This window comes from Polyodon spathula, chromosome 12 (genome assembly GCF_017654505.1).
Source record: "Polyodon spathula isolate WHYD16114869_AA chromosome 12, ASM1765450v1, whole genome shotgun sequence".
NCBI classification, from domain to species: Eukaryota; Metazoa; Chordata; class Actinopteri; order Acipenseriformes; family Polyodontidae; genus Polyodon; species Polyodon spathula.
In genome coordinates, this window is record NC_054545.1 from 14,296,398 (window position 1) to 14,359,978 (window position 63,581).

General features: G+C 36.8%; 2 protein-coding genes, 1 long non-coding RNA gene and 1 pseudogene across 6 annotated transcripts; 1 reads left to right on the forward strand and 3 right to left on the reverse strand.

Moving 5' to 3' along the window:
• Positions 1-9,231: 9,231 nt before the first annotated feature.
• Positions 9,232-12,291, reverse strand: LOC121324818. The gene is made up of 4 exons (XR_005951283.1): positions 11,324-12,291; positions 10,731-10,854; positions 9,681-9,837; positions 9,232-9,346 (listed from the first exon to the last, which is right to left on the reverse strand). It is a non-coding gene; the product is annotated as an uncharacterized LOC121324818 (long non-coding RNA).
• A 1,386-nt stretch (positions 12,292-13,677) lies between these two features.
• Positions 13,678-24,962, reverse strand: LOC121324333 (annotated as a pseudogene).
• Positions 24,963-26,273: 1,311 nt separating this feature from the next.
• On the forward strand, positions 26,274-37,323 carry zfyve19 (zinc finger, FYVE domain containing 19). Of its 4 annotated transcripts, none has more exons than XM_041266439.1 (12): positions 26,274-26,336; positions 26,729-26,827; positions 27,462-27,583; positions 28,334-28,387; positions 28,827-28,987; positions 29,446-29,591; positions 30,295-30,409; positions 31,223-31,438; positions 32,240-32,316; positions 32,741-32,842; positions 33,643-33,806; positions 34,296-37,323. In XM_041266439.1, the coding sequence occupies exons 2-12, from the start codon at positions 26,774-26,776 to the stop codon at positions 34,372-34,374; spliced, it is 1,290 nt and encodes a 429-aa protein (XP_041122373.1). In that variant the 5' UTR covers positions 26,274-26,336; positions 26,729-26,773; the 3' UTR covers positions 34,375-37,323. The 4 variants fall into 4 exon arrangements, with proteins under 4 accessions (XP_041122373.1, XP_041122372.1, XP_041122371.1 ...); XM_041266438.1 differs by having other exon boundaries at positions 26,330-26,401; XM_041266437.1 differs by lacking the exon at positions 26,274-26,336 and having other exon boundaries at positions 26,343-26,827.
• Positions 37,324-47,252: 9,929 nt separating this feature from the next.
• Positions 47,253-60,719, reverse strand: LOC121324975 (protein phosphatase 1 regulatory subunit 14B-like). Its single transcript, XM_041267234.1, has 4 exons — positions 60,322-60,719; positions 50,335-50,415; positions 48,853-48,885; positions 47,253-47,593 (listed from the first exon to the last, which is right to left on the reverse strand). Exons 1-4 carry the CDS (start codon positions 60,502-60,504, stop codon positions 47,525-47,527), a joined length of 366 nt encoding a protein of 121 aa, XP_041123168.1. The 5' UTR covers positions 60,505-60,719; the 3' UTR covers positions 47,253-47,524.
• Positions 60,720-63,581: the final 2,862 nt, after the last annotated feature.

Below are 63,581 nucleotides of genomic sequence, written 5' to 3' on the forward strand. Positions count from 1 at the left end.
TAGGTTTTCCTGTATCTTCCTCAAATGACTTCTAATGACTTCTATATATATATATATATATATATATATATATATATATATATATATATATATTATAATCAGACAAACTGTTCCAGCTGTGAAAAACGTAGCATTAACATTATTTAGCATAAGTTATTGAGAGTACCACAATCTGTGGATATATGGGGTTGTCTGTTTGTGTTGCTAACAAGACGGCTGTCAACGATTGGGACGCCGAATTAAACCTCATATTATTCTCTTAACGCGAAAACCACATATTCTGCTTTCTAATAAAAGTATAAAGCAGAGGCAGCTAAATTGTTGAAGAATTTCTTAAACATTAACACTCTGTGTAACATTGAACTGTTTGGAAAAACACAGACGCTTTAAATACAAATCAAAACTGAATTTATTGCAAACATATTCGTGTTTTCTTAGTTTTTGACTGATAATGGTAATTTTGGTCAAGTTTTCAGAAAATACAATTTTACCCAAATTAGAAACAAATTCAAACATTTGATTTTGGGGCTTGAAGGAACAGTAGTGCTAAACTCTTTATTCATTTTATAATGTATTGGTGTTTTTCTTTGCACTCTTTTCATGATAAATGTATAAAATAACAAATTTGGAGTAAAAAGCTTTGAAATCTCTAAGTAATTCATTTATCTATTCCATGGATGGTTAAAAAGCAAATAAACAGCCAACCTTCTTATATGTATTACAAAATGCACTACAAACACAATGCAATACCTGTTTTATAATAAATCAAGATCTGCAGAATATTTTTGGATTAAAGTAATCCAATAATTTACCCATAACCAAGCCTACTGTTAAATACTATATCTTGATTTAAAATATAATTAATTCTTGCATGGAACAATTCAATCTGCAGTGCAAATCAGTAAGAGTCATTGTTTAAGATTACCCGTTCCTTCTCGTCACATCTCATTGTCACCTTAATTATTCCAAATCAGTTTTTGACAGCTGTGTGATGAAAAGCCATTACACTGCCAATTTTATAATAAAAAAATTCATTATTTTTCATCTGAACTTTACATCTCTAACTCTTGTTGCCTAAAGAGCGATTTGCTGGCAGCTTGGCTACTTGCAGACTTTGAATAAATAAATAAAAATGTACATCTGGGTGTATTGATTTTCCTACAATAGAAAAAAAAACAGCACAAAAGTAACCAAGTTGTTAATGCAATTTACTTTGGTGTAATTTGTTGTAAAAACAATACGGCTGGCTATTGCTAAGAAAATGTGGTTATTATTATTTCATTCATTATATATTATCTATATATATATATATATATATATATATATATATATATATATATATATATATATACACACACACACACACACACACACACACACACACACACACACACACACACACAGTGCCTTGCAAAAGTATTCATACCCCTGACCAATTCTCTTATATTACTGAATTACAAATGGTACATTGAAATTTCGTTCTGTTCGATATTTTTTTTTAAAACACTTAAACTCAAAATCAATTATTGTAAGGTGACACTGGTTTTATGTTGAAATATTTCTAAGAAAAATTAAAAACTGAAATGTCTTGCTTGCATAAGTATTCAACCCCCACACATTAATATTTGGTAGAGCCACCTTTCGCTGCAATAACAGCTTTAAGTCTTTTGGGGTAAGTATGTACCTGGTTTGCACAGAGTGTCAGAGTGATTGTGGCCCATTCTTCTTGGCAGATTTGCTCCAGGTTGTTCAAGTTGGTTGGACGACGCTTGTGGACCTCAATTTTCAAATAGTGCCACAGATTCTCAATGGGATTGAAATCAGGCCTTTGACTGGGCCACTGAGGAACATTCACCTTTTTGTTCTTGAGCCACTCCAGTGTTGCTTTGGCCTTGTGTTTGGGATCATTGTCCTGCTGAAAGGTAAATTACCTCCCAAGCTTCAGTTTTTTAGCGGACTGAAGCAGATTCTCTTGCAGTATTTTCCTGTATTTTGCTCCATCCATTCTTCCTTCAATTGTAACAAGATGCCCAGTCTCTGCTGATGAGAAGCATCCCCACAGCATGATGCTGCCACCACTATACTTCACTGTAGGGATGGTGTGTCTTGAGGCATGGGCAGTGTTAGGTTTGCGCCACACATAGCGCTTTGAGTTTTGGCCAAAAAGCTCTATCTTGGTCTCCTCTGACCACAAAACTTTTTCCCACGTCGCAGCTGGGTCACTCTCATGCTTTCTGGCAAACTCCAGACATGCTTTCAGATGGTACTTTTAGAGTAACAGCTTTCTTGCCACCCTCCCATATAGGCCAGTGTTATGCAGAGCTCTTGATATGGTTGGCTGGTGCACCATTACTCCACTCCCAGCCACTGAACTCTGTAGCTCCTTCAAAGTGATTGTTGGCCTCTCTGTGGCTTCTCTCACAAGTCTCCATTTTGTTTGAACACTGAGTTTGAGGGACGGCCTTTTCTTGGCAGTGCCTGGGTGGTGTGATGCAGCTTCCACTTCCTGATTATTGATCCAACTGTGCTGACTGGGATATCCAAACACTTGGATATTATTTTGTACCCTTTCCCTAATTTCTTTCATCGGTGCAAACTGGGAGCTTCCACAGCACAGGGGTTGAATACTTATGCAAGCAAGATATTTCAGTTTTTTATATTTCTTTAAAATATTTACAACATAAAACCAATGTCACCTTACAATAATTGATTTTGAGTTTAAGTGTTTTAAAATAAAATATCGAACAGAACGAAATTTCAATGTACCATTTGTAATTCAGTAATATGAGAGAATTGGTCAGGGGTTTGAATACTTTTGCAAGCCACTGTGTGTGTGTGTGTGTGTGTATATATATATATATATATATATATATATATATATATATATATATATATATATATATATATATATATATAGACACACACACACACTAAACTGCAATGACTAAAACAAAGCCCACGTAATTCACAGTATGGGCTCCTTTAGCCAAAGCAGACTTGATAAATTACAACGATTACATATTCCAGGCTGTTAAGTAAAAAGTAAAGTAACGGCTTACCTTAAAAGGCTAATATTCAACACCATTTAAAAAATAAATAAATACGTTTTAAAAATAAATAAATAAGCTAACCTTGTGCAGATTATCTCACATACAGATCACTAAACAGTCATCAGATCATACAATTCCTGAAAGGTAAGATAAAAGCATCTGACCAGGAGATCGTGGTCACACCACACATTTCTGTGAAACTCCATATTCATATCAGTAGGGAGAGGCACATGACCATTGCAAGGCCTACAGTAAGCAAAGCTGAATTTGTCTTTCAAATTAGTCACTGTTCCACAGGAGATATTACGGTTGCTCCAGAACAATTGATGACAGCGTATGTTAACGCATGAAGACTTTAATCATTTTACCAATATTGTCAGTGACCATTTTTGTCACTCAATGGTTTTCGCCAATGTTAGTTAAGTACAGTATACGATAAGGGTTCACTTAAAGGGTGGGCTGGAGCCTGTGCAGTTTTTGGACTGTGTTAGACTGCACCAATAAGCAGTTTTATTTTGTATTTCATTGATAGTTTTACAGGGAATATATTATAACACATATCAGCAATCACTACATATGTATTCTCTATCATGGGAGAGCTGATAAACCTAACTGAAAATTAATTGTATGGGTTTATATTTAATTTATAAAAATAATTAACACTAAAGGCTAATCTTAATTTCAGTTTTCTCTGATGTATTAGAGGCTAGTGTTTAAGTACTGAGCTTTTAGCTGGTTAACTTAATTCTTTCCATATCCACATGCCTTTAGAACCAAGATACTGTCTTGAAACTAAATGCAAATTCTAAATTGTTTTGACACAACAGTAACTACAGCGTCCTACAAGTAATGTTTTTGGAAGTTATATGGAGAAAACTTTGGAACACCTCCAATATGACTGCACTTCAGGAGCAGATTGGCCTGTAGCCATATTGTAATTCTTATAAGCAAGTCTTCCAACCACATTTAATCCGATCTTTTTTGAATGTCCAATTAATCCTGAAAATTGGTCTGACTGACATGAAATGCTCGGTAATAGAAAGATGTGGGTTAATGGATGAATTTTGATACTGACTTGTTATTTATAGCATTGGCTGATTTCCAATGGCCATGCAAAGCATTGGATGGAAATTTTTTACCAAGCAGGAGAAAACAGAATCTGCAAACTCTGCCAAGGAAATACGCCATTCAAAAGGAGAAATCGCAGTTAAATGTGCTCCACATTATTTTTATTTTATTTGCTTTTTTATTTTTAAATAAAGGCTACTTTATTGATCTTTTTGGTAAGCAACTATGTCTGCATAACAACTGTAGATAAAGCATTCCACATTGAAATCCACAATGTTATTGTTAATGCAACACAAACCCAACAGGATGTTATGTTGTTTTCTTTCCAATTTCATTCCTGAGAAGTTATTAATGAGGTGTACTTGCGGCTCGCAGCCTGCAACATTCATCACAAAAATACATTTCAGTACTTAAAAAAACAACTTTAATTTAAGTACATATAAAAACAGCAGTGGTTTGAGTCCAGAAAAAAAAGATGCTAAAGCAAAGACAAAAATTATATTCCATGGTTGCTTTGTTTTTAGGGTTTTATACTAACAGCATAATTAATAAAAAGGATGACTTTTCATTGAATACATGTTCAGGATTTCAGGTGCAAATGCCCTAGACCTCTTAACATGTGTTAATTATCCAAGTTATGTTCATACACAGGTTTAAAATATATTACAGTCCACTTATTCATCAAAATGTTAGACCACCTTTTCCCACATCCAAGCCTTTAAACTGATAAAGCATTCCTGGGAATTGTTGCAGAAAATAAAGATCTGTAAAATAATTCGGTATGGCTGTGCAGCTTGATGGATACAAAACCAAGACAAAATTGAATAAAAACAATCATGTTTTGTACTTCATGCTGCCATATTTGCTTTTGTAAAAACATTTGTGAACATTTGTCAAAACATGTCTGTCTTTCACAGATTTTACAATGCTGCGCTTGCTTCTGTCAAATTGCTAATGGGTGCTCCAGTGAACTACAATACTGTCATTATGGGGTAAAAAGGGTTAAATGCCAGCTTCTAACCAATAGCCTCAAACCATAAAAAGGGCCAGATTAGCTTCAATGCTGTCTTGGAATGACCTCTCAATCTCTGCACTCATTTCCTGGTGAAGATCCGAGAGGATGGAAACAGTAGAACTGCCTCTGGGATTGAGCATCCTCTTGAAGTTGTACCATATGCCCTCGTCTAGGTTCCTGTCATTTACAAAAAAAATAAATAAATAAAATAAAACACTGGTAAAGCAAGGGGGAAAGACGATGAGAATACATGGATTATAAATAACATTTTCTACTTCTTATTCTAAATATATTTATATTAAAATTAAGATATTCTATGAAAGGATACTGCTATTGTAACCAATACATAAGAACATAAGAAAGTTTACAAACGAGAGGAGGCCATTCGGCCCATCTTGCTCGTTTGGTTGTTAGTAGCTTATTGATCCCAAAATCTCATCAAGCAGCTTCTTGAAGGATCTCAGGGTGTCAGCTTCAACAACATTACTGGGGAGTTGATTCCAGACCCTCACGATTCTCTGTGTAAAAAAGTGTCTCCTATTTTCTGTTCTGAATGCCCCTTTTTCTAAACTCCATTTGTGACCCCTGGTCCTTGTTTCTTTTTTCAGGCTGAAAAAGTCCCTTGGGTCGACACTGTCAATACCTTTTAGAATTTTGAATGCTTGAATTAGGTCGCCACGTAGTCTTCTTTGTTCAAGACTGAACAGATTTAATTCTTTTAGCCTGTCTGCATATGACATGCCTTTTAAGCCCGGAATAATTCTGGTCGCTCTTCTTTGCACTCTTTCTAGAGCAGCAATATCTTTTTTATAGCGAGGTGACCAGAACTGCACACAATATTCAAGATGAGGTCTTACTAGTGCATTGTACAGTTTTAACATTACTTCCCTTGATTTAAATTCAACACTTTTCACAATGTATCCGAGCATCTTGTTAGCCTTTTTTATAGCTTCCCCACATTGTCTAGATGAAGACATTTCTGAGTCAACAAAAACTCCCAGGTCTTTTCATAGATTCCTTCTCCAATTTCAATATCTCCCATATGATATTTATAATGTACATTTTTATTTCCTGCGTGCAGTACCTTACACTTTTCTCTATTAAATGTCATTTCTGAATCTTGTCTAGATCATTTTGAATGACCTTTGCTGCTGCAACAGTGTTTGCCACTCCTCCTACTTTTGTGTCGTCTGCAAATTTAACAAGTTTGCTTACTATACCAGAATCTAAATCATTAATGTAGATTAGGAATAGCAGAGGACCTAATACTGATCCCTGTGGTACACCGCTGGTTACCACACTCCATTCTGAGGTTTTTCCTCTAATCAGTACTTTCTGTTTTCTACATGTTAACCACTCCCTAATCCATGTACATGTGTTTCCTTGAATCCCAACTGCGTTCAGTTTGAGAATTAATCTTTTGTGCGGGACTTTGTCAAAAGCTTTCTGGAAATCTAAATAAACCATGTCATATGCTTTGCAATTATCCATTATCGATGTTGCATCCTCAAAAAAATCAAGCAAGTTAGTTAGGCACGATCTCCCTTTCCTAAAACCATGTTGACTGTCTCCCAGTACCCTGTTACCATATAGGTAATTTTCCATTTTGGATCTTATTATAGTTTCCATAAGTTTGCATATAATAGAAGTCAGGCTTACTGGTCTGTAGTTACCTGGTTCAGTTTTGTTTCCCTTTTTGTGGATCGGTATTACGTTTGCAATTTTCCAGTCTGTCGGTACCACCCCTGTGTCAAGAGACTGCTGCATGATCTTGGTTAGCGGTTTGTAAATTACTTCTTTCATTTCTTTGAGTACTACTGGGAGGATCTCATCCGGCCCAGGGGATTTGTTTATTTTAAGAGCTCCTAGTCCCTTTAACACTTCTGCCTCAGTTATGCTAAAGTTATTTAAAACTGGATAGGAACTGGATGACATGTGGGGCATGTTGTCAGTATCTTCCTTTGTAAAAACTTGTGAAAAGTAATCATTTAACATATTTGCTATTTTTTTTTCTTCCTCTACGATTTTGCCATTTGTATCTCTTAAACATTTAATCTCCTCTTTGAATGTTCTCTTGCTGTTGTAATATTGGAAAAACATTTTGGAATTGGTTTTAGCTCCCTTAGCAATGTTTATTTCTATTTCTCTCTTGGCCTTTCTAACTTCCTTTTTGACTTGCGTTTGCAGTTCTGTGTACTCTTTCTGCGTACTTTCTTTTTGGTCCTTTTTTAATGCTCTGTAAAGTGCCTTTTTTCGCTGAATATTTTTTTTTAATTGATCTATTAAACCATTTTGGCAATTTAGTTTTACATTTAGATTTGTCTACTTTAGGGATATAATTGTTTTGCGCCTCTAGTACTACATTTTTGAAGAACAACCATCCTTCTTCTGTGGGTGTTTTCTCTATTTTACTCCAATCTACTTCTGTTAGTCTCTGTTTCATTCCTTCATAGTTTGCTTTTCTAAAATTGTAAACCTTAGCTTTAGTCTTTACTTTTGGGGATTTAAAAAACACTTCAAATGAGACCATGTTGTGGTCTGAGTTTGCCAGTGGTTCTCTGACCTCTGTTTTAGTTATTCTATCTTCGTTATTTGAAAAGACTAAATCAAGGCATGCCTCCCCTCTAGTGGGTGCCTTCACAAATTGTGTTAGGAAGCAGTCATTTGTCATTTCCACCATTTCTATTTCATCCTTCGTGCTACCCACCGGGTTTTCCCATTTTATTTGGGGGAAGTTGAAATCCCCCATTAGTATGGCTTCTCCTTTGCTACACACATTTCTAATGTCATTGTATAACAGATTATTGTGCTCACCGTCTGAATCTGGCGGTCTATAGCATGCTCCTATTATTATGCCTTTTGAATTTTTGTCTGTTATTCTGACCCATATTGATTCGGTTTTATTTTCTTTGTCCAGGTTTAACACCTGGGCTTCAAGACTGTTTCTTATGTATAGCGCTACCCCTCCTCCTCTTCTGTCCTGCCTGTCTTTCCTATACAGTGTATACCCACAAATATTATATTCGTCCCCATCACTCTCAGATAACCACGTTTCTGTAACACCTATCACATCATAGTTACCTGTTAGTGCAGTAGCTTCAAGTTCTAGAATTTTGTTTCTGATACTTCTAGCATTTAGATAAATACATTTAATGGTTGTCTTACCTGAGTTGTTGTTCTTGTTTTGATGCGGTCTCCCTTCTGTTTTTTTGTTGATTTCTCCCCCCTTCCTTTCTAGTTTAAATGCTTCTGAACCTGCTCGAGGATCTTTTCTCCGAGTAGACTAGTTCCCTTGTTATTTAAATGCAGTCCATCCCGTCTATACAGATAACACATGAACTGTTGAAATCACGGTACAATGATACAAGGAACGTAAACATCACATGAGAAAAATAAAAAACAAAGATTTCGCTAACAGACACATCCTTTGAAATAGGTCAATATTAAGTTATTTATTTTATCAAATCTCACAGCTATAACTATAAGCTTTATTAAACATTTACTAATCTCTGTTGCTTGGCTTTTTTGTAGCAAACTTAGCTAATGTTTCTAGCAAAACTATAATCTATATAAAACGGATACACTATTGTTACTCAAACTTCTGCATGATGTATGTTGCCTAAACCTGTATTATTGTTAAAATGTAGGCTTATGAAGTCTATATTTAGTTTTTAGTGAACTCCTACTAGACGTAATTCTATCAAAAACAGAATTAGTGCATTGCAACAGTGGTCCACATCTGCTTCGTTGGTTTTGGTTTAACTTCCAATTTATCAAATTAGAATGATAATTTGATTTTAGAACACATTCTAAAATATATTTCAAAACGTGCTCTAACTACTGCGTAAACACATTTTAAAAAACTGCACGTTGTGGCAGATTCAAATTGTGCTGCAAATTCTGCCAGAAGATTTTGCATCACTACAGCTCCCATTCTACAAGGATGTTGTGCAAAGCAAATGTTATAAATTCAGTGGAAGTTCGCAATCAGGACTGATGCAAGATGCAAATAAATAAATTATATATATATATATATATATATATATATATATATATATATATATATATATATATATATATTACACACACTTACACCCTGTCCTGGTCCTCTAGCAATAGTTTCTCCTCCTCACAGCTTGACTCCAGCTCTTTCACAAGTTTCCATTCCGAATCCTCTTCAAAATACGATATCGGCAATACCCAAAAGATCAACCTTCAAAAGCAAAAACATCATGACGCCATTTCATTTTATCCAAAGGATGATTTGATGTCTACTGGGAGTACAATACAGTGATCTCACAATAATAGAAAGAAATGTCTGTCTTTGTTCAGTTGCACTGTGAATTTTTGTTTAATCTTTTGACCAATGATCCCCACAGAAGGTTTAACTGTAGTGCCTCTAAAGAGTACTTATCTAAAAAGATTGCATTTGCTATCCTCTACAATTCCTACTTGATTAGACATTAACTAGGTTACAGTTAGTAATAGCCAAGCTATTCTCTTGCCACCACACAAATTATTTGAGGGCACCTTGCTTAAAAACCTACCTGATAAGGATTGGTATACTCTGACAATATCTCCTGTCCCATGAATGCCTGAGCTGTACAGAACCCACTGACCGACTGCACTCCAGGCTGCAAATCCAGATCCAGACTATGAAAGAAGTCGACTGTCTTCAGTGCACAGCCCTCCTCGATAAAGAAACTGGGTACAGAAAGAGTATTATCACAAAAGGTAATGCATGTTATTGTTTGCAATACCTGCATAATATTGCTGAGTACAGCTCAAAAATGTAGTATGTTTTAAACAAATCTGGACATATTTTAAAAGGTGACATTAAAAAAGGAAAAATATATATATACCATATTCCTTCGAATTGAAGATACACTTTTCCAGCCATTTTTTTCTTCTCAAATATCCTGCATCGTAAATTAGAGTGCAGTATAAAAATTGCCTACAAAAAAAGACGTCACTGCCCGAAGCATGACTTTACTGGCGAGAAAAGATGAACCAAAACATTACTGCTGAATCTCAAATCATCCATGACTTAAAAGCAGCCATTTTCAAAGAAGCATAATTAGCTTCCTGAGAAATTCCAAGACATGCCAAGCAATACCAGTTCACAAGCTGGGAGAAAACAAGGCGGGAGTAATGTCAAGTGGAAATGAGAAGCAGCAGACAACTGTAGTGCTCTGTGCGATATAGCAGACTGCCGCAAACTGCCGCAAACTGCCGCAAACTGCCTCCATATGCGTAATTGAGGCTGTACCTTTGTAAATTAATGCATACGTTTATTGATGTTTTATTTTTTCCTCAAAATGGGGGTGGTAAATTTGGGCTGCATCTTAAATTCGAAGGAATACGGTATATATCCTAAAATGACTAGTTTTATCAAGGACCTATACATTTTGTAACAAATGTATGTATGGTGGTCTGCATTGTTAGCAGAGTACCTTGTTAAGGACTGAGTCAGGAGATTGATGGTTTAATAACCAGCTCAGACTACCTTCCTTGTGACTCGATGACAGTTGTTTAACTGGGTAAAAGAAATGGTTTCACTCACTCCAAAGAACAGACAAAATAAAAAGCCCACTAACCAGTCTCCCAGCAGTAGTGTTTCTGGTCGGATATCTCCGTGCACCAATTGAGCACTGTGCATTGCAAGCTGACAGTTAGAAATGCAGAAAAACTCTGGGAGAGTCGCTTTGCTTGCAGAATATCCTGGAATATTCACAAAAACAAAATAGAAACTCTTGTTTAAATGTACCAAGAACTGAATCAAGACATGACTTTAATAAACTGACCCCTTACCTAAATACCTCCAGAAAATAATTTGTTAAATAACAAAAACTGAAAAGTTAAAATGATTATTGTGATAAGATAAATTTATATACTGCCATCATGTTGGTAGATACAAGGTACCTTTTTTCCTCTTTTAGATCAATTTCGCAAAAGGTAAAAAAATGAATTATATGAATTGGTGCTTCTACTGCATGCTGTAAAACATTGGTAGGCACCCAAGTTAACGCATATATTTTTTAAACACCTGCAATTTTATTTAAATAAATGAAAACTCCAATATCCATTAAATGAATACAATGACTGTTTATGCAAGTGCATTCACAAGGTCATGACTGTTGGAGCACAGTAAATCACATTGAAGGTGATCTAGAGCTATTTTAACATTTACCTGTAGTGTATGGGGGTTGAGACTCTGGTTCAATGTCAATGGCCACCAAGAAGGGGACCACAGGTAAGCTGCGACCATAAAGGGGTAGAGCTCAAGGAAAGCAGTAGATGTGAGCTGTGGTGGAAGAGCTTGAATTTCAGGGTGCCAGGGACTGGAGAACCATTGGTTGTAGAAGACTCCACGGAAGCAGATGGAGGAGGCATCAATATGGAGGGGGCAGAAATTAAGTCATCATAGAAGATGGATAGGCCATTTCAGTGCTGCTGAAGGGGTCCACATCATAATGTGCTTGTGGGCTTCAGCAGAGATGTTGATGTAAAAGTTAAGTTTCTTACAGTAGAGGTGAGAGTGAGAAAGTGGTGATCCGGAGTCGAAGTGACTATTTAGAGATTGTCCGGCTGACCTGAAAACGAGATGAGCTGGACTGCATCCGGTCCCTTAACAGGGGCTGGAGGGCAGGCCTCAAAGAGGAGAAGGTCCAGGACAATTCTGAGAAAGTCAAGGGAGTGCGCTGAGCTGACTGTTTTCTCCTCTGAGGGGGGGATGAGAAGCAGGAGGAAGGTGACGTGATGGTGGTTGAGCTGGATCCAACAGAGGACATCAGAGAGGTAGTCAAAAATCTTTGGCTGCTATGGCAGCCAAAAGCGAGCAGGGTAGCAAAATAGAATTGACCTGTTGGTGCCAAAGAGGACTGCAAGAGATCCAGAGTGAGAAACAGCAGAATCAGGCCATAGACAGTGGCCCTGGGGCATGATTTAGGTTTTAAACAGGGAGTCCCAAGCTCCTGCCCCCCAAACCACACTTCAAGGTTACAATTAAAAAGCTCTTCAGGCCAGGACACTGTCAAATGACTTTGTTTTGCTTGTAGGTCAGGCTCAGTTTAATGTTATTCAGAAACAACAACTGCAAAGATAATTAATAGCATACAAATCAATAATGAAATGCCTGCACCGCCATAATCTTCCAGTGTCCATTCTGCACCACTTTATCCAAAAGAATATATTTTATCACATTTACCACAACGCTGAAAAACAAACATCAAGTGTGATTATTGCAAAACATTGTGTACACTCTAAAAATTCTAACGGTCTTAGATTTAATTCTTACCAGTTTACGGACATGATTGCGGTAATCTTACCTTAATAACTATAGATTTACTATCATCGGTGTCCATGGAGTTTTCCAAAATATACTTTGTAACCCTCAGAGGTTATTGCTTCCCGCTGAATTATATAGGTTTCACCACCTGCAAATAAACAAAATCATGATTTTAAAACAGTTATCCATAAGTACCGGTTATGGGTTCCATAAAAATGTCTGCACATGTCCTATTGTTTGCATTGGTAGCACAGACATTGCTTTGTGAAATAAAACTTTTACATAGACCTACATGCTGAGGCTTTCTTTTGTTTGGCAGGTTGTTTTTGTTTTCCTAAAAAATATTCTTTATATATATATATATATATATACTGCCAAGTCTTTGCATGCCTTTTCACTGATGTTATGTTTAATTACCGATACTTTCTTAAAAGAGGAACAGTCTCCAGCAATGTGACCCTGCTTGTGGCACAATGATGGCTGAAATCTCCTTTTCTGAAAGAAACCCCTGCAACCTCAATAGTACACAAACAGCCACCTAAAATAAACCGTGGATCCAGATTCACAGCATGTTATGAGAGTGCAAAAAGGAATGCTATATGAGTATCTTTTGTGGAAAGTGTGGTGTGTATGTATACATAACAGCCAATAAAGGCAAATGGAAATTGACAAAAAAAAACACTTAAATGTAGTCACCTAGAGAGAAAAAAAGTTGCCATGGTGACCAAAACGGTTGCTACTTTATTTATAATATAATATAAATTATTTTATGACTAAATCTCATCTCAATTTATTCCAGTTTGTTATCCTATTCACTTTAGAACTTCACCCCCTTCAGCTTAATTAAAATCTTAGTCTATTAATTCACTTCCTTATCAACATGTTGCTTTGGTTACCTAAAGACACTTCATCACCCTCCTCCAGTGTAGGCATTTGCCCAGATTCCACGTGAAACTCTGGAAAGGAGCTCAGAGGTTTGGAAATGTTCCCCAAGAGCTGCCTTCGAACCTGCATGTTCCAGGGGTCTTCAGCTAGAGTACATGTGGAAAAATAATGTGTTTTCTATTAAAGCATGTAATTACTTTTTAAAACAGCAGAGTTGAATTTATTAAGATGTTAAAAAAAAGTTAATTGCTTCCAGTTTTTCACATGACACCCATAGGAAAGTAAAATGACAATGCTTAAGAGAAATGGCTACAACAGTTTTTTTTTTAAATCTTAATTTCTTGTAGCTTGTGTATACATCATGACTAGGACTAAAAACAAGAAAAACCTGGCTGGGCAATATTAATATTAACGATATCAGGGTTAAGTATAAAAGTTAGAAGGTGCTTGCCTGCTGTCTCATTGCCTTCAGTGGGGGCACACACAGACGGAGACTGCCCGAGCTCCAGTTTGCTTGGGACCATCTCTTTGACAGAAGAAAGTCCACCCATTGAGGAAGTAGAAGAGGCCGAGGAGACGGAAAAATGAGCATCTTCTAAACTGGCTTCCATAATTGGACTGAAAAGAAAACAGTTGGTTAGCATCAACACAGCCTTGCAGTGGTATTGAAATGGGTACTACTGTGTGCATCTAACAAGAAGATAGCACTGCTTGTTATAGATTGAGTATTTTCTTTTATCTTTTACTATTACATTATCATGACACTTTGATTCCTCAGCAATTTTAAACATTATCAAATGTTTAGTAATAGTAACAGAAACTAAGGGATTGATTTGGTCAACCAATACTCTTATCTCAGTGGTGTAAAATTCCAGCAGAGGCTCAAAATCAACAAGGTTTTCTCTTTATCTTGTGTCCTTACAGCTGAAATAACCACAGTGGTAATGTAAAAAACCTGGATGGTCAGCAACTTGTTTTCTGAATTGGAGTGTAGCTATGGAATAATGGAAATATAAAAACAAGAATTTGTAGCCATGGGAATTGTAGTTTATTTATCTAATGCACCTGGCCAGCATGTTTAAATTAGCATTCCATTCTTAATTCAACAAGCACTGTAGTAAATACTACTTAGCAAACTCAGTTTGGTCCAGTTAAATGGGATTCTGGTTGTTATATATAAACCTTTACTGTACAGTGCAACCAAATAGCAGGATACCACCCTGTGGCGCGGTAGCCTCCTAGGCCAAATGGTATTGGCAAAGACACAAAGCTGCAAGGTTAACACAAAATAACACAGTAGAAACTAAGAAATACACATTTAACAAAAAAAAAAAAACACACACGAGGGCCAAAACAAAACACTCCACATAATTGAAAACTCAAATAAACCAACGGGACAGCACACAAACACTAATCTTCACCATGAAAACCGACATTAATTCTCAATACTATTTCTAAATTACCACCCTTGATCACATATTTCAAACACCCATGGCTGAAGCCTTATTAATCATTTATTCACTTGTCTGCTCCAGCCACATTCCCACGTATTTTGACAGGAACAAATTTAACCCCCTCCCTGCCAACTATTATTCCCCACATAACCATGCACTGGCTGGGGTTTCACTCTGACACACAGCCACACACTCCAATATATTTGTCTGTTTTATTACCCGAGCTTTTTAACTCTGACAGCCTGCTCGTTTACAGATGGCATTATGGCAAATCTTTTATGAGTCACCTCCTCACGGAGAGAGTTCTCTGGTTCTGAATCACTCCTTTGTGCCATCACTCCATTGAAAGGGGTGGAGGCTAGCTGGGCTGCTCTCACAAAATCACATGTGTTTTCTGGACTGGGACACAGGGTTTTATTACGGTAATCACCAAGAATAGCGTCTTCATTCAAGGGTTCAATTCCTTTCAGCTCATCCTAAGAGGGTGAATTTAACCATAAAAGAAACATGGTATTTTAAGCAAACTGAAATATTGTTAACGTGACAATAATAAAAATTGAAAGCAGCAAAACAAATGTAGGCATAGGGCAAGTGGTTTTACTTTTTAAAGCAAGTGGCAAATTACATCTTCATGTGCATCACTCAAACATAAAACATTTAAAATTGTGTTTCTCATTAAAAACTGCAAGCAGAATTCTTTCCAGGCTTCTAAGAAATTACAAAAACGATCTTCATGTTACTATGGTCTTCCAGAGACATTTCTTACTCTTTCAGCAGCAGATTCATTGGCGATGTCTACAATGGTACCAAGAGGACAACGGACGCTAGGTTTGGAAGTGGTCACAGGACGCCTGCAAAGCAACCAGAGTACAAAAAGATAATCACGTCAAACATGTCTGAGCAATGGATTAATTAACATAAAATAAAATGCAGATTTAACTGACATCTGAAAGTATGCATTTGTGGAATATGTTTTAGCAAACAAAAGTGAAACAGGGTCAACTATAAAATTCAAGCTGTTTTGATATTAAAAGCTTATAACTAAAGTGATTATATCAGAAGCTTGTCCCCACTGACTCCCATAATATTCTAACGATTATTCTCAATGTGGTGGTAATAAGCAGAGGTTGACATTGCCTAAATTCGCTAAACTTACTCTGTAAGTTCTTCTGAATTAGCACTCTCGTCTAAAATGGTAAAATCAGTGAACTTAGAGAGGTGCATTGATCAGCAGTGGTCCAAAACCTGGTAAATTTGTGCCTAAGGAGGAAGAAAAAAAAGATTAATATTAAACCAAGTAAATCAGTGAAAATATCAGTCTTTTAGTCAATTACCAGTCTTCATAAACATTTTTTCAAATTCATGGTCGTCTTTGACAGACTGATCCTCAAACACTTCATCTGTGGGCACAACAGACATACCCAATGACAGTCAATAACTAAACCTGGTTCAGCATAAAATATATTACACTAATGTCCAAGTGTACTGCCTTTTAGGATTAGCATGGCTACATAACAGAAATATTTATCAATGCATTCCACCTAAAAGTAGAAAACTCTCTTTACAATCGTATTTCTGTTTCTGGAGTTGTTCAGTGCTACTAAAAGGCAATGGAAGAGTAATATGCTAAGCTATATATATATATATATATATATATATATATATATATATATATATATATATATATATATATATATAGACGGACAGACAGACAGACAGACAGACAGACAAGCTTTTTGGGTAAAATGAAGAAAAGCTTAACAGACAGGTTGCAAGTGTTATCTATTTCAATGAAAATCACTTTACAGGTCTGTAAAGGTTTCACACGATACACTAACTGTTTGATGAGGACCTTGCATATAGTTATTACTTAAAACATTTGATTCCATTGTAAAATACTGTAGTTAAATGTTGCATGTAAAATATCTAATAAAAAGACCACTTTAAATACAGTACTAAGCATTTTTTCATTAAAATGTGCATCATAGTTTAAATATCTAATCCACTAAAAACAAAGATTTGGTAAAACAAACAAAACAACAATTTACCTGCAAAACCAACAATATCATTTCCACTTTGAAAAGGTTGGTTATCCCTGTGGAAGAAAAAGTATGTATTAGAGAACAGGGGGGGGGGGGTGTACTACTAACTTGTTCCAAGTAATAAAGGGTTTGGAATGTGGTTCACAAGACATTTATGTACAATGGTAATACACTGAACAAAAATAAACACAATATGCAACAATTTCAAAGATTTTACTGAGTTACAGTTCATATAAGGAAATCAGTCAATTGAAATAAATTCATTAGGCCCTAATCTATGGATTAGACATGACTGGAAATACAGATATGCATCTGTTGGTCACAGATACCTTAAAAGAAAAAAAGGTAGGGGAGTGGATCAGAAAACCGGTCAGTATCTGGTGTGACCACCGTGTGCTTCATGCAGAGCGACTCATCTCCTTCGCATATAGTTGATCAGGCTGTTGATTGTGGCAGGTGGAATGTTGTCCCACTCCTCCTCAATGGCTTTGCGAAGTTGCTGGATATTGCTGGGAACTGGAACACGCTGTCGTGCACGTCGATCCAGAGCATCACAAACATGCTCAGTGGGTGACATGTTGATGAGTATGCAGGCCATGGAAGAACTGGGACATTTTCAGCTTCCAGGAATTGTGTACAGATCCTTGCGACATGGGGCCGTGCATTACCATGCTGAAACATGAGGTGATGGCGGCGGATGAATGACACGACAATCTCGTCACTGTATCACTGAGCATTCAAACTGCCATCGATTAAATGCAAAATCGTTGTCCGTAGCTTATGCCTGCCCATACCATAACCCCACCGCCACCGTGGGGTACTCTATTCACAACGTTGACATCAGCAAACCGCTCGCCCACACAACGCCAAACATGCTGTCTGCCACCTGCCCGGTACAGTTGAAACCGGGATTCATCCGTGAAGAGCACACTTCTCCAGCATGCCAGTGGCCACTGAGGTGAGCATTTGCCCACTGAAGTTGGTTACGACGGCGAACTGCAGTCAGGTCAAGACCCTGGTGAGGATGACGAGCACGCAGATGAGCTTCCCTGCGACGGTTTCTGACTGTTTGTGCAGACATTATTCGGTTGTGCAAACCCACAGTTTCATCAGCTGTCTAAGTGGCTGGTCTCAGACGATCCCGCAGGTGAAGAAGCCGAATGTGGAGGTCCAGGGCTGGCGTGGTTACACGTGGTCTGCGGTTGTGAGGCCGGTTGGACGTACTGCCAAATTCTCTAAAATGACGTTGGAGGCGGCTTATGGTAGAGAAATGAACATTAAATTCTCTGGCAACAGCTCTGGTGGACATTCCTGCAGTCAGCATGCCAATTGCACGCTCCCTCAAAACTTGAGACATCTGTGGCATTGTATTGTGTGACAAAACTGCACATTTTAGAGTGGCCTTTTATTGTCCCCAGCACAAGGTGCACCTGTGTAATGATCATGCTGTTTAATCAGCTTCTTGATATGCCACACCGGTCAGGTGGATGGATTATCTTGGCAAAGGTGAAATGCTCACTAACAGGGATGTAAAGCTTTTAATGTGTATGGAAAATCTTTTATTTCAGCTCATGAAACATGGGACCAACACTTTACATGTCGCGTTTATATTTTTGTTCAGTGTATATTGAAATATACATTATATCACCAAAAAATACAATACTTTCTACTGCTAGAATTGCTTACCTGATTGATATAAACTCTGGTTCCACATATACTTGGAACCCTGTTTTATCCCCTCCAGTTACAGAATGGGGGGCACTTTCCAGAGCAACTGGTGATCCAAGCATCTCGCACGCTTTTCTTTCATGTAAGGTCTATATAAAAGGAACACCATATAGAACATTTACACATTAATATGGTTGACAGCTTTCTGTCTGTTTCAACAAACGGCCTGCGGCAGAGATCGAATGATGCTTGGTGTTAGATCTCCCTCCCGACCTCAGAGGGTGCTAAATAAAGGGAGCAGAATACCCTGAACTAAAAGGCATGACACTTTATTCCCGTGGATAGGTGGAAGTCGGCGGGCTAGAAAAGGGACTGAACTACAGTACCTGAACGGAAAACGGAGTGGCATCAGAGGATTGGAGAAGCGGATGCGCTTGGTAACCAAGGGGTTATGAGCGAGGATATAAAATAGGGGCGTAGCAAAGTAACCTGTTCCTTGGCAAGTGATTAGTGTTAACCTACAAGGAGTCTGTGTTGCCGTATTGTGAACCGTGAATTTTGTCTTCTGTTTGTTAGTGTTTGTCAACTGTTGTCTGTTTTTTAATAGACTATCAGTAGCACGATTCTGAGCAGTACCGAAAACGAGCATAAACCCGGACATCACTTTCACAAAGAACTGTAATACACCACTAGCACTTATTCACTGTAACTAAGAACCGTATTTGTGTTTTGTGTTAAGTGTTGGTGTGTTAAAATGGACTTCTGGTTGCTGGTCAAACCCATGGGATTTTCAAGGACTAAGTGATACACGCTGCTGTATTCACTTCCATCATTTATTATTTACAGCTGTTCGTCATAAGGCTCTGGACATTGTTAATAAACCAAGAAACACCCTTGCACCTGGAAATCATTGTCTGTGTTTTATATCCACACTGCACGGCACACATCTGTAATCACTTTGCCACACAGCTGTACTACTCCGATCTTGAGAAGTTCAATAAACCATGAAGAAGGTTTTCCAAAAAGCATTCTACCCAGATTTTGCCCCCAAAATTCTCTGAATACTCACAAGAACTATAAACCTAATGTATGAGGTGAAGATTAAGATATTACTATAGGCTATCTACTACAAAAGGCTATTTTGGGCAGAATTGGACATGTTTTTCACATAATACATCACCCACAATCCAAATTAAACAGATTCTTAATGCAGTAACTATGGATTTTCAAAATAATAAAACTAGGTTTTTAGTTTGTTACAGTTCATTGTAACGTCAGCCAGATCCCCCAACTAAGTCTCACGGTTTGAAACATGTTCATTAAACCACTTTACTGCAGACTCAAGTGACATACAATCGATTTCAAAATACAAAATACAGGATTCTTGTTCAAATCAGGAAAAAAACGAGAGAGAAAAAAAAATAAGAGATCACCTCAGGTACGTTCATCTGTGCTTCTTGAAGAAGTCTCTGCTTTTCCTCAATTTGTCTTCTCAGCTCCTCTTTTCTTCTAGCTGTTGCCAATGCAATTTCTGAAGGGAAAACAAATACAACTGAAATCTACAAAACCAGCAGTAATTAGCTTTATACAAAAAATACACAAAAATGAAGAAACGGAGGGAAAGCCATGTGGATTGTACTGCTGTCCTCCAATCCCTGTAAAAAAACACATTGCAGAAATGTGCCCAGAAAAAATATTAAAATGTTTGGCCACTATTAAAGTTTTGTGAGGTGTTCAGAGCAGAGATATTGCACCAGTTACATACTGGTCAATCTTAAAATATTTTTCCTAATGATTTTTTTTCATCTCTGCAATCTATGTATAAAAGAAACATGTACTGTATGATCATGGGCATAGTGGAGACAGTGCTGATCCATGTCCTGCAAGTTCTTGCTTCCCAACACCTTCTGTTCAAATAGAGCTCAACCTTACCTGAATTTTGACAGTGTCATCACAGTATCTGCTTGTGATAAAACTACCAACAAAATATAGAAAACACCCACCCTCGCCCCCCAAAAAAAACAGACTTATGAAAAGTTGTAATATGTTACATCCACCATTAAATCACAAAGCAGGAGCAGCACAAGCTCACCAAAAAAAAAAAAGAAAAAAAAAACACATTATAATGCTCCAGATCTTACCATTGGCTTCTTCATCCTTCTTTTTTCTGTAAAGCTCAGCTCGGATCTCTTTGAAACAGAATTCACTGGCGCCACCAAAAAGGAGCTCTGCAGAGTACATGGCCTGTTCCTTTTTGTCGGTCTGCCCTTGCTGCTGTCCCTGCACCCGCTCCAGTGGGTCCTCCTCCTTTCCACGCTTACAGGTAGACAGCACATTGTTCACAGTAGGGTTAATTTTACATGGGGTTCTGAAGAGGCGCAAAAAATATTTGAAATTACTTATATAGCAATGTTTTTCCTTTTAGGAATTTTATAAAGATCATTGGGCAATCTCTGTTCAATTCAACCTGACTAGTGTAGTAGGGTCTGCTGTAGGACAAGAGCACATTACTTACATTGCTGACTGTTAATCTGACTCCTCCACAAACGGCAAGAAGTTTGGCCTGCTGTTTGGAATTTCTACAGCAGCGTTTGATCTTGGATGTTGTTGCAGCTGAAATCGCAGACTATATTAAAAACCACTGTACATATTCTACAGTTAACAATATACTCCTTTAGGTACTCTAATGGAAGTTATAAAGTAACTGTAGAAGATCTCAAAGCTGCACACACACCTTCTAGAGATCTACTAGTTAGATAGTGATAGATAGTGAATGAACAATGATCAATACAGAACAGCCAACTCCCTGCCCTCTCATGTACCTTGGCAGTGTTCCACTTTCTTGGATTCAGCTCATTGTCTTTGGCTCTGGCTGTAGGCGGTGAACTCCAGGATTCTGGTCGAGGTGCTAGAGACTCTGCAAGCCCAATCTGGTTTTCATTAAATACTGAAAATAGCTGGTTCTGCTCATTCTGCATGGGAGTGGGCATCTGTATGCTCAGCCCACGGCCATAGTCTGCAAAGCAAAAGATAAAATGACTTGTAATCATGTGTGTGAAACACAACAATTTAGCTAACTGACAATGCTCCTGTCAAATATGCAGCATTCAGCTAAGGTGTCTCCTCCTTAATTGACAACTTTAACATTCCAGTTATTTAAAAAGACAGGCAGAAAATGTACTAACGCTTAACTGAATCCCGTATACGGGAAATGGGTACAGTCGCCTTTGTTTTCCCTTTGTGTTTCAGCTCAAACAGCGAGGCTCTTTGGGGCTCTGCTGCTTCAGAACCCTCCACTTCATCTTTCCCATCTGCAATATTAGTCATGATCTTACGGGATGCACGTGCTTGAAAGTTCCTAAACAGAAAAATACACTTAATGTTAGATACATATGGTACCAATATTTTCTCTGTTCCATTACATTACAATTAGAATTTGTATCCTTTTATTTCCTTTATAATTTAAAAACGCTCAGTCAGAATTCCAGGGTAGTTAGGTACTTGGGCATTACACCTTTAACATTTACAGTAGTCAATGTACTTTAGTTACCTATATTCATTTTTCTTACGGCAAAGCATTCAACTAACTAGTATGCTTTCAAATGAGTGAGCTTAGGAGGCTAATACTAGGGAATAATGTTGTAACACCAAGGAGTTATTTTTAGTATAAATATGAACATGGTTGAGACACAGCTGTTCTTGTGCTCATTCCTTTTATTGAGTAATTAAACTGGTTAGAGGAAAATAATAACAATTAGCCAGTTTAGACTAGAACTGCCTTGTGTGCTTGTGCACTTACTGTACTACATTAAGGCCTTTCAAATGAAGAAAGGTTGAGACATAAGAGTTCGCTGTTCCCAATAATCTACAAAAAGCAAAGGTTTAAGAACACTTATTTTGTTTAGTTAAGAATGGTAATGGCACCTGTGATGATACTGCAGTTTATCCAATGGTCCTGCCTTGCACTTCAGACCCTCTTGCAAATTGGCATCTGCTTTCCTTGTATTGCCATGCATCTCGTACTGATCTGCCCAAGAGATAGAGAAAGCAGCCAGCAAGACTCCAATACCTTGTCCATGTAGGTAACTGTACAGATCTAGAGGCTCGCTGCAATGATCAGCCTTAAACAGAAATGCAGAGAATTTAAAATCAAGAAACTTGGACCATCACTTCCTTTTTTTTCCTTAGGGCAACAACATTCTACATTTCATATTAGAATGTACAATGTTTTACTTAAATCTGACGGGTCTATTTTCTATACAGCAGTTGAAATACAGACCCCTATAATTAACAATCAAACTGGCATTTGCCTCAACCTGGGATTTTTAATTGCCCCTTTATTAACATCACTAACCATGATTTAAGTTTCTCAAGTAAGTTTGCAAAATAGGTTAAAAAGCTTGCAGGTATGGATATAATGTTCAGTTTCAGGTTTATGTATTACAAAACTGTTCTGGAAGAAACTGTGTACATGTGCATTTGATGAAAAAAATGTAATTGTGGTCATTGGGGAGGGGTTACAGCATCTTGAATGTTAATGTGACCCAGCAGTGTATGATGCACTTCATAGAATCACACATGCTATGAAATTTATTTAGCCAATTTACCTAAGAAAAGAGATTCTGAAGTACTTTAATTAGCTAATAAAATGTGCAGCACAATTACAATTTGAATCCTGCCGGCACATGTTTGAACGGGAATGAGCTGCTTTGCACTGTGATGATATTAAATCAATGGCTTATTTTAGCGATAGGAAAATAGTTAAATTATTTCTTGAAAAACTGCCATCTTCATGTTCACCAGAATAATCAGATGTAAATTCACCCCTAAAAATGCCATAATATACTGGTAAAGTTTTAAAACATTACTGTATTTATAAAAAAAAAAAAACCCACACACAAAGTACCTGTACTTACAAATTTAATCCAGAGGTTCAGATAGCGGGGGTCGTTGAAGTATTTTTTCTCTTCATTAAACAACAGGACTACCCTTTCTATCAAAGTTTAGAGGTTACTTTCCTTGCCTCCCTGGAGGATTTTAAAACCTTAGGTACCACACCCTATTTTAGTTATGCGATTCATGACATATTTAACATCTTGCATGCTTTAGAAACAAATTTATTGTATTCTAAAAAATTTTCTCTGTATTAGTTAAAACAGTAAGACTATTTTCTCTGTTCCGCTTCATTATAATTATAATTTGTATCCTTTAATGTCATAAAATATTACTATAAGTCATGGTTTGGTATGCTTAATTTCATTATATTTCTGTGTGTGGAATTACTAAAAATTCTAAAGCCCTGAAAAAAATATTTTTAAATTAGGTGCAGTCTTATAAATTAAGACTGATTAAATTAAGCTCAAAAAAATTAGTGCTTTCATTTTTTTTTTTTAAATCGGTCATGCAGTACATAGGGGTTGTACATCATTCAAACACTTTCACTAAACTATGCATTTCCTGGAATACATGTGAACTACTACGAACGTATTTTTATATACATTAATAGCTTTGTGGATTGACCTCCAGCCCTGGGGGGGTGTATCAATTTAAAATAGTGCTGGAACAAATATTGGCATATTTGAACACTGCTTGAAATGTTTTCGGTGGGGGGGGGGGGGGGGGGGGGGGGGGGAATTTCCTTCCATATTTCTTATTCCAATCTAGAATATATAAAAGACAAATCGATAGCATTTCAAAGCAAGAAACTTTCAGGACTTAGTCTGAAATAACTCACATTATACTGTCCAGAAGAGTGTATCTTTCATTTATTTATTTAATAGGTAATTGGATGGGGTACCAGGTTTACTTTACTTGACAGATGTTTTACTGTAATATTAATGCAAATTATACTACTGTTTTGCAGCCAATTTTAAAATTATATTTTGTTTAAATTTTGAAAGAAAACCCCCTGTAACACCCTAAATGAACAGTGCCTTTAATGCTGGTTTTCTGTCTGAACAGAAAATAAGTGCAGTGGAGAGGACACATACTGTCTCTGTTGTTCGATGGCAATGTGGTTGGTTCCCTCTTGAGTCAGTGCCTCTTGTAATGTTGAAATTGGCCAGCCCTGTTTCAATGGCTGGACATTCTCTTTACAGAGCTCCTACTCATCACCTCCCTCTGCCATGGTGCGCTCTGCTCAAACCAGGATCAGCTTGTATAAAAACAACTTGTAGAAAGAAAAAAAAACATACAGAGAATATTACGACACATATCAACATAGAAATGCAGCTCCTTGTACAGATTAATACAACCTGAAATATAAAATCTAATAAATATGGTGCAGGTGATTTGGAACACACTGAACCAGCTTTGATAAACCAGGATAAAAAGCAAGTCATTCATTTTTAAAGGGTTTTTTTTTTTTTTGGTTATTCAAGAAGCACTCTAAGAAGTGTCTGAAAATAACTGTCAAAAGAGATTGAGTCTAACATTTATAATATATTTGATTAAACTAACGTTTTCTCTTCTGTACAGGATGCCGTACGTCATTATAAGCCTAATGTCAACACATACTCATCTATTATGAAAACAAAATTCGAACCTAAAGTTAAATTCATTATGAATAAATTAAAAAGTTTTTTTTTTTTTTTTTTTTTTTTTAATAACTTCATTGAAATGATTCATGCGAGTTCAACTTTAGAATGTTGTTCAAGTGTTCGAGACAGCTCAGAGATTTGGGCATGCAGATTTTATAAAGAAAATAATGTATAACAATGAAATCTTAATTATTCCATATTGATAGAGTACATGACAGGAACAAATAACATGGGTGTGCTATTGTATAACAAACAACACGAGCTACGCACACAGAGACACTTTAACAACAACAACAACAACAACAACAACAATAATAATAATAATAATAATAAAAACAAAAACAACAATAACAAAAATAATAATAATCAGACTTACAGTTGTTATAAAGTATCACTATAAAATATCACATTACAGACAAGAGTAGTTATAAAATACAATAAAATAAGTGGTAAGAGCAAATTAAAATAAGAAAATAAATATCAGTAAATAAATTACGTTTGAGACCGATTACAACTAAAAGCAGTTAAAAATATGTGGTTATAAAAGAAAAAACACAATAAAGAGCAAATAGGAAGTACAATAAACGGATAAGAACGACTTCAAATAATGGCAATTACAAAAAACGTGAATACGTTTACTTTTAAGAGTAAAATCAAGTCACAGATACATACGCGATGGTTGTGATGATCTGCTCAGGTGCCTTTGTACACCGTTATCTACAACAACATCGTGTTCACCCGTTACAATAATAGAGGTACTAATTGCAATGATTAACTTCATAATGCGTTGTAAAGGATAGTGTTTACAAATACTGTACGTTGTTTATTGAAAATGCAGGGGTCGTTGACTCCAACTTACGACTTGTTTGTAAAAATTCAAACTAAACCGCGCAGACGTCACTTGTCAACGCTGACTGGGAGACGCAGATCTTGACCTGGCTTAAAAATAAATTATAATAATAACATTAAAATAATATTAAATATATATATCATATGTACTTGTATTCTTATGTTTAAAGGTACTTTTTTACACTTTATTTATTGTTTCTTATACGTAAAAATTATAGCATAAAATATTGCGTTGATCTTGCTCGGGAGTCTGGGAAATGTAGTTCTGCTCAAAGCTTTCGCTAAATTAAGATCGCTGAATCTTATAAAATAAAAAATTCTTGTGTAAATATATAAGAATCTTGTTAAATAATATGTTTTTTTTCTATATGTTATTATATATGTATATATGTTTTTAAATAATCGTTTCATATCTGGTAATGAGCCAAGGAACTGACACGACCAGCATGCACCGCTGCAACTAAACAAAACTTCCTGGGTTTGTACAGTTTTTACTCGTTCATCAAGGAGCAAGTTTTAGGGCAGATTTCAAGAAAATTACAAGTAAATATTAAAACGTTTAGCTAGTTACAAGTAATCTTGCTCTTTGTTCGATTAAATAACGAAAAAATAAAGCATATCATAATATCGAATCTATTAACCATCGCTACTAAAAATATGATACTGTATATATGCTAAATATTTACCTATACATAAAAAAAGTGGAAACAGACATCACGATCGTGATTCGCTTTACAGTACTATAGCTATTATTGGAGGGGTCCTAATTTAAACGACTACAGATACATTAGTGCAGTCGATTGGATTTGAGATTTAAAAGCCTTATGATAATGTGTACCCTTTCTTTCATGCTTTTACTTTTTTATTCAGTTCACTGTGATAACATTTAAAGAAAGGCGATTTTTATTTGGCACGATGGATAGAAGATGTTACAGCTGTGCGTCAAAATTTACTCTCTTCAAAAAAGAGGTAATGACATTTACTGTGTTCATTTAGTTTAATATCAAGTTCGAAACAAAAATGTCAGGTTACATGTGTTTTAATGTTGAGTGTCGCATTTCAAGTGGCATTTTTTGTTAATCACTAATACAAGCTTCCAAAGCATTTCAGTGTTTCACAATAAGCCACTGCAGTATATTTTAGTTGCGTTGTTGCAGTTACATATATAAAGGTGGGCTACAGTTTATTTTTTTTACTGGAACTCCGGATTCGGAATATGACCGCTTTCTGAATGCTGCTAAAAGAAGGCAATGTAACCTAACGTGAGAACTAGAGCAACGATATCCTTTCATTAATTGACATTGATTTAAATGCTGATGTATCTAAATACCGACACTACTAAAACAGAGCCTTGTGGACCAAGATTATAAAACAGCATCTCTTAGGAGTGCAAGTAAGTCTCGTGAAGTTATTTTGTCTGTAAAAAAAATATTAACAATCCCAGGGAAGGTGCTATTAAAATTTTTTAAAGTTTAGTTCTGACACAACATCTATAATAGTTCTCAATAGCACTTACGTGGGGCAAGTCTTTTATTTATCCTGGTAGCCAACCCAACTGGTTGATTCTGCTAATATATTTCATGATATGATCTCTTTCTCCTAGCTGAGTTGTAAGAACTGTGGCCACACCTATTGCTCGGGATGCCTTGGTTATAGTGCTCTGGTGCCCCGATGCGGGAACACAGAACAGAAGGTCTGCAAACAGTGTCATGGAAACCTGACTGGGTGAGTACCAGTGACCCTTCCTCTATCAATATATTACACATGTGTAAATGTGTTATTCCACAAGGCAGAAACTGGATTTAAAAACACAAGGATGCTTGTAGTCTGTTTTTTAGGCTTTACTACACACTTTTGTTTTTAAATGATAGTGTATGCTGCTGTAAAAATGTTTGGGAGGCGAGGAAAAAGTACAATAAAATTATCCAGTTTTTACTGTCACTTATTATGTACAGTCCTTCTTGCTTTAGAAGATTATATTTATTTATTTGAATTTGTTGTGACAAAGCAGGGATGTAAATAAGGCTCCAATTGCATAGCAGTTTGATCCATTTCTAGTTTTACTGTGAGTTCAACAAAACCCACCTGAGCTTGTTTCCTATACACTGGCTTGTATTAAAGCCTGGACTGGGTGACATTGCTATGCAATAGGAGTCTTATTTCCATCCCTGCAAAGGATAATCCCTAATCACCTGTGCTTTGTAGTTTACTAGGTGCCTCCTGGGGCACTGTCAAAGAAACCTTTATACAGTAAGTTTCATACCTACCAGACATAATAAAAACAAATAACTGTAACAGTCACTTCGCAATCATGTTCTGATACAGTGGTGTTGCAGGAGGTCACCAGTGCAGGTGGTCAGCACTGGTGTGCCAGTAATGTTTTCCAGTCCCACACAAGATAAGAGTGAAATTATTCATAAATATGAAAGAAAGTAATCTGTGAAAGTTTGACTGATCCATTTTATTTTCCTGCAGTCGTGGAACCCAGAACAATGACACAAAGTGGTCTCCTCCTGAGAACTACAAAAAGTAAGTAAAACAATTACTGTAAATAAAGCCATCAATTTCATTCTACTTTAATATTTGCCTTCATACTAAACAAAGCGGTGTAAGGATTGACTGAGAGTACCAGTAAGCTCTCTGTTTCATTCATCAGTCACTAAGTAGATTTAACTAATATATTATGTCTGTGAATACATGCTTTAGCTCAGGGGTGTCCAATCACGGTCCTGGAGGGCCATTCCATTCCAGGTTCAATGGGTAAAATGATATAATTATCTACTAGGGTTTAATTGGTTCAATTAGGCAATCTAGAACAGGGCTGGAACAAAGACCAGGAGTGGAACAGCCAACTTTGGCCACCCCTGCTTTAACTCTACTCTAGATCAAATGGCATTTTTTCCCAAGCTGTTACGATCTATTATGCACTGGACTATAAGCTCAGTGAATGTTTGTCATGGTGTTTCAGGCGTGTGGCAGCTCTGGAGGCCAGGCAGAGCCAGCAGGGGGCACCATCACAGCACGGGAGCCGTATTCCTGTCCAGAACCACTCCCTGTACCGTGGGCTGAGCAAGGAGGATCGGGCCATTGCAGAGAGACTGGAGAGACTGAAGTCCGATACCAAACCCAGTGAGTTCATTCCTCAGTGTATTGATTTAAATGGGAGGCTTCATGAGCTGGCTGGCTAAACCTTTATGTAATAATGCCCATGTTTTCTTCCACCTCACTGCTAGGTGTGAGATACAGTAGTAATGTAGCTGCTTCATCAGTATTTTTGATGTTTTAATGCTCCCCATTTTAATTGCAGTAATCCTATGGCAAATGCATTGAATTGTATTGAACTAAGTGGTTCACTGTTACTAATATTAATATGTCAGGTTGAATCTATCTGCCATTCACTTTCATTGGGTTTCAATTTCTGTTTTCCTGCGATAAAACCACATAGTACTAAAATAGTCCATTGACCACATAGCTAAAGCAACCTGGCATCGAGCAGAATAACTTAATAAAATTGTTACTTAATAAAATGGGGGTTCTTTTGTTGAGGTGTTCTTCTAAAAATCAGTCCTTTATGATTCTGTTGTCAGAGACGATTCCCTCGGAGAAAGAAATTGAGTCCCGTCTGGCAGCCCTGAAGGCTGACCCAGCCCAGCCCATCCCCTCTGCCTCTGAGATGGAGAACAGGCTGGCTGCTCTGCAGGGAAGGCCCCCACCATCCCAGACCCCCAGAGCCGTAAGTCACACAGTGCTTCAGTGATCATAGATTTCTGGGACCTCTCATACATACCCATTAGATAAAGTATGATTCCAAACCATAAAACAAGGGGGAAAAACATTTGTTTATATGTTTGATTCTAGTAGTATACCCCTCTTTAAACGTCATTCATTACTGTTGCTACCAGGGGTAGCACCGACTAATCGAATAGTAGTGACAGTTGACCTCAGAAACTGGTAATTGAATAATCACAAATGATGTGATTGTGAAGCGTGTGGTTTCAGATGGACAGAAGTACAGTTGTGGTTGCAACTGTTAACCTATAAATGGCATTTCCAACATATTATAGTTTTTAACAAAAACTCCAAGCAGTTTTAAAATGTAGTGCACAAACAGCAAAGTGGTACAAAACAGGATGATCACAAATAGAGCACCAGAACTAACCAAATGTATGGGTTTTATTTATTTATTTATTTATTTAAGTGGCAGCTCGCCAACCTATTTAACTATTTTTACCTGCACTATTTTTACGCATAGTTGCTGCTACTGTATCCTTATGGTGAAATGTTCTTATATTTTGACATGAGCACTACATAATTCCCCCCCCCACACACACACACACACACTTGAATCATAGGAACTCTCTTTAGACATGGTTCATATAAGGACGTTGAATTAATGCTAAACCGTTTTTGGGCACTTCTTTTCAAATGCTTTGCAGGTGCACCAGCCTCCAGACTCAAGATCGCAGACTGAAAAAGCCAATGATTTGTTAACCCAGCTGTCTGAAGAGGTGGCAATAGATAATAAATTTGCACCACAGCCAGGCACAGGCGGTATGCACTTTGAATTTGCTTTGGATCACAAAGCTCAACTTAATGTTAAGTGTTTTTTTTTTGTTTTGTTTGGTGTATCATAAAGCAATGGAAATAAATGTGGTTACTTCTTATTGTTACTTATTTGCAAATGGAAATGGTAACTTTCCAACATATTTTTATAGCAGAGTTCACTAAAATATATTGGGGGATACAATTAAGCAGACTGAGACCTGTCCATACAGTGGAATAAAACATAGACACACCCTGTACAATAACCAAAGTCAGAAAAATATTTTTTAAAGTTTTCGATGCAGCACTAAATTAAATGTAAAACTGTTTCACGTGAGTGGATAATTTAATGATCTGTCTTTTTGTGTGCGATCAAACCTTAGTAATAAGATAAACCAATTTTTAATTTAAAGAAAAAAAGAAAAACTCAAAACAAGTATTAGTCACAGCACTGAGATTTTCCAGGACATGCGTGGTGTCTGTTGGACAATTGCAACGAACAATGAATTTAATCCTTAGGTCTGTACTAAGATAAGTACTAGCTTGTCCTACTATCTCAGTACTAACAACGAACAAAGTTTGGGACCAGCTGATCCGTAACTTTCTTTTTTTTGTATCTGAAAATGATAGGTAGTTTGGGAGGGGACAGGCTACAGTGCTACATTCTTGTACTGCATATTTCAACTATAGTTTAGTGCTTTCTTACATTTTTCTTCATTCCACAAACCTCAGAAAATCATATTTGTGAATTATTATTTAATGACTACACTTCCCGCAATGTGCTACTTTTAGATTCTTTATGTTGACCTTGTATGTTTCCAGAAACAGACGTCCCTCTGAACAACTTAAACAAGGGTGAGAGCACTCTGTATGGGAATCTTGACGACCTGCAGGAGAACGTGAAGCAGCTGGAAGCAGCGAAGAGCAGATTGCTGGAGGAGGCCATGGCAGAGCTGAAACAGGACAACATCTGCCAGGAACAGGTGCTGCAGATGGCAAAGAGGCTGGCTGCTCTCAAAGGAGAGGACCCTGACAAGAGTGAGTGACTCCCATGTGACACGGTACTGTGCCGCCACTCGTGTCGCTTAACAAAATCATTTCCGAAATCTTCCCTGTAATGCACTTTTGAAACACGTTATGTTTTTTCACTTTATAACATGAAATCTGGTACTACACTCTTGGGGATGTTCTCATTTTTCTTGCCTTGCCTTCCAAGAAACCTGTTACTGCTTTACTTGGTCATTTCACCTGAGCAGTGTCTTTGAGATCATAGCGTGTGACTGGCTTTAAAGCAGGTCGGTCATTAAGGGAAGCAGCTGGTTGGTTAGTGACATGAAGGAAGGAAGGTCCTGTGTGCAACAGTCAGAGTAAAGCTCAGTTGGGGTGCTGCTTCTGATACTGCAGCTCTGTGAGAAGTACATCTGTACCAAAGTAAATAAAAAAAAAAAAAAAAAAAAATGCAGGAAACCAGACGATTTGCAGCAGAATTCATAATTGTGGAAAGAGATTTTTGGAAGAAAAAATTGTGATTTGCTTGAAAATGATAGTAGTGGTGTTAATATGTAATCTTATTTACAAATATGAATATTTAAATACCTGCGTGTATTCTAGTGTTCAAGTTTCAAGTGTATTCTAGTGTTCAAATAACGTAAGCTATATTTGTGTGTGTGTGTGTGTGTGTGTGTATATAATATATTTTTTTTACCTATTTTTTAATTGGTGCATACAACAATACATGCCAATAATTCATATTTTAATTATTCAAGTTATAATAGCATAAAAAATTAGACCAGCCCCCGTTTCAACCACTTCCTTTGTTTTTGTGTTACATTGTCTTAGTAACTGCAGAGAATTACAAACAGCCAGAGAGTGATGAAGAAACTGAGGAGGAGTCTGTACAGAGAATTTTAAAGCAGGTCAGTAATGCATTTTCTTTGCGTTGAAGATGTATTGTTAGAGATTTCAAGTGTTGGATTTCATACTCGCTGTTATACATACGTACATACATACATATACATTTGGGCATCTTTTTTTTTTTTTTTTAAAAGACAGGGTGCTTATTCAACACCTCTCTGAGCATACTGTAAAAATAATATTCTCAATTCCACACACAAGGTGGCAGCACTGTGCTTTATGCAGTTATCCAGTTAGATTTCTTCTGTCTTAAATGTGCCTCTCATTCACAACATTTTCACAAGCCACTAACATGTATTAAATTAAATAATAGGACACACAAAATTAAATAATTGGTATGCTTTTACATGCAAGCCATGTAGAGTCACTTAATGTTTTGCTGTTTTTTTTAAAGACTTTGAAATGTGCTTCATTTTCTTTTCAAAGCTGTCTGAAGAAGCAGCTATTGATGAAGCTAGTGGCTATAACATTCCACCTGAGTTGACCAGACCATCAAACACAACGAAGCAAGCAGGGAAAACCAAACAGGTAATGACACAGAGAAATATAGTTGCATGTGACACCATTTGCTTGTTGCAAGTAACCAGTCATGTCTGCCAAGCAACCTGTCTTCAGCTCTGTAACCAAGCAACCTGTCTTCAGCTCTGTAACCAAGCAACCTGTCTTCAGCTCTGTAACCAATCAAATTGGCCACTAATCTTGTAAAACCATTTTTTTTTACAGTAAATTATTTATTCTAGCTATTAATGTCCCACACTGGTAATGAAGTCCCCTGTGAAGGGGGTATAGTGGAGTTAGTTGTACGTATGTATGTCACACTTTATGCATTTCTACGTATATCTTGAACCGCTTATCCAACTGCCATGAAACTTGGAATTGACATTGTTTAGAAAAAGTTATTGAGAATATCAGAGTCTGGGGATATGTGGAGGTGTCTATCTGTCTGTCTATCATCCATCCATCTGCACATCACAGTTACCTTTTTGTATCTATCTGGAGAATGGCTTATCAAATGTATTAATTGCATTTCAATGCTAATTCATAATATGTAATGTTAAAAATGTCATCAACTTGCTGTTCATACTGATAGGTCTAATTTTGAATGTACAGCTGTGGTGGTGGATGAATGTTACTGACATACACAACTATTTATTTGTTTCTCTGTTCTGAACTGTTCTGTTTGTATTATTTGCCTGCCTTTTTCCTTTTGTTTTATCTTTTTCAATGTCATATTGCAATATAGCCAGTGGTTTTTTTAATATGAATATTCTCAATCGTGGTTTAATATGTTGTATTAAACGTTTTACAATGCCCATGTGTTTTTGTAGATGCCTTCTGCTGCACCTCCAGCAGTGACTAAGAAGCCTGTCACTGTTCCCCGGGAACCAGACAGCAATGATGAAGAATTGCCCTGGTGCTGTATCTGTAACGATGACGCCACACTACGCTGCCACAGCTGTGATGGGGACCTCTTCTGCCAAAGATGTTTCAGGTATCCGATTCATTGGAAAGCATCGCTGTATCTGTGTGAAAAAATGCAACTGTGTACCCTAGTACTGACAAAATACAAATATTGAGAAAAAGATGAAAGCGTGCATAGGTTATCCAAGACTTTAACCACTCCATCACTAGACCTAACAGTAGTAAAAACAAACTACGTGTAGACAAACATATTTATTAATGTCTTTACATGTCATAATTGAGAGACGTTGTGAATATCTATTTGTAATGTACGAGTAGATCTTGGGACACTTGTTGAAATGTCTGTCCATTAGATCATGAAGTCTCTTTTGTTGTGTTCAGATTTAATAAGGTGAACATGTCAGTCATGAGCAATGTATCTTTTGGTAAATTCAGATCCACCCCAAAAGACAATGACCGTTACTTCCAGAACCAGAATATATCATTCTGATATAATCCACAGTTCAGACTATATCTTTTTTCCAGCTACCTACCTAATTAACATTTTCTTTTAATGCAGGGTAGGACATGATGAATGTGACAGAAAGGAGCATCGAACAGTCTGTTACCAACCGCCAAGAAAACAGAAGAAGAAATGAGATGCCTGGGGACCTTGCCAACAGTAATAACCAAACACTTGAGTCAAGCTGAAAGTATATTACCTGTAATACTGCATGGTGTGCATAAGACAATAATCCTGTGACTAATGGAATAAGCCATAGAATACAAGCATTACCCCTCCATGCAGACAGCCTTACTGCATGTTGCTTGCATTGCTGTTGGTGGATCCAAGGCTCAAATGTGGCAGTAAAAGTGTATTAATATTATTATAGTGCAGTAGCTACAACAATATTGTACTTAAGTCTGGTTTTGTATATTGCCTGTTGGCTTAAAGGAATGCTAACCAGTGGTTTAAAATATATTTTAGCTTTATGAACACCTGCCCCCTTTTGTTTTACTGAGAATTGTTTGGATCTTCACTTTTTATACATTCTGGTACCTTTCTGTAGGTCTGATGCTAAACCATGAACTGATTAGTTACTAGGACTCGGCAGCAACTTTTCATCTATAGCATTAACCAACATATCCCCAAGTGAAGAAAAGGGAGATTGTGATAATACTGCTAGTGCTTAGAAGTAACAAAATGTAATATTGATTAATGTTGTTGTACTTTAAGCACTTGTGAAACAGGTCATTGAACTGTGGACACTATTTCCAAGTCTTGGGACAGATTTAAGATTTTGTTCCTGTGCAACTATAACACAACTAATCTGTTGTGTTCATTTCTATTTGTAAGCACTTTTACAAGTGGTTTGTATAGTTTGCACTATAGAAAATCCATTCCTGGAATTTCTAAAGAAGACGGGTGAATAAATGTAAAGCAGTAACAGACTTTTTTTTAGCCAAGTGTATACTAGATATGTCTTAAAATGAAAATGCATGTTTTCTATACTATGTGTTACTTTACAACCTGCACATTGGTGACCTATTTAATGAATAGATGTGTAAAATGGGTACGATTTATGGAATTCAGTTGTTAGCTAAAATTACTTTGTGTTTCCTGGATGTATTCTACCAATTGCTTTACAAATTAAAGAAATCAAGTGCTGCAAACTAAATGTAAAGATTTTTACGAGCGGCACATATTTATCCAAGCAATCTTACTCACGCCTGATTTATATTCAATTCAACGAATTATGCAAAACAAAATCCTTTTCATTCTAATTCTTTATTCAATAATAACTTAATTAAATGTGGTGCCTCAAAGCATTGATATTGAAATACTGAATTCAGTTGCGGATTCTCCAAAAAAGCACTACAATGAAACAATTGTTACTTTCTGTTAAGCCCCTTGTGTGAACCGTTAACATATTGAGAGTACAGTAAGATCTCTATATCACCTAAACAAATTGGGATCAGAGGGTGTTCAGATAATCGAATTGCAACAAATATAATCCAGCCCTTTTATCAGGTAAATGTACAAAATACAGTAACGAACTGTTCTTTAAGTACCAGAGGGATGGAGGGCTGAATAGTGCATTTTCTATGACAATGGAGAAAGCACAGCATGCTACAAGACAGGTTACCAAGGGGCTGTTCGGATAACTGAGGCGTTGGGCAGTCAGGGTTCGGATAATCAAGCTTTTATGGTATCGGAATCTAGAGAGATATTGTCATTTCTGCTGCAGAGCTGTGTAAGTCTATTGTAATTATTTTAATTGTTGGGGAGAACCCTGTGTTTGTGTCCTATCTCATTGTGCTTGCTGGTGCTAGTTATCCAGACATTTAAAGAGTTTTTGGTAGACGTTTCCGTCGCCTGCAATTTCAACATGTTGTTGGAGCCTCTGAAATGGTGTGGGTAGGTAGCCTCCTCATCTTCTGTTTTCTCCTTTGTTGCCTAAAAATAAATAAACACACAAACAAATCAATGGTAATCATTTCTACTGCAGGCTAGGCTCCTCGTAAATTACCTTTCCACTGTACGCATGCAAGATGTTTCTTATTTAATCTGCAATTGCAATTTCACAGAATCCCCGCTGAAGCACTTTAGTAGATGAGTGCTTACATTTCAGAGAAATGAAGCTTGAAATTTTATATTACAGAGATGCAGTCACCCAATATTATTATGTGCCATCTTTGCAGTTTCGCTAAGCTAGATTGGACAGAGATGTTTTTGTTTTTTGTACTTTTTGTAACTGACACCTGTCCTGCAACTGCTGTTCTTTTACCAGCTTATGTTCTTCATCTGTAGTAAATAGATAACCACGTCCACATAAATAGATGTGGAAAAGTTTGTGGAAATGTAAAACTCCAGGCTAGTTCTGATTGATTGACCTTATCTGCTTTGTCGATTGTGTGGTAATCAATCACTAGCACTAGGGGAAAAAGTGTTTCAGTTAATTTTAACAAAAAAAACTAAACAAAATAATACAGGCATATCTCTCAAGTTGCAGACTGACCTGATTTCAAAGTGCTACTGCAGAGATTGCATTTGACAGAATCTGCCATTCTTCATCACTTGTGCCTCTTCTGGATGAAAGGACACGGTACAGGCTGCCCCTCCGGTGATCCATAGTTCAAATGTTGTCTGTTTAAAACCTCACTTATGCTCTTTGTATTTATTCAGAAGTTGTCCTTAATGCGCAACTTAGTTCAAGCATAAAATATCACAGTTTAATCAACAAATGTTTTTCTCTCAGGAACTTTGATGGTAAAAGCACCCCTGTGGTATTACAGAGCTATCAAGCACGCCTTCTCTCTAAATGTAGCTGGTATACCTGAGTGTAGCCATTAATTAGTTCCCCTGCAACATTGTCAGTACTACTTCCTATATTTTCTGCACAATGATATGGAGCAGCGGTTAATGTTGCTGATTCTAATAAACAGATAAAATTATTTTGTTGAGTTCAGTAGTGACATTCCACATTTGCAATTATGTGTAAACTTGTATTTATTGTATGTATGTATGTACATTTATTGATTTTGTGAAATTCACAAAAAAAGCCCTTGCTAGGGACCAACTTAATAAAAAAAAAAACTATCAGAAATTGTGTAATTAAACTACTTTGCAAAAACAGTGCTCCCCATTTAGAAAGCAACACACAATGTACTGGAATAAACTACTTGAGTGAACACAAAGCAAGTGCACGGCATACTGAATGAAGTATAGATATTTGGTTCAGTATTGAATGGCTAAACATTTAAGAAGTAAACTAAACTGAAACTTGACACCCTAATCATGGCAGATGCTTATCAAAAAGGCTTCACTCTGCTTTGAAGGAGCTGAGAATTCATTTCTATAGTGCTAGCAGAGGGAGTTTCAAAATACCAACTGGTAAAAGAGCCTCTTCCTCTCCTGGGCTTCTTGAAGCTTCTGGAGCAGCACCGAGAAATTGGTATGTGGGTTGTTGGAATCTGAAACATGAATGTACCAAACAGATTGTCACAATATTAAAAGGTACCGTACAGAGTCCCATAATCACGTTCTACTTGGTGTTTACAATTTAACATTTTTTGTTTTTGTTTTGCATGAACACAAAAGAAATATGTTACAAAATAATTACCTGGCTGCAATGCATGTTAATTTTGCATCTGCGATTATGTATTCCAGTGATGTAGCTTGTTTGAAATTAGCAAGGAAATAATAACATTCCGACAATTTCTTCATAAATTAAACAAAAATTGCAGAGTACTATATACAATACACATTGCATATGGGAATGGGACTCCTGTTGTTAAACAGTACTGCCTTGCCATTGAAGATCGTTTCATAAGGGAAAGTGTTGATTGTCAAATGTACAAAGAGCAGATTCTAGTTGCATTAATATCAAACATAGATTTCTTTACAAGTCTATTACTAGATATCATCTTAAAATAAAAATACATGTTTACAAAACTGTATTCTTTCAAAACTGGCCATTTGAGGCCTATATAACAAGTGTATAACAAGTAAGATTTATGACATTATTTTCTTAGCTACAATGAATTTAATTTATAACCTAATACCTTTGCAATCTTATAAGATGGACGGGTCAGTTTGATATTCTTCATTAAATATCGGTTATGTGAGTCCTCCTTTATGCTTTTATCATCACATTCTCCTCCTTGTTCACTAAATGCTATAACCTTGTAACGCTAACTTGATACACAGTTATTATTTTGTAACGTGGTATCTGCATGCTTCACCATATATGTTTTGCTTTTAGGTCTGAGGAACTATATACAGTTGCTTAAATAAATGCATTAAAGATGGCACTAAATACATATAAACCGCTGGTAGCATATTCCAATGCTTCTGAAATCTGTTCCTAAAATAATACATTACTGAGAGTTCAAAGCACGTTATTAGACAGTCCTGCAAGGAAATGTGAACTTTTTATAATCCTTTGAGGCTTTGCTTACCTAGCATAAACAGAAGAGACACTACAGCAATCCCTTACTCTCAAAGCAACATTATGCAGTGGACAATTTATTTATACAGTAAACCTAAGTATAAAGACCACCCACAATTAAATACACTTTATTATAGTCCTGATTTACTGCTATTGACACCAATGTAATGTCACATGTAATATTAAGACCATCCATGTATTTAATATTAAGGCCACAGTCTGGATACATGCTGTAAACTACTGTACCAAGTGTTATAAACATTGGCTATACTAAGACCTTTTAAATAATCAAAACCATATGGTATTGATTTTGTACAAAAATTAGTTCCTTTAGTTGGTTTTCAATAGTGAGTTTGCAGTGTTTACTCACCACACACACAACCCAATGTATATACAAACCAGCATTCATATACTACCCCCCCCAGTAAGGATTGGGATATACATTCAGAATGACTGAGTTGTTTCAATAGCTTTGCATTCCTGAATAGGTAAATGCATGTATGCAAAGGTTTTAATGATTTTAATGGGGAGTCTATTCCACAAGTGCATTGTCACCCAAATGTGTTCAGATTATTACCAATGCACAGCGACTGGAGGTGACAGGTTCTTTCAATCAGGGTCCAGTTCAGTACAATTTTGGCTGGGAGAAAAACAATTTAGTAAAATAGAAATACATGCACCCTTTTGCTAGCAAAAGAATAATTGAATTTATAGAAGTTTCCATAGTAAAGCATAGCAAAGTGTTATAAATCATAGTGAAAGCTACGGGCAAAAACTGCAAACATGGAAATTGTTGTATGCAAGTTTCAGCACAACATAAGAAGCACCCCCATTTTATAGATCTAGATCAAAATGACTAGAATTTCGATGACTGTCACACCCAATATTATTACTTAAAGGGGAATAGCTTTATAAGGCATACACTGAACGCAAAACATTGAAAATCCAGCTTTACTGACAAAATTCATCCATTACCTTTAAATCCTGCTGTCCATGGACAAGCTTGGGAGCAGATGTTTGGCCTGTATGCAATAGTTACACTGCTGTCAGTCTCTCAGCTCTGTTCAGTATGATATTGATGTTTCTATGTACCTATAACCAGACTCTCAACAGCACAGCTACAGATGCTGATTTTGTGATTGAAACTATTTTATTATATTTACATAAACACATTTATAATTGATCAAATACATATCAGCATTTTATAAAAATTGTAAATGGTGACATGCACAGTCTTATTAGATTATAGGGGTTGTGTGACAGTAATAAGGCTATAAACTCCGGTTGTACATACACATGTGTGCTCACCCAATTGCTGAGACCTGCTGCAGTCATTAGTACAGGGTCTATAATAGTATTACTAGCAGTGGAAACAGAGATCCTTGTTTGTAGACCCAGGGGAGGACAGCATCATTGGATCAGCATGCTCATTGAGTTTGGGTGGTAACCTTTTTATCATCTGTCTTCTGGTCTAACACAGGCTTTTAAATTGCTGTCAACTTTCAGTTGCTCAATACGGGGCTGTATAATTATAAAAATAAGATGCACTTACCCTTCCACTTCAGGGGAATTGATTTTCTTCCTTCTGTTCACTTTATCTGAACAGTGGTGGATCAAACTAATGACGCAGTTTAAATCTTTAAAAGAAGTGGACTTTATGAAAAGTATCATCTCTAATGTTTGACAGTCTCTTTTGAGTATTTGTGTCTTTAAAAGTAAGTAAAACCCTAGGTTTGTTTAAACAGTGGCTGTACAGACTATCCACCACTTTTTACTTTACGTAAACAGACCCCCATGTGTCTTCCTGAGAAATGTAGGGAGAGTTTGTACAAGACTTTCCCCTGCAGTTCAAGGGAAGTAGTGTACAAGAAGGCAATGCAATTGCTCCCACAAACAAGCCTGTTGCTTTGTACAGTGGTTAACATTTGGGCACCACAAGATAGTTTTTAAGAATTGGGTTACCTAGCCCAGTTGGTTCGCACATCTGTGTCAAGAACAGACAGTAAAAACGGTTCAGTATTTGGGTTTTAGGCTCTTGGCAGGCCAAATTAAGATTGCTTGGACCTGGTAGAAGGAAAGGGCGACAATTAATAAGGCAGGTTAGCCCAACACTAGCACTTGCCAAACTGGTGAACAATGTTAATGTGTAAGCAACTGGTTTATTGTAAAACTCAATATCAATGCAGATCAAGGCTTTGTTTTATACCGTACAAACATAAATACTGAGAGATACCCATTTTATATGCATGTCATTCATTTTATTTTTAAATTTGAGGTCATTTTGTAATGTTTGTTCTAACTCTACATCATAGGTAATTGTACAGTAATGTATATAGGAATTTCCTGCTATAGAACTCAAAGTGTCAGCACAGAAGATAAGACTATTTTTTATAAATGTATTTTTATTATTTGTTTATTTAGCAGACACCTTTATCCAAGGTGATTTACAGAGACTAGGGTGTGTGAACTATGCATCAGCTGCAGAGTCACTTACAACAACGTCTCACTCAAAAGACAGAGCACAAGGAGGTTAAGTGACTTGCTCTGAGTCACACAATGACTCAGTGGTTGAGCCTGGATTTGAACCTGGTTACAAGCCCTTTTCTTTTACCACTAGACCACACAGCCTCCTTGTATGGAATAGACTACCAGTAGTAGCATCTAAAACAGTTAGAACCTTACAAAAAAGTGGTGTGCTTTGAAGAAATAAACTAGCCTTACTGTGCCAAACAGCCTCTTCTCATTCCCAAAATACTCTTGGAAGGTATGGTCTCCTCTGAAGCAGTGACTATCTTTTTGAAATGGCTGCTTTGAATAGACAATGGTCCCATAGGGTTTTGTTACAGTTTATCATAATCATGTTCAAGTCATTTTAACATAAACAACAAGTTGCTAATTAGCTATTGCAGACTAACTACTATTCATAAAATAACAAATTATTGACTGACATTCATTTGGCCTGAAACGCTCACATAAAGGCTTCAATGCATTGAAAAATGCACTGACTAAACAGAACTTATTAAAAAGTCAAAGCCAGCATTGTCACCAGAGTTCTGAGCTTTATTGTCTTACAGAAAACATGACGCACTTTGAGCCCCTGTCTTCCAGGATTTAATACAGCAATAAAATATTAATCAAGGGGCCTTTAAAGACTCACAATGTTGCATATTCAACCTGCCACGGCAATAATAAAACCTCCAGGATCTAGTTCATGCTTTTGGAATGATTGCAAATCAGAAAGGGTAAAAATCAAAGGTTAACTCGAGACATATCTCGGAAATATCTTCAAGACTTTTTCTTTTGTTTGTTTGTTTTTCTGAAGCAATTACGGCCATGTAAGTATAAGGGAAGAAACAGTAGGACTAAAAATACATTACAAAAACAGCACTAGGTGCAAAGCTCTTTTATAATTAGTTTATTTAACCAGGATATTGGTGTGAATGAAAACACTAGCAGTGTTGGTGGGAACGTTGACAGTCGTTTCACATTTTATGTTTTATTCTTTATGTTTTAAAGCTTTGAAAGCTATGAGCTATGTTAACCCAACTCCCTTTATAGTCTGTTTGGTTGTTACTATCCTTTTCACTCACCACCCTACATAGTTAAGTAATTGTAGCTTACAAAACAGTTCAATTCATTTTATAAGTCACAAATGTGTAGTTTTCAATTAGTTTTTTATTAAACACGACATCTGGTACTACACTAGGTTAATTAAATCTGTTTGCAAGACATGCTTTGACATTAACTGACCACAATCACATTCAAATTATCGGTACCTCCACTGTTACTTTTATATCCTACTATCTTCAGTACAACTTGTTTTGCATAAATGGAAAATAAAAAAAAAATTTTTCCAGCAATGTAAATTAAATATACCCTCCTCCTCCCACCTTAAAATGAAGACATTTACATGTATATCATAAACTGTACCAAACCACCTTAAAAACCTATGTAAACCAACATAAAGGGCTATGTTATGCTATCTGGTGTTCACTCACCCTCACAATGTTAAAGAAGGTAAAAACACTACATTATATATTGATTGGGCCAGGAAACATCCACATTTATTAAAGGGGGATTGGGCGTCCCTCTGGAATCACAGGAAACATAGATAATAACAATAACTGATTAAATTTCACTATAGAGGCAACAAAACAAAACCACTCAGATGTCATAATCATCAACATGCCCATTATTTTTATTGTTGTGGTTGTATAACAATATAAAGCTAATGTTTCACAGTTTCTTGTACAGCAGTGACTAAGGCTCTATAGGGGGGGAATTATGTGGTCACATATTTAGAGTTTTACAGCCAAACACATAAAAATAGCAACATAGTTCACATTAATGTGCAGCCTTTGGCAAATCCAGTACTTGCATGAATGGCCTTGTTTACAGCAGAACTAAACAAAAGGTGGCTGGTGCTACCATGCTGTGCTATTTTGTAGCTGTCCGAACAGCACGTGATATGCAGTACACAGAGGTTGTCTTGTGTCTGTCTTGCACCGTTCATTGACAAGGGCTAGTTCACCTTCATGAGGATTTCTCAAGTTAAGAGTATTCAAGCCTCATGATTATCAGCACAGTATGCTTCTATGAAGCTGGGCTAGCAACCATCACTTGCTCCAGCCAGTTAATGTACAGTTAATAAACCAACAAAAATGCTCCTTAAAACAAGAGTGTCAGTAATATAAATCCCTCACCCTGGCTGTATATATGACACGCTGTACAGAATAGTATAGATTATGAATTAGTATTAAAATGTTTAATCATAACTGGATAAGCAGTTCTTCAGATATTTGCAAAAATAACAAAGTGACCAGAGTGGAAGAATTATCTCCCGGGATGTACAGTGGTTTACAGAAGTATTCACCCCTGCAAAGTTTTCGCATTTTGTTGGCACTTGAGTGTACTCCACAATGCTTTCAAATTCGACTTTATATATAGAATCTACACAAACTACTCCACATTGATAAAGTTACAAAATGCATATAGAATATAAATAAGTAAGAGTTACAGAAATCTCAGTTGTATAAGTATTCAACCTTTTTGCTACTGCAGCCCTAAATCAGCTCAGGTGCAAATGATTTGTCTGAAAGGTCACAAAATTAGTGAAATGGTTTCAGCCTGTGTGTACTCAAAGTGGTTTAACTAGTAGATAATTTCCCTCAGGTATATAAAGACTTTCAAGCTGCAGCTCACATAATGATCCAACAAAGCAACCATGAAGACCAAGGAGCTTTCGAAACAAGTCAGGGATAAAGTGGTAGAGAGGCACAGGGCAGGAGAAGGGTACAAAAAAAATTCAAAGTCACTGATTATCCCTCTCAGCACAGTGAAGACCATCATTAAGAAGTGGAAGATGTATCATACCACCCAGACACTACCCATATCACCCTCCAAAACTGAGCAGCTGGGTAAGCAGGAAACTGGTTTGGGATGTCACTCTGAAGCCAACAATGACCTATAGAGATCTGCAAAGTTCTGTGTCTGAGATGGGAGTCAGTGTTCACACATCAACAATAAGCCGGTCCCTATACAAAGCTGGCCTGTATGGACGGGTGACAACAAAGAAGCCATTACTCAAAAAGCCTTGTTTGTGGAAAAGCATGTAGATGATACTGTAGACACGTGGAAAAAGGTTTTGTGGTCAGACGAGACAAAAATGTAACTTTTCCGTCTAAATTCCAAGCGTTACGCCTGGCGCAAGACCAACACTGCACATCAACCAGTCAATACCATCCTAACTGTCAAGCATGGTGGTGGTAGCATCATGTTATGGAGATGCTTCTCTTCAGCAAGGACTGAGAAGCTTGTCAGGATAGAGGGGAGAATGGATGATGCAAAAAGTACAGGTGAATGCTTGAGGAAAACCTGTTTGAGTCAGCCACGACTCTGAAACTGGGGAGCAAATTTAAATTTCAACAGGTCAATGACCCGAAGCACAAAGCCAAAGCCACACTGGAGTGGTTGAAAAAGAGAATTAATGTTCTTGAGTGGCCCAGTGAAAGTCCTGACTTGAATCAAATTAAAAATTTATGGCAAGACTTGAAGATTGCAATCCATCAATGATCCCCAAAAAACTTATCAGAACTGGAGCAATTTTCCTGTGAAGAATGGGCAAAAATGTCACCATCCTACTGTGCAAAACTAGTAGAGACCAATCCAAAAATACTCAAAGCAGTAATTGCTGCAAAAGGTGCTTCTACCAAGTACTGATTTAAGGTGCTGAATACTTATGCAAACAGTAAATTTCATTTTGTACATTACACCTCCTCCTTATATAACAGTGTTCAGTTTAGCCAATACAGCTTTGAATAAAAGTTTGTTTGAAAAACTGTGCACACATTAGTTGTAATTCAACAAAATGTGACATTACTGATAGGGGGTGAATACTCATGCAAATCACTGTATGTACTAATACTAAAATACCGTTTTCATCTTCTTGTCAAAGTCAAAACGTCTGTCAGAGTTTCCTTTATTATTTCTACATATTCTACCATTGAGTGTTTTATCGTTATGAACCCACAGGTGTCTTGTTATCAATATACATCATCAGTTGGTGTAGATGTAGTCCCATACACAACTATTTTGATTTTAATAGTTTATGAAATGGAACAAATTTCAGTTAAATAAAAAAAAAAACAAGATGACAGAAGAGAGAAAAATGAAAGCAGGTGTAACTCATCTAATCTAGGGCAGTACATACAGTAACACTAAAAGAAACAAACTGATTGAACTTCAGCACTTCCTTGTATCCAACTTGCAGGTGTCTTGGTGTTTGAACCCTTATCATTACTGGTATGCAAACCCAGAATTCAGTTTGTTTCTGGGAAAGCTGTAAAACAACTGTTATTGATTGTAAAGATGTTTTTCTTCAAGTAAATAGAAAATATTTCCAGTGATAGCTATACCATATTCTCAATCAAGCATTCAGACAGCTGACTGCGCTTTTACCAGTTTATTAAATACTTAAGGAGCAACTTGGTATTAGTTTTCTTAACTAATGTAGCTTTGCGTACGTAAGACTCAAATCAGAGAATACATCCACTAGGGGCAGAGTGTTGCAGGGGACAGGTTAATTGCTACACACTTGTAGGTTTGACCTGATTCTGAGAGCTTTATTGAGGCCAACAGGCTTGTTTTAAACTTGTAAAAACTTAGTTTTAACAGTCACCAGGATGTGATAACTAGGGTTACTATATGACACCATGTGCACTGGGACAGTTTGGGACAGTTCAGGTTTTTTGACTCACATTGCAATGCAGTCTGGTATGTGTTACTGTCTCAGGTACCTTAAACTTGTTTCTTTTCTTTAAGAGAAGCAGGACTACACTTACCAGAATGCACAGGGGTGTGAATTAAAATGCCTGAACTGTTCCAAACTGTCCCAGTGAGCATGGAGTCATATGGTAACCCTAGTGATAATGACTGAAAAAGAAAATTATACAAAGTGAATCTAAACAATAATATGTTGAGTCCTGTAGAGGTTGTGGCTTGTTAGTGGGTTTCTATTAAAAGTCCAGCTGTATTTTTCTTATTTGTTAAAAATCATTTGTTTTGCTTTATTTTTGTTAAATTGTTATTTCAATGGTCATCTGATTTCCTGCCTTTTTGACTGATCGCTTTTTCCAAGCCTTTACAAATACACATACCTAATTTACTTTCAATAACATATCTGTCAATGAAAAGTGACTGCCATTCATCTTTATTAAAATTCGGTTTGCTCTTCTCTGACTTTTCATAGCTCAGTGAAAGGATTAATGGCCCTCCGTCTTTATCACAGGGCACAGGCAGTGGACCAATAGTCATGCACTAGCTGTATGGGACTTGTACCAAGCTGCCCAACCCCCTGTAAAATAGGTTTTCCATTGGAAATAGTGTTGTGTTTTGCCACTGTTTAATTTGTGTTGTAATTATTATTTAAGTGTGTGCTGGAAGTTCCCAATCTTTTGAATATGCGGAGCACAAGATGGAAGTCCTCAATTGATTAGTTAATTAATCACCAATTAAGAAATGCAAGTCTACTGTGTCATATATAGGCTGCTGGATCACTTTTATTAAGTAAGCAGTTTCAGCACTGACAGATGCTACCAAAGCATAGTGTTTCCAAGTTGTGTATTAAAGTAAGACAGAAGTTCAACTGATGGAGAACAGGGAAAGCTTTGTCTCCCCTTTAAATGCCTGAACCTGTTTGTTTATTTTGTGTTGGCAAACAATAAAAGCGAACAACTTTTCCAGTAATTCCCTGATGCTGTATCACAAGCCTTTATGAAAAGTCTGGGGGAAATCTTTTGCCAGTCCTCTCAACAGGCCAGTTCAACTGCTCAATACTTGAAGATTGTCTTCTTTTCACCACCCTCTTTGATCTAGTATTGGATTCAGAACCGTAAATGGTCTGGTCTTTGGACCAAGAACCGTGATATTTACACCCCAGAGCTAAAACATTTAATCAAAACCAAAATTTATTGCACAGTCAATAACATTAGAATTATTTGGTATCAGAATTTTTGGATACCATGGAATATAAATTGCAGATAAGTCCACAAAGAAGGTTCTATAAATATTTGATTGATAACATGGTCATCTGTTTGTTTTTTTAATTTGTTTTAGTTCACAAAATAAAATTAAAAATTAAAAAAAAACACTGGTACTGTGTCATTTTTACACAAAAGATTCACAAAGTCCAAATGTCTATAAATAGATTTAAAAATAAGTCAATTTCATCCAGTCTAATACTGACCCATTGTTGTGTGAACAGTTTCCTGTCCAAACATTACTTCTGTTAAGAACATATTTACATACTAAAATCCAAGCAACTAGAAAAGGTGCTGTGACTCCCCAGCTTCCTTCAGGGTCACTTCCTCTGAGAGGCTGACATCTTTCGAACTCCCTTAATTCGATACAGCAGTCCATTGATAAAGTCCTGGTGAAAGAATAACAATTATATCATCGTCATTACAGGTATAGCAGTATATGGCTTGTGGCTTGATTTCCGACATGATGGTGAGTGTATTGTGCCACAAACCAATTCTAAAATGGGTTTGAGCTCAAACCTATTTAAGTATACTTACATATACATCAACATCAACCACAGGACTACTTCAATGTTAATGCTGGTTTCAAACCCTCCACTTTGTGCAGGTGTAAAATTGTCATTTAACCCTGTTTGTACTGTGGAATGTACCCATCATGGAGCTCTGTTGATCTTTGTCAGCTTCAACTGTGTGCTCGGTTGAAACTGACAAGGAAAGACTTGTTTTCAAGGCTGAAAAGCAAAGTAGAGCTTGTGTTCAAAGCAGAGTCGCTCGATGGCAGTACTTGGAAAGGGTTGCCTATTGTCTTCAACTGACTACAGATCACCTGATTTAGATCCTTTAAAATAAAACTTTTAGAGAAGTGTTTCCAATGTGTCATCTGGGGGGAATATTGGGAAATGGGATCGGAATGAAAGTGGTATAAGTTTTGTGTGCATGTACTGAGCTATCTTGATTCACCCCATCAACGTTCTTCATTTTAAACTACTAGTTCACAGTGTCCATAAGAGTTGTACATTTCAGGATCATGTGCAGCCCCTATACCACCATATGTTCCAGATATAACCATTTATTTGGCTAATGCCTTCATCGTAATTTGATTACATTTAATTAAGTGTTTAAAGTTCTGGGTGTATGTAAATTATATAATGAGACAAATTCATCAAGGCATATATATAGAGAAAGGAACTAATGTTACACAAATAGTAACAAACTATTTGAATAAACTTAAATAAGGAAAAACAAAATTTTTAAAGCATTGTTAAATTAGACTCTCTCAAAATTTAATAAAGTTCCTGTTGCTGTTAAGTCATTGACAAAAAAAAAAAAAAAAAAAAAAGATTTAGTATATATTAAATACCAAGCTATAAACTAAAACAATTAAGAAAACAAGTTCAAATGTTTTTACAGCCCCCGTTATAATTCATGCAGAGGACTGGGGTGTCACCCTGCCACACTAGGCACAATGTACAATGAAACTACTGTACTTCTGTTCCATGTATTTATTCATGCTTAATTTATTTCTTCATTTTCTGTTGGCAGCAGTATTTACATAACAAGTTTATCACAATGCAAAAAGCAATCCAGTGCTGTTTTTCACTTGAATTGTTTCCCCTGGTGTTGTAGCAGAGAATGAAAGACTGCCTACCTCTTTGGGTTTGCTGCACTCCTGTAGGAGTTCCTATAAGAAGAAGGATGGTAGAAGGCTAGTTATCACAAACACAGCAGCTCTGCTGATTAACTCAATGATTATTACTTTTCACTCTCATGTTTTGAATACAGGATGTGTATACAAAGTGTCTAAATTGACTTATAGTATATGCAATTGTGTCCTTTGCAAGAGATAGAGACAAAAAAATACTTTGCAGCCCCCCTCCTCCACACCAATTTTGTGTTAGTGTGTTTCCCTTCTATAATATTGATTTTCAATTGTAATGAGTCATGTTTTTCCAGAATGGATATCATTCTATATGTAAATGATGGTATCTCCATATTTTTTTTTTTGTTGATATGGCTGACACTGATGTTTCATTCTACCATAAACCAACTCTCCAGCCTAAACACCTTGGCCTGTATTTAGTTGATCTGAGTGGTGAATCTGAATACTGCCATTATTTATCATTTAAAAAAAGATCAAGACTAGCATTTTACTAAATTTTAGAGATACAAATACACAGGAGAGACTCACATACAACTTAAAAAATACTGGTCTCAACAAACTTTTTTTTTTTAAACAATGGTGCTATTAAAATAGCTTAGATACATTGAATAGGCCCCATTATCTTTGCAGTGTGACATTATTATTATTTAAGATAAAGCTGTAGAGAATTTGACAGTACCTTGATATACCACAAGATTCCATTAGCTGCTTTTTTTTTTATCATGGAATCTAGCAAGGTTGGGGGCTGCCTTTTGAAGTCATTGATGAAAATGAGTATGCTGCTAAACAAAGCTAAGTCCTATTTTAAGTATACCAGTGTGAAAAGGTATAATAAAAACAGGTTAAAGAATGGTGAAGCACAGAGATGTGCTATTTAGAACAAGCTTTGTTAAAATGAGACTTTCTGAAAAATATATTAAAGTGCTTAATACATATATGACCTGTTATTAAGTCATTAATATAAAATATATGATTTGGTTTATATTAAACACCAACTAAAAAAAATAAGAAACTTGAAAAAACAAGTTCAAATATTTTTGCAGCCCCTATTATACTTCATGCAGAGGGCTGAGATTTCACTCTGCTACTTTTAATGTATTTATTCATGCTTATTTCCTAATTTTCTGTCGGCAGCAGCATTAACATAACAAGTTTATCACAATACAAAAAGCAATCCAGTTCTGCTTATCACTTGATATGTTATGTTAATTAATAGCTAACAATATGCCCTTCATAGCGTATTGTCAGCTATCAATAAAATTCCAGAAACTTTACATTTCAAGCCAGACTTGGGCCTTATTGGTTATTGAGTTATTTATTCATGCAAACACATTTTTATTAAACAAAGCATATTTACTAAGCACAACTCCTGACTCGTGGCACACTTCTAAAAGTGCAGTTTGATTCCAGACTGAGCTCTTTAATAGAATGCAATGTTTGCTGTGAATAATCAGTTTGTTGTCGGCTCACCTGGAGTTTTGCTCGCTGCTCTTCACCTGGAAGTTCAATCAGGTCATCTATGTCAATTTCTAACTCTGGAATCTCTTCCTCCTGGAAATGAGAAACAAGAATCTTCACGACCAAAAGATCAGTAACTCCCTCATAAAGAAGCCTGCATAGCCTTCTCTTGTATTAAAATTTGCAAGTGTATACAAATGATAGATACAGGACAATTCAATGAGATGCAACTTTAATCTAAAACCCTGTGGCAAAAATGAAGGCAAACTGCTGAGCACAAAACGTTACAAGTAATCAGCATGGTTTTAAATATTATGTAAAGCTTTCATGTACTGAAGCAGTTTCAATTGTTATCCAGAGCAAGGTGCAGTGGAAATGTTCTGTTCAACAGCAGTCTTGTGATGTTGAAAATAGGGGCGCTGGAACCAGGGGTGCTGGGAGTGTGGCAGCACCCCTTGGCTTTGCATGGCTTCTGTCAATAGCTTTCAGCACCCCTACTTTAAAAATTGATCCAGTACCACTGGTTGAAAAATTTAAAACTCATATGATTCCATCAAACTGGAGCTGCTGCCGTTATTATCTGTCACCAGATTACACACAATATCACTTCTTCACCTATATTTCCCAATGTGGATTTTGAGTAAACAGACTTGCTTTTATAAATTTGAGAAGTATAAATCTGCTTTGCTTTCATATTTCAGCTTAAAGGCACAGTGTCCCAAATAAGAAGTCAGTTACGTTGTGCCTCAAATTTATGTGATGCTTTTTAATAACAACTGACAAAAATATAGGTTATACACTAACACTGTTAGAGCACATTACTCTTATGCATGACACAATTTCAACTCCTTCATACAGCTCTTAAAGTGTATTTGTTTCTACTGATAAGACAGTCATTAACATGATTACAGTAGCAATTTTTCACCTAAGGACTGCTGTTAAAAAAACAGCCTTTTTTTATGGTGGTGGCTATATAAAACTGGACAGCAGCAGTGTCATCAGTGTCCTAGGGAACGGGGAAATGGTACTTCAGTGGTTCTCTTATTTATTTATTTTTGTAAAACAAGCTTCTACAACCACAAGATATATCATATTTATAAAATGGCTTCAATAAACAACATGCTCTAATTGTAAAAAAAAATATGTACAGCCACACGGTTTGGTCATTGTCGATGCGATCACATGAGATCACCAGCAAAAGTACCAATAGGTAGCACCTATTTAAAATATTTTCCTATCATGAATTAACTTCCCAGAACAATCAAAAGGGGCCCATTAATTATTAATACAGTTAGTAAGAGCTAGAAAACAGAATTCCAACAGCTTTCTTAGCACCCTTTTAAATGTCAACCGATAAGCCTTTAATAAAGATTGAGGTGGTCTATATAAAGTGTATTGAATTGTTTGCATCGTCTCATTGCAAATATCTTGAATGGGCAGTCGACTAAATACTAAATACAGTGGCTCCCAAGTGGCGCATCCAGTAAAGGCCCTCTATAGTCTAGAGATTGCAGGTTGGAATCCAGGCTATGTCCGACTGTGACCGGGGGTTCCTAGGGGGCGGTGCACAATTGGCCGAGCACTGCCCGGGTAGGGAGGGCTTAGGTTGGCAGGGCAATCCACGGTTCACTGTGCACTAGCGACCCCTGTGGCTAACAGGGCGCCTACGAGTCTGCAGTGGAGCCATGCAGATGTGTGTTGTCCTCCGGCACTATGGGTCTGGTGGCTTAGCAGTATTTGTGGATTGGCAGGAACACGTTTTCGGGGGAGGATGTATAAAAATGAGTCTTGAGGTGCGATTTAAACACAGACACAAATTCTGAGTCCCTGACAGACCTTAGTAAGGAGTTCTAGAGCCAAAGGGCTAAAGAGCAAAAGGCATGATCTCCCATAGTTCAGAATTTTGTTCTTCAAACGGAAAAGAGATAATTTTTTGCTAACTGCACTTTTCGTTACTCGACTGTTGAAAATGAGTGCACAGAAGGTAATGCTGTGGGTGTGATAAGGAGTATAGAATTGTAAGCAATTGTATGAATCTTTTATAACAATTGTTGTGGTTTGAGTTGAAAACTGTCCTAAAAGTCTAAGGCTGTCCTAATTCCATTTTTAAAGAAGATACATCCAATTAGGTTCATTCTTTATGATTTGTCTGGATAAGGTTGACCAAGTTAATAATTTCTCTTGTATTGTGAAGACTGGGGAAACACAGGAATCGTGAAAATGCAATCAACCCAGTTTAACTCCAACGTCTGAGTGCTCTTAAAGACATCAAAGATATTGCCCTCATTAATGTGCTCAGCATGGTTAAAGAGAGATGCTCCACTGCAGAGCTATTCATTGCATGATATTTGTGAGTCTAATGTGGGCCTTTGGGAGAGTCACAGTACAATCAAGTGCAATCACATTGGCTTCTACTCCAGATTATTTCAATAAGCAGCCTTACAATATTTTGAACAATGGCAAGCTTCAATTCTCTCTGCATTAAACTAATGAAAAAGTCACTGCTTTGCATAACTAGTTATTTGAAGAAAACAGTATCTTCAATGGCAATGGCTATATTACAGGGACGTTATGGTATGAGGGATGGTACAGTGGTGTGCTACCGTATCAGGACCACTGTGCAATATTTCTTCCAAATTTGTGTTTCTGCACATGTTCCTGCTAGGGTTTCTTCAAGGTCAGGCAATTGTATTGGAATGGTATTACAGTGGTTGTATTTAAACACTTCTAAGGGTCAAAAATGCTGAGTATTTTTTTCACAGAACTCTACAAACTTAGCTTACAAATTCTCGTACTATATCTTCTGTAGCTCTAGTTGCTTGGTCATTATGACTTAAAGGGTAACAATGTCTTAACTGTTTTTATGAGAACATTTTTCTTATTGTTCCTTATTACTTTGGTGGAAGAGTCTTGCTTAAAGACCGGGATAAAGGCTCAGGTACAACATTGTGACAGAAAATATCTGCTTAATCCTAATCAAATAAAGTCTGGTTATGAAGGCCAATAGCAACTAAGGCATTTGTATAATACATACAGCATAATCTTGCTAGCTTCCACTTGATGTGCGTGTTATTTATTTAAGGAGGGAAAAGTTGCAGGGGGACAGGTTAATGGTTACACTCTGGTGTTCGAGGCATGTTTAAGAGCCCTATAGGGGAGTTTTAAAAAATCACCAGCATATGATGACTGAAACAGGAAATGATAACCAAAGCAACAACACAATGCATTATTAATTTGACTGTGACAAGTATCAAGTTGCTCTTTAAGTCTTGTTTTGAAGGAAGCCACTGGCTAATTAGCAGGCTCTCATACTGAGCTTCATCTTTTTCACCCTTTGAAAGCTCTAATTTTGTTAAATGACATACTTGTTTCATAGATACAATCAAGACAGGTCATTTCCAGGGCACGTCAAAAACTTCCTTGAATGACGAACCTGCTAATCCTAATCCTGTTGCTATTAAATAGGAAATATTGATCCGGCAGTTCATTCAGAGTGTGGTTTGAAATATGCACTGGTGTGCCACTGAGTTTAAAAGATTATTCACCCTTCTAAAAACTCAGTCCTTTTGATCTTTTAATTGGTAATTATAGTGGGCATGAAAACTAATCCATCTAATTAGTTGAGTTAAGGATAAATTCTGTAAGGTAAACTATCTATTGAAATAACAAATTAAAGGATAAAAAGGACTGAGTTTGAATAGTAAATAAATGAGTAAATAACATATGCATTCTAGAGGATTTCAATCAAAATGTAAAAAATGTATCCATCGTCACGTTAATCATTGACTGGAATTGGGTGGTGACATCTTCTTGGATTTCAATACTCGCTCTAAAATACTATTATGCATTATCGATAGTAAAGGATTAAAAATCCACTGTGACTGTACAATACTCAGTTTCCTCTGCCCGGTGCCTGCACACTGCAGGGTAGGGATCTGTGAAAAACAGGGAGGCATTTGATTTCTGCACCATTTAAGTGTTTCCACATGAACAACCTTGCGTTACAATGCAGCTAAATTAATAAATGATGGCAGTTTTAGGACAAATGCACCAGTAAGTGAAATACGATTCTTCAACCTATAAGGCTATTGTGTGTGCTATGGCATTCACACTTTAAAGACAAAGATCCTCTTTTCTAAGGCGAAGGCAAATTCTTAGAGAGGAATCATTTCAAAAGTATACAGTAATTTAAGCAAAAACAAAACCAAACCACAATGAACTGATTCTTACTGCAACTATGTTGTTTTTTGTTACAATTACAAGTTTCATTCCTCTCAGAAAATGCACCTTGCACTTGATTCAAAATAGGTCCTTGCTTGGTAAGCATTTACTGTTGTGCCACTGGTAACTGTCAAAGTTCAAAGGGACTTGTTGCGCCTGCCCAGTGTAGTGTTCAAGGGTTCCGCACACAAAACAAGAACAAGGTTTGGTTTTCAGGAACCAAAGAATGGTTTTATTCAAAAACGTAACAAACAAAAGACTGGCTCGAGGGCCATAAAGTACAAAGTATAAAGGTTTCAAATACGTTCATGCCACACAGACTTTCACTCACTACTACTACACCACACTTGCTATCACTCCTCTTCTACACACTCTCTAACAAACACTCTTTGTTCCTCTTTTATACCATGTGGCCAGTGCTGATTAACAATTAATTATTCAAGCCCCACCTGGACACATTCCTCACTTTTCTCCCAGTCACTTACAGACAAACAATTAAACAATCAACCAATCACTCGCACATTTACACAATCACACAATGCCATCACCATGTAAGCCTCCAAACTCACACACATACACCCATATATAGTTTTCTGTGCCAAAACAAGTAGATCCCCGCCCAATAGCCTGTGGCTTCATATAATGAGAGCGAGAGAGAGAGAGAGAGAGAGAGAGAGAAAGAAAGACAACTTTCCACTCACTCTCCCATAAGAAAATTTTAAGTATTGTACCCGTTACTTGGACAGAGATATACAAATATTAAAGGAGTCAGTGCCTCTATCAGCCATGGAGCAGATGTTTAGACACTATGGACCAGTTTCTGTCTTGCTGTGTCACGTTTAAGAATAGCTGCTTTTAAAAGAGTAACAGAACATCATCTGGCCCTATTTGCAAAGATTTAATTCAAAACATATTTAAATAACGTCTGTTTTCAAGGATTCGATTTTTTTATAAAACTGTTGGTACTCACTGTTGCATCAGAGTCTAACAGATGCCAGGAAAGTGACGGTATGACTTTGCAAATCCAGCCCTCTCACAACAGTATGCTTGTTTGAGCTTACTCCTACACCACTCTCATAATTCACATACTGTGCAGCATTGCTGCGGGGGCCTCAGTATTGATGGTTCCATTGTCAGTTTGTGGAAATACTCAACACAGAATCACTAGCAGTGGAAGCGTATTCAAGTTTAAGATTATCATTCTAGATACAGATTTTTTTTTTTTACGTCAGTAACCAGACTCAGTGTTCTATCCATCAAGGGAATATGGCATCATCTGAAATGAGTAACACTGTAACACTTTGTGCAGCATTTGTATTTATTTATTCATTTAAAATTGTAGTCCTGTAGCTTGTGTTGATGAGGATCCCTGTAAGGTGCAACAAGAAGGCATTCACATGTTCGATTCATTAAAAAATATTTTGTTGAAAACCAAAAAAAAAAAAACTTTGCAATTTTAAAATATAGGCCCTTGAATCATTCTCGTTTTTAACTGATTCCTGAAGACTGATGCTATCCTCAAATGTAGAGTTCCTGAATAGCAAGGAATTATTTTGAATAATTACAGTCATTAAACTAGGCTATAAATACCCTGGTCGTGTTTGTTTTGATTCAAAGGTATGTATGTATTATTATATTGAAGCAGTAAAGTGATACATGGTAATTAATTATTAAATGACCTTTAAACAATTACTCTATTTAAAAAACAATTGCTTCTGTCATAAATGCTGACCTAGTCATACAACCCTTGTATTAAAAGGGCTGTTAGATAAACTATAAACACCAACAACAACGGTAACATATTGGTGAGACGCGGGACTGGGTGCTGCTCCACACCTGTAGTGAAAAAAATAAATAAACAAAAAATAAAGTCAAAAGAAAGAAATCATGAAGCGGGGGCCAAGGCTTACATTAGTTACCGGCGAGTTACCAAATTGATTTTAAACTTAAAGGTCCTTTATGGACTAAGGCCCCCTATGTCCAAGAACTACTAACTGTATATTCCTATTGATTCTTTTCTTTGAGATCAGACAATGCCGAACTTCTGTTGTTTCAAAAAATTGTCTTAAATCAATTGGAGCCAGTTGACAATTCCAGTTGACAATTAGGCAGTTTAATTTTAAATTGAAAACATTTTTTTTAATGTGCCTTAGTCGTAGCTGGAGGGTATTGTACATATGAGCTCTCTTGTTTTGTTTTTAATTTTGTACAGTGCTCTGGGATGCTCGGGTGTGAATGGCTCTATATAAAAATACATTTGTATAGTATTCATTTTGAAACCCTCACCGCGGAGTGTACAGCCCTAAACCAAAACAAAGCAAACCCCAGGAACTGAACCCTCCCTAATTTTACAAGTCCATCGAACACCTCCAACTGGTCACAGATAGCTCCATGAGCCAGAAAAAAACTAGGCCTGAACTGCAGGTACCAGAATGACCAACCACCCTTCAAATTAATCAACCCACCAAGAACTGCTACAATATTAGAATGCAAAATTATGTTCAGTTTGGTTATGTACAGTATATGTGTATGTTATAACTTTCAATAAATGTCAACCATAACCACTTAAAATAAAAATACAAAAACAGTATAAAATCTACATTAAATGGCGTATGAAATCCCTATCTTAGTACTTCTGCTGTCTTTTCCTTAGCTGCTTAGCTCTTGATGGTGGAAATGTAAAGATAGGTTTGTGGTATTCAAATAGCTCAGGCCAGATAAGATGAGATCTCTTAATACAGAACATATTTAATCATATTTAATTTCTTAGCTGTGCCATACAGCCTATACTGATGCCCAAGCAATTTTAACTGGTCACTTGTGAGATCTAATGTAATCAAAGTATTACGATGCTGTAGGACTAGTGGTATGGAGTAAGACATGTAGAAATTGCATAATACAGTAAAACAAACTGGCAGCTTCTGTGAAGGCACTGCACTGTTGAGCTGGTACAGTAAATAAGTATGAAACACATATTATCCGATTGCATCTCCGGATTGCAAGTCAGGTAAAACAGCATCTTGACTTTACAAAAATCATATGCAATCTTTTCACTGGATTGAATGCTTAATGGATCCTGCCCTTAGACCTGCACACAGAGGATAAATACAGGAGTGACTGGACTGATAGTTAAAACGAAAGATCTTCATAGCATCGTATCTTGTAGTTCACACTCTGATATACACCCTGAGCCTTACTTAGAGAGATTTACGAACAAACCCAGTGTGCTCTATTCAATTATTTAAGGACATTTCTAATTAAATGATTGAAGAGGTGCAGCATGCTAGTGGGATTAGCTGTTGCTATACACCTACAGTTGGTTTCACAAACCCTGATTATCACTAATAGTGGACTGTTTTACTTAAATTAACAGATTATCCAAGATTAGTGATGAGGGGCTGAAAAGCCAGCCATTAGAGTCAAGTCACACATTCAGTGTCCAGCTTTCTAACCTGTACATACCATAATCTATTTTTTTACAGTATAATGCACTGAATGACTGAACACTTAAAACAATGAGGTAGAAACATGTATAAAGATTTCATTCATCTTTCCCATTAAGAAAAAATACTTTTTTTGCAATCAAAAGAGCTGTCAATAATAATGTCCATTGAAGACAAACGATAATACAGTTTTAGGTATTACTTCTGTGTTTTCAATACATAAATGAATCTTCTGCATGTACTGTATATCTAATCCCATAGTGATACAGAATGCAATGCGCTGTATAATAAACCTCTGGTATATGGCCTTAGGCTCACATCACATTTCTTCCCCAGAGTAACAGTCCTGCCTATATCCTGATATTGTTTGCTGACCTTCCGCTGTTCTCTTTGAATTCTTAGATGAATTGTGACTCATATAAATGTGAGGCCTGAAGAGATTGTTCTATAACTTTAGTTCTAAAAGGTCACCAACACAAACTTATCGCAGAATCCTTCTGTCGACCTGCTGAATTAAACCCAATCCAACTCAAACTGGCTGTTCCCAGAAATGCTCTAGTCTGCAGAGCCAAGTATGCAAATGTTGAAATGAGATTCATTCCATATTTATGTCTAAGCAAAGCACCCTGTGGCATTCAAAGCAACAGACGCCTAAACTGCTTCTGACTACAGTCTACATAAGAAAAGTGTGAAATGCCTCCTGTTTGCACTAATTGACCCTGGAAGGAATGCTGAAGAATTTGAAATATTTGTTTTTGTGTCAGCAACAGCTTAGGCCAATCAATAAAACTGCTGCTATGCACTCCGAGGAGTACAACAAATCAATAAACGATAAAAACAGATGAGCACTGTTTACTTTCCATCTCATACTGCCAGAGGGATGTTCTCGTTCATCTCAAAGACTTGCGTAATTCTTTTGAAATGTGTTTATTTCGAATAAGGATGTGGGACACTATTTGTGCTGTCACTAAATGCTGCCACTACTACTGTATGTGCTGTCAATACCTTTCAGAAAATGTGTCAGCAGACCTTTCTACTACTACTTATAATAATAATAATAATAATAATAATAATAATAATAATAATAATAATAATCTCTATCTTGCTGTGCTTCACATATATTCTTTCCTTCTCTTCCCTCGTCCCCCTGTGGTGTTACCGGTGGACTTTTCAGTCTTTTACTGCTTTTAGTGGTCTTCTCAAAACCCACTTATTCAATCTTTATTTGTAAATTCCTTATTTATATATCTTTTTGTATTTTCTTTATGTATAATTATTTTGTATATATTGCTAATATGTGTTTGTTTTGCATTTTATTCCCTGTCATTTATATACTTTTATATTTTGTTTAATTTCTGTAAGTCGCTTTGGATAAATGCGTCTGCTAAATAATTAAATAATAAATAATAATTCAATAATAATATCTGGCACTGTATTTCGCACTCACATGAGAGGGCCCATCATGGATCCTGCCCCCAAAGGTTTTAATAACATAGAGCACCGTTAATAAATCATGAACCCGTGGGAAAGATCAACTGAGTAATCATATAACATAACCTGATGGTTAAAATACAGTGTGTGGGGATGCTATTGTAGTTACTGGAATTTAGATAAATGGTTTGACGATAAGTCTTTAATGATTTTCATTATATGTGCTCTAGGTTTTTTGACTAATGACTCTGACCATAAATATCACTTTGAAATAGAAATATAAAAGGTGCTTGTTTTTAACACACATGTTTCACCATCCACAAATATAAACCCTTAATCATAAGATCTTTTTAAGTAATACTAAAATAAATCAATATTTGTTTTAATTGTCATTTAGGTTTTAGAGGTAGTGGTAAAATTAATTAATTAATCAATAAGAAGCTCATTTATTTAAGTATCCTATCCAGCATTCTTTGAGGGGTTGTTAGGAGCAGGTTTGACATACACAGTACAGATCATCAGATCATATAACGAGATAGCCACAGGTTAAGAATGGTCAAGACAGGCTAGCAGGCTAGTTTACATATGATGTCTTCTATGTTACAGAGCAGTAGATCAGAAAACATAAAACCAACACAGGACTCTATTAATAAGTCACACACATAAGACACAATTACAGTTAGAAATTAACAATTAACAGCCATTTGCCCTCCAGCAGGCTTGTTTGTAAAGCCAGGAGAAGCAGATTTCAGAGCAATTCTGAAGGCTGTCAAAATAGTTACTATAGATCATGAAGCCATTGTAATTGGGAATCCTGGCAAACTCAGCCAGTAGAGAGGAGTTCTCCAGTGGCAATTTTGATACCTTTGCACCAAATGACTTTAGATAAGCCTCATTGTCTTACTTCGCAGTCGTAAAGCAGGTGCAGTTGCCCATCAATCCACTCTTCAATATCCAGCCTCCTCTGCAGGTCCTTGCGGTTGTATTTGACCGTCAACTTGCCCAGTTTGCGCTGGGAGGTCTCCTCTTCCACCTTCTCGGAGGTCTGGAACAGAACCCGGGGCTGAGTACTGGCGTTTGCTGCCATTCCTTCCTGAACCTCAGGGAAACAAGTGGAGGAATTCTTCTCTCTCTCTCTCTCTCTCTCTCTCTCTCTCTCTCTCTCTCTCTCTCTCTCTCTCTCTCTCTCTCTCTCTATCTCTCTCTCTCTCCGTCTTACTCCCTGTTCTCGCTGTGGAGGGATGTAATAAAAGCTGCCTGTGTCTGTGTGCGTGACTCTGTGTTAGTTTGTGCGTGTGTGTGTGTGTGAGAGAGAGAAAGAGAGAGAGAGAGAGAGAGAGAGAAAGAGAGCAAAGGGCAAGCACGAAGCTTTAGTGTTTCAAGAGGGTGTGTGGAAAAGATATGCAACTGTACTAGAAGAGGCAGAATGTACTGCTAGAATGATAGATTTAATATCAGGTTGTAAGGTATTTGACAAATGGAATGTCCTTGTCATTGACTTCTATTGGAATATCAAATCCTTATCGATATAAATTACATAGTTGATTGTACTTGACAGCACAGCACAACAGCCTGTCACCAAATGACTGATGCGGTTGAAGTCAGATTCAAAGTGGAAGAAGCACATAACTGACTTATTGATTGCAATCCAGGACATTAAAGAAAATAAACCAAACCAATACAGATACAGATACATTAGCTATAACTAGAGGAGATATCAAGTGTACTTGGAGAAAAGCATCTGTCATAATAATAAGAAAAAACTTCACTGATTTGATCCACTTTTAAAAGATTTCTATGACATCCCCCATTTATCTTTTCTTTGTTTGTTTCCCATTTGAATGAAAACAGTTTATTCATTAAGGTAGACACAGAGAACTCTGGGTTTGTGTATTAGTTTAAGAAAACTGTCAATTGCTAATTCTCCTCAATTGGTAATGCTTTATTTAAATTTGATACAATATACCACTCATAACACCTTCATAATCGCACAGGCTACATAAATAATCACTTTGAAAACTGACAGAATTCAACTGGAAACTATGTTGTGTTTCTGAAAGGAGGATCTTCCCTCTAATCATACGTAATCAAACTGTTCCTATAAATAGCTCTCTTGCCTGTGTCGCCTTGTCGTTTCTTTGTTTGGTCCTCCTCCCCATCCTCCACCGTGCAGCATGCCTGGTCCAGGGGGAATGTGGCCCAGTGCCACTTGTCCTGCCCACTGTTCCAATGGACAAGGCCATGGGCCAAAATGTATATTACATTCTTCATGGGCATGGCTCTGTCAAATGCAATAAAGAATTGTCAATTCAAATCATTGGTGGATATCGCCTTTCTGAAAACATGTTTTTTTAAGCACTTCTTACAAACCAAAATATAGAGATTGCACATTTTGGGTGTATAGAGAGTGCATTTGGGTTGACTGGTAGCCATCAACACATTAAAATTCTTGCAATCTATTCAATAATATATAATTGTAGGATGCGCCCTAAAGCTTGGAGATCATCGGTTTGAATCCAAGCTATGCCACTGCCGACCAATTGGCCAAGTGCTGCCCAGACAAGGTAGGGGTTAGGTCGGCTGGGGAGTCCTTGGCTCACCACACTCTAGCGACCCCTGTGGCTGGCCGGGCGCCTGCAGGCCGGCCTGTATGCCTGTATGTAAAATAGTGTGGTCCTCCGATGCTGTAAGTTCTGGATATGGCTGCACGGCGGGCTTGCTGAATGAAAAAAGCAGACGGCTGACGGCACTTGTTTCGGAGGACGCAAGGGCTTACTTTCGTCTCTCCTGAGTTAGTTCGGGGGTTGAAGCGGTAAGCCAGGTTAAATAATAACTGGACATTCCAAAATTGGGAGAAAATTGGAAAATGAATAAAAATAATTGTTCAAAATATATATAATGCATAACTTTTGTACGGTGTTCAAATAATGCGTTATCAGTCAATTAAATTGTTAATACTACCATAGTTTAATTGCTAAAAGGTTGATAATTAATTGCAGTAAGCAATGGCATTTGAATGATGATCTGTAGGTATCATTGAAATAACTTTTCTTAACATGATAATATAGATTTTAATAAAGAACAATGGGTGTGTAATGTGTTTACGACTTGGTCATTAGCCCTTTTAGGACCCATAAAAAACATGGTTTAAAATATTTATACCCTGCATGTCCACTCATAAAACTTAAAGAGTCACCTTGTCAGGAGCAATTTCTAATATAATAATGCACAAGGGAAAACTCATATACAGGAAAACAGACAAAGACGGAGTGACAGGTATTTATTACCACAGGTAGACCAGGGCTTATCAGGTGACATCCTTCTGAAATATTTAAAAACTGTTTTTAAAACGGTGTGTGACACTGCATTTATTTGGTGTCTGGGTGGTTAACATGTCAGCCTGTGCCCATTCACAAACAAAAACATTTTTAACCCAATGTTTTACTCTGAATTACCCAAGCAGAATCCTTAACAAACAGTTTTTACCAATACCAAGAAAATGTAACACCTTATATGGTTGCACATATGCTACAGTACCATGGTTCTGCAATGGATTACCAGTTTGAAGTGGTTTGTACAATTGTGATGCCCTTCATATGTGAAAATGTTACTGCTGTGGTACCATTTTTGCTGCCATTGTTTGCCCCTTTGTACCGAACCCATGCTTTGGCAGTAGTGTAGTTCATCATAATAGACATTGTTCAGTTAATTATACACCATTGTAGCAGGTAGCCTGGGATCTAGCTCAGAATAATCAGAATAATCAATTTTACCAAAATCTTTAGGAAGTCTTGGAATTTCCAGCCTACAGATTGCATCTGATATGTAATGCAATGTGACTCTGAAATCCCACTAAGTATCAATAAACAAGTAAGCAAGGAGCAGCGTTATCAGCAATACACTCATTTGGCATGAAGCTTAATGGCATTGTATTGAGGTTTAATGTCCTCTGATGAGACTGGAAGTGAACTAATGGATCGAACATGCTCAGAGGTGCTATACAGAGTTGATGCATGACCTGTGGATACTGGTAGCTATGTAAACTTCCTGCTCAAGAGCAATTGAGGTCTGCCTGTCAGCAGCCAATTCACATTTTATTAGGCTTTAAAAGCTATGTTCAAGGTTATCATAAACCTACAGAAGGCCAGTGCCAACTTGTTTGAA

Coding starts and splice junctions, on each gene's coding strand:
- zfyve19 (XM_041266439.1), top strand. CDS start 26,774: ATGGATAGAAGATGTTACAGCTGTGCGTCAAAATTTACTCTCTTCAAA. Junction 27,584..28,333: donor TGTCATGGAAACCTGACTGG/GTGAGTACCAGT, acceptor ATTTTCCTGCAG/TCGTGGAACCCAGAACAATG. Junction 31,439..32,239: donor AGGAGAGGACCCTGACAAGA/GTGAGTGACTCC, acceptor ACATTGTCTTAG/TAACTGCAGAGAATTACAAA.
- LOC121324975 (XM_041267234.1), bottom strand. CDS start 60,504: ATGGCAGCAAACGCCAGTACTCAGCCCCGGGTTCTGTTCCAGACCTCC. Junction 48,886..50,334: donor AGCAGCGAGCAAAACTCCAG/GTGAGCCGACAA, acceptor TTCTTCTTATAG/GAACTCCTACAGGAGTGCAG. Junction 47,594..48,852: donor AGTGCAGCAAACCCAAAGAG/GTAGGCAGTCTT, acceptor TTCTTTCACCAG/GACTTTATCAATGGACTGCT.